Consider the following 60948-nt stretch of genomic DNA (forward strand, 5'->3'; position numbering starts at 1 on the left):
GTACCACTTTGGTGGGAAAATAACAGGGACATGAAAGGAGCCCCCTTGGGCATCCCCCGAGCAATGGTGATGTCACTGGCAAATCCATTCAATACAGAAGGGCTGTCCTAACAACCAGGAAACACACTGAGACAATGAACTGGTCTCTAATATTTATTGCTAGTACTTAACAGGAATCCTAACAAACTGAAGAAGCGTGGGAAAAACCCAGACATATAACCCCCAAGGGTTAAGATGGTCCCGATGTGTGTCTCTTTGAATGGCTGAACAATTCATCAGTGCTACACATGCGCTTGACAGTCTGGATGGGAGCCCCCTGCTCGCCATCCTTACTCATGACAAGGGCCTTGGTAGGTGCTTCTGACACGGGAAAAAAAATCAAAGCTTGCTAGTATACATTTTAAAACTCTGGTTTTTGAAATGTTATGCACCCATCTCTGAGTCAGCAGCAAACTATACAGGCATGAAACTTGCAGACCCTTTTCTGATCCATAGTCTGCCTCTCTTTCTTCTGGGCTCAGTCACTGAAGCCTCCTGATTTTCTCCTGTGATAAAGAGCTCTTCTGAACCCCACTAACACAGACTGGCAATGTTTTAGGAAACGGATCTGAAGAACATGAATGAATGACATTGCCTTCAACTCAACTCACCCGCTTTGGGAATGCAGCTTGTACTTGTGCTTTCATGCTCCACTTATAAAGTACTGAATTTTTTAAACTGTTGCCTAAGCATCAGTACGAACTAAACCCTACCAGGTAAGTTTAAGGGGGAGGGCCTGCCCTGCTTCTGTGGCTGACCTGGTTTGCCCTCAAGCCCCCAGACACTGATTTTAAGAGCAGTTGGCTTTTGGCAGCGGGAGAATCAGGGCTTTTTCATTGTGCCTATATGTCATCTTTCCAACTGCTTTTGCCAATCCATGGTGGCAGGAAAAGCAGGGGGAAAGCAGAGAGTAGTAGAAGAAGAAGGCTTCCCTTGGTGTCAGTTCTCAGGTCTCATAATGTGATCCCTTTATGGAATCAGAGAACTGGCACCAAAAATCCCATAATATATCCTTTCTTCTTTCCACCCCCTCTCCTGTTCCCCATGAATGGCAGGAGAAATAGGGGAGAGAAGGGAGAATGGGTCTCCTCTTCCCTCCTGTCACTCCTGCCAGTATTATGGGAAAAGAACAGGAGCCAATTGGTGGCCTTAAGTAGCTGCTCACTACCACTGTCTGAACAGAACAGTGTCCAGCATCTTTACAGAGACTGAAGCATGGACTATTACTTTAACAGTGATGTAGCTAAGAGCAGCTTAACTCTGTCTTACTCATGGGCTGAGAAAAAGATGAAGACAATGTTAAGGAGGCTTGGCAGGAGAACTTATTGTTAGGGTATGTTCATGTCATGGTAAGGTACATGGTGACTTATCCAGGTTCTTCCAGCATGATGATGATGATGATGATGATGATGATGATGATGATGATGATGATATCCGTTCAATCATGTCTGATTCTCAGAAATTCTATGGACCAGCTCTCTCCACATTTTACAATCTTGTACGGCTTCTTTTAGTTGTTTTATGCTCTGGCTAGTGTCAGCTTTGATGGTGTCAAGCCACCGTGTTTTTTGGTATTTTTTTTCCAGCATATGCAGCAAGAATTCTTAATTCCATGATGGGTGATAATTAGGATCAATCACATTAACCCACTAATGTAGGCAAATGTTTGTGTTCTCCAGAACTCTTCTGTAGGCAGATTAGGAAGATGGTATAAAAGAAGGGAGGAATTCAAAAAATTAGGCTGGATCCTTAAAGCCATATATTTTGTAGCTTCATGACGTTCCTGAAATGGAGTCAGGACTGAATGCAGGAGCTATGGAAATCAGATTACATTTAATTCCAAGGGATGAGAAAACAGCGTTGCCTTCAGCTCTAAAAATGCAACATCCCCACCCCCCACAAGCCCCAATCCATCATAAACCAATGATGGCACATACAGGAACATTATCCTGGCAGAGTAGAAACATATAGATACATCCATAGTCAAGGCCATGGATAACTTTCTGCTCCAAGTGGACATTATTCTTTTCACTTTTGTTTGCTCTCACAAAACCTACAGCCATGCAAGGCATAGCTTTTAAAGGTAATGCTAGAAAAATAAGAGCATGCTATTCCTTCTCTCACAACCTTTTGACATTTCCTGTGCCACACAGAGCTTCTGAAATGAGACAGTGCACAATTCAGCAGCAAAGAGGAAAGATGAAGATCAGTATTGAACTGGAGAAGGGTCGTATTCACTTACCCAATTGGCTCGCATTAAAACGAGCTCCCTCAGGAGAAATTTTAGAATTCTGGAACTGACTACAGTGGTGCCATCCAAGAAGAATCTGGGGGCAGAATTCCTTGCTCTCATGCAGCAGTACAAGTAGCTGAGGTTCCCATAACAGCAGGTTTGTCCTATCACATATTGAAGTAAATACATTATGTTGCAATTTAAACAATTCTCCACTCCAAATCACTAAAGTGCAGAGAGTGAGATGGGCTTTGGAGCATGTATGAGCATTCACATAGAACCTGTTGAGGATACCTTAAAGCAGCTTCATGTGATCCTGGGAAAAGATAAGTTTGGTTTAAGGTGTTCCAATTTGTGCTGTGCCTTTCCCGCACACTCTCCATATCACATTTTGCAATCCAGATTGTTCCAGACCCTAATGTAAAGTAAGTGAAATAATGCACATTAGCATCTAAACCAGGGTTTCTCAACCAGGGTTCCAGCTTCCCAGCCAGCCAAGGTAGTGACCACGTTGCTAGGAATCTTTGGAGATTTAGTCCAACACATTCAAGGAAGGAGCCAGGATGAGCAAAGCTGCTACTGGTGATATCATGTTTAAGTAACATTATTGCCAATGCAGGTTTTGCAACATTTTAAGGGTGACAGTATAGGCAGGGTGACAATTCCTGGGGGGTGTTGCTTCAGTCTAACCTAGTTGGCTGAGTGACTGAGGGACCTATATGATGATTGATTGAAAAGCCAGTTATGGGAAACATTCCTTAATGAATTTCACTCTGGTGATTGTGTTCCCTTCAATCCATCCGAAAAACTCTTTTACAAAAACTAAGCAGGACATAATTAAAATATATTATCTGCTTTTCTCTGGGAAATTGTTCCTTCAGAATAGCCAAGCATAAGATATGTAGTTTTTGTTGTTGTTGTTTGTTTGTTTCCAGCAAAAGTAAATAAGAGCAAAGTTATACTGGTACTGTTCCTGTGGAAATTATATAATGACCTACAACATGGTCTCTAAATTCCAGATATGCCTATTTTGTACTGTGGTAGGAAGAAACCAGATGAATTAACTCCATTCATCAAAACTCCTTAAACTTACGAGTTGCTATGGTTAAGGATAGTAGCAATGATTAGTGTACAAGTCAATATGCTATTGCCATATCCTAGTCATGAGTGTCTGGAGACAAGGAAGGCAGTACAATGCTATGTTGTGTTATATAGTGCCCAAACACTATATAGTTCATCCTTGGGCTACTTCCTGCAGAAAGAGTTCACCAGTGAGGTCTTTTGTGGTCAGATCCTTCCAGGCAACCTTGTATTTGAACACATGAATGAGAAGAATATACCTTTTGCAAGGGCATCATATGCTCATAGAACGTTGTATACTTTACTAAGCTAAAATGAAAAGATCAAGGACAAGGACAAGACTGATTTTTTTTTCCTATGAATATATACAGAGAGGATGAACAGTTGATATACTGTATATCTTAATGCTGGACCAGAAAAGATTCTGTAATATTAAGGTGGCAGCAGAGAAGACAGAGGTGGGAAGTTGTTGTTTGTTAAATCAGGAACAGGAAACTGTTTTGTGTACAACTGCAGCACAGTCTAGAGAAAGGATTCATTTTTCTAAATACAAGGGTTAGAATTTGAGTCCTGGGAGAATGTGATGAACACTTGGGTCCTTTAGAATCATATATTACCAGTTATACATTTATCTTCTGAAATGGTGTTTGAGATGCTGTGTTAAGTTCTCTTGTCAAGGACAGATCTCTCATTCCCAGGGAGAATTTTTTTGGAGATTTTAGAAAATATAAGTTGCAATATGTAAAGGGAAACAATGACAGGGATTAAAAATAAAGCCCTGTATGGGCTCTTTCTCATGGCAATCTTAAAATGCTATCTAGCAGCCCTTAAACCACCAGAATACTATTCCTGCATAAAATTTACTGCCGTTCTCCCTTGGTGATCCTCATCTTATCATAGTCACAATGGCAGCAAATATTGCTCTCCTTATTTACAGTGTAAATACAGGGTCATATTAAGAAAAAGGATTGGTGGATTTCCCTCAGACATCATCAGCCAAAGTGGAAGACATCCCTTTAACATGCAACGGGGATGGGAGGAAGGGGAGGGGAGCTGAGTTTTGACAGATGGCTGGACTGGCAGATTTAGCCATCTGTCAAAATTAGCTCTGATTGCATCCAACTATCAGCTGATATCAAAAGGAATTATACTTGGTTTCAGTGCTATTCTCGGATACTTCTGTTCCAAAATAGTTACCTTCTGGAATAGTGCTATTCTGGAATAACACATCCCATTTCCCAAAGGAGCCCAACTATTAGCTGATAGCAGGTAATAATTGAACTCTTTTTGATCATACCCACACAAAATACTTGCACAAAACAAAAGCAAGTGTTGACATATAGAAAAGTTCCTTTTGCACATGAGTTTAGAATAATTTTAAATTCTTGTTCAAAAAACAGCCCAAACAACAGAAGACAGGCATGGGGAAGGTTGCACCATGAAGCAGCACAGGGACAGTCTGATTCCCTCTCTCCTGTGTCACTGGACATATTCCCTGACACCATCACTGGTGAGCTGTTGTTCAGGCTGCATCAGTTGTCCAAGCCAGGAGACACCTCAAGAGACCTGGCAGATACAGGGGCAGAGCCTGTGTCATGTTCACTGTTTCAATGTGCACTGTACATCGTAACGTTTCACATGCCATAGTGCTGACGCGCGTTTCTCTTGGGTGGGAGCTGCTGTGAAGCCTTGTGCCAAGCTCTGTATCTATGTTCATTTCAATGGAATGTGTTTGGGTTATGTGCTCTGCTCAAGGACTTTTCCCATGGACCATCAGAAGCCGTTAGGAGCACCTGGGATTGTGAGCCTGGGAAGATTCTATGGGGGGAGGGATCTCGTTTGTACCGAGGGTTTTTTAGTTTGCATTTGGCGCGCTTTTTCCATTCTCAGCTTTCTTTGTGATCCTGCATACTATTCTTTAATAATCAGATATCTTTGTAATCCTGCTTATGAGTCTGATGGTGTTTTAGAATAGGCAATCCTTACAGCCTGGTTTGAAAGGACCAGACTTACTGCTGTACAAAACAGAATGGCTTTGGAAGACAGGGACCAGGGAAGGCACAGAGAAGGGATATGCCAATACCACTGGGCAAGAGATACTGGACTGATCCCACCCACCGAAGTCATGTGACTATGCCAGGTGGAATGGTTGGTGAAGGGTATCATACATTGCATCATGCAGAGATAAAACCTACTGTATGTTGGAAGAAAGGAGAAAACATTACTTTAACACTGGTGTAGTGAAGGACAACTTGAGACTGCTTCAGATGTGGACTGGGGATCAGAGGAAGGCAATGCTATGAGAACACAGCAGAAGAAAGAGATCGCTGGTGCATGTTGCTGGTGCAATTAGGTGCAAATGAAGAAGGTTATGTGTGATGATTGGAACACTCAAGGATTCACTCAATTATGACTCATAAGCTTTTGTTTATAAATCTATTTAATGAAGCAAAGCATTCAGTACAGAGAAAAAGTTGCGAATGGAATTTCCCATGCGTTTCTACATTTTAACATCACAGTAACTTCAAATCCCCCCCCCCTCTTAGGTACAGTATGTGCCCCCTCCTTCTCATGCCAGCATCTGGCTGTAACGGTTCTTCCTAGATGACCTTGGTGAAGGAGCAGCTAGTCCAAACAAGATGATTCCCACTCCAACCATGCTCCCCCTCCCTGCTGGTCGACTTGCAAGTTGACACGGGCTGCTGGAAGATGGATGCGAGTCCGATAAGATGTTCTGTGAACATTTGATGTGGGAGCCTGACATTATGTCATCCTCTGAAGTATTTGGGATTCATATTTATTTCCAATTTTTGCTTAATGGCATTAGTTGCTGATTGGTACTAGTAATTCAGCCAAGAATTGGCTTCTGTATTGCTTAACTCTCTAGGGCAAATCCAGTACAATGCACTTGTAATTGTTCTACTCAGAGGACAGGAAAACCAATCACAGAATCCTGAAAGAGTCATGAGTCTATTTCTCCAGAGTTATTGAACTCATTTTAACTGACCTAAGCAGAAAACCCAGGAGATTAATCTAATTAAAATAGGATTTCTCCAGACTTAGACTTGATATCATATTTTTCAAAGCCAAGATGCTGTCATGATGAGGAGATGGAGGCTACAAATTCCCTAGGAATAAAGCCCCAGTGAATGCAATGGTGGTTACTTCTGAGTAGACCTCTATATAGGCTTGGGCTATGAATGGAACATGGTGCAGGCACCTGAAGTAGGAGAATGGGAAAAGTCACTCTCTAATTATCTCAAGATAAGTCTATTTATGATGCATTTTGGTTTGAGCTATTAAGAGGCATGGCCTTAATGCTCACAAAGGGATCATGGATAATATGCGAAATTTTTTCTGGGATGGTTATTAACTAAAGCCTTCAGTGATTGTAAGGGCTTATCACTGTGGTCCCTCAGATTGGATCCCCTGACAGATCTACCAGCCTAGTCCCCAGATTGGTCAGTGGGTCCAGTGGGTAGCAATCAAGAGCAGAGCAGGCCAAAACAATAAGGACCAGGCTTCAAGTCACATTGTCTCAGGAAATCCAGCCAAGAACCCTGCTGAGCCGATATTTCCAACTCTTGTCCTTTACCGTTCTCATCTTACAGACAGAATCTTGCCAGACTGAGGCTACTCAACCAACCTAAGGGAAAATAACCCAGAAGGGCTCTAGGGCGGAGCTACCTTGAACCTCTTAACCTTCCCAGCAACAAAGTCCGGGCTGCGAAGCCTCTTATCAGTCTGGAATGCGTCCTCTCCCTGGGAACCAGCAGCAGCGCTGGAATCCACCACACATTGCCAATGGGAATTATTAAGGCTGTCCTTAAATTAGTTCTTGCAAACTGCATTGGAAAGTCACATGGGAGCAGGGAGAGGTAATTGCTGCTTTTAGAAGTGTGTTTTGGGAATGTTGGAAGGTATTAGCACACTCTCTCCTTTCGGGTTCCTAGCAAGACTCCACCACAGTTATTCTTCTCTCAGCATTTGCCATCCTATGTTCCTTTCACACTCCTTCTCCTGACATCTCCCTTTTCTACACCAATTTCTCTCCAGGTTGAGAGAAAAGAAGATGGCCACTATTTCATTCGGGGACAAAGTAAGGGTGCATTTATGCGTATTTGATAGTTTTGTCTGCATTTGTCAGTTGGAGCTGCTCAACAGCTAGTCAGTGTCACATCTCCCCTCTTTGGATCTAATTAGTTGTGTAATCATGGCAGCCTTTTCCTCTTTGGGACTATTTCTGCCTTGATGTCTTTTCATATAATTATTTCACCTTTTGTTTATTGGTTATGTTTCAACATGTGTGAAAATGGGCACAGACTGCTGATTGCTGAAGTCAAACTCTCCCCTTCCTAGTACAGTACTCAGATTGGTGGATGTTTTCCCTGCTGGCTAAAGCTGAAAGGACAATAAAGCCCAAGGAGAAAATCAATCACTTTACCTGTAATGAGTGGCACACTCACAAATCCAGACATCATCATTCAGCAGGAACCCAGAAAAGAGACAGTAAGAGCAGATACAGATTGACAATGGGGACAGAAAATGTTATACCCGTATTGCTTGTGCCAGCTGAAGGAAGGGTAGATAGCACTTTCATATACAGTAGGAAAGGGCTTATATGCCTATATATTGGGACAGTGATTCTCAACCTTGGCAACTTTAAGATATGTGGACTTCAACTCCCAGAATTTCCCAGCCAGCATGCTGTAATGAATGCCTATGGGAGGGGCTACTGTGGAGACAGTAGATGTGGATGAGAAATAGGCGCACCAATTGCGGGGCTGATGGATGGATGCACATGGAATGAAATGTGCCTGTTTGGGAAAAAAATCTTTTACAACCCAAATGAGAGTTTTCTTCTGACTGGGAGGAAGATCCACAATAAAATCCATAGAAATCTCATCCCAGGGATGGGACGGGCTGGCCACTGGCTGCAGAAGCCCCTGTGGTTTCCCCCACTTACGTTTTGACATAGCACAAACAGGACAGGAAGCCACATAGTCTTTTACATCGCATCTCAAGGTAGGCCACCAGAATTGATGGCGAACCAAATGTAATGTTTTAACAAAACCAAAATGCCCAGCAAGTTTATCATCATGGGAACTCTGTAAAATGTCAGGTCTTCAAGTTTCAGGTACATAAAGGCGGTGTTGCACCCATGCCAGACCGTTTTCAAAAGAAACAGTGTCTTTATTAGCTAGCAACCAAGTGTCAGATTTCAGCGCCTGGAGAAAGTCTTTCTGTAATTGGCAAGGAACTTGCACTTTCCGCTTCCCAGACAGGGCTGGGGTCGGGGTTGCCTGTGCACAGGTCTGGCTCTGAGTGACAGCAACTAAGCCCAGTTGTGGGTCAGTGAGAACAGTCCCAATCACATCCGCCACGTGGTCAAGGTCCTGAGGTAAACGTGACAAAGCATCGGCCAGAAAGTTTTTCTTTCCCGGAATAAATTTTAACTGGAAGTTAAAGCGAATGAAAATTGAGCCCAGTGAATTTGTTTAGGACTGAGATGCCGGTGGGTGTGGAGGGCTTCCAAATTCCTGTGATCAGTCCAAACTTCGAAAGGGCATTTAGCGCCTTCCAGGAGGTGACGCCAGGCTTCCAAAGCGGCTTTTACAGCAAAAGCCGCCTTTTCCCAAACATGCCACCAGCGTTCGGTTTCAGAAAATTTTCTGGACAAATAAGCGATTTTTAAGTGATTTTCAGAATCTCTCTGTAACAATATAGCCCCAGCTGAGGAGTCAGAAGCATCAACTTGGACCACAAAGGGGCGTTCAGGATTGGGGTGCTGTAGAATAGGCTCAGCAGTGAAGAGGGTTTTCAACTTCTCAAATGCTGCCTGGCATTCAGATGTCCAATTCAGCACTGCCCCAGGGTTTTTTACTTTGCGTGTCTCCCCCAAGCCCTTGGTATGGAGTAAATCAGTGAGGGGCAAAGCAATCTCAGTGAACCCCTGGATAAATTGGTGATAGTAATTACTGAACCCAAGGAAACTTTGCAATTGCCTCCAGGTGCGGGGACGTTCCCAACTTAAAATCGCCTGAATTTTTGCAGGGTCCATTTCAATGCCCTTGTCAGACACCCTATAGCCCAGATAGTCAAGTTGGGTCTTGTGAAACCCACATTTGGAAAGTTTGGCATAGAGTTTGGCATCTCTAAGCTTGCTTAACACCTGTTTGAGGAGGTGTTCGTGTTCCTCCTCAGTTTCAGTATAAATGAGAACATCATCTAAATAAACCAGGACCCCTTTAAACAAATGATCATGTAATACTTCATTAATCAATTGCATGAAGACTCCGGGCGCCCCTGCCAACCCAAAAGGGAGGACTTTGTACTGAAATGAACCCAGTGGGCAATTAAAAGCGGTTTTCCACTCATCTCCAGCTCGGATGCAGATGCGGAAATAGGCTTCACGAAGATTGAGCTTGGAGAAAATCTTGCCCTTAGACAAGTGAGCTAACATGTCCTTCATGAGCGGAAGAGGGTACTTGTTGCAAATTGAGACGGAATTTAACCCCCGATAGTCCGTACAGAGTTGAAGCGTGCCATCTTTCTTTTCCCGGAATAGCACAGGGGCCCCAACTGGGGAATTTGCAGGTTCAATAAACCCCCTTGACAGATTTTTATCAATAAAGTCCCGTAATGCCTCAAGCTCCTTCTGAGTCATTGGATAAATTTTTGGCTTGGGCAATTGAGCATTGGGAACCAACTCTATTGCAGTCAGTTTTCTGATGGGGGGGGGGGGGTGGTAGCTGATCTGCTTCCATTTCTCCAAAAACGTCTGCAAAGTCTTGGTATCGATCGGGCAAGCCTTCTAAATGTGCCAAGCTAGGGTGGCGATTGCAGCCCTTCCAACCCCCGCACGTGAAGCTCTCTCCGCTGTAGGAGCTTGGTAAAATCCATCTTTAAAAGTCACAGTTCTGTGTTTCCAGTTTATATATGCGCTTTGATAGGTCAACCAGGGAATCCCCAGAATTACCAAGGGATTGCCAACAGGTGCTACTACGAATTTTAAAGTCTCATGGTGGCTGCCCATTTGCATTGTGACAGTTCCAGTGAAATGGGTTGCCACCTCCCCCCCCCCACTGCCGTTGAACCATCCAACTGTGTGAAGATCAAAGACTGCTGGAGGGGGAAGCTAGGCAGGACCAAAGCAGCAACCAGATCAGGGTGAATTAGACACCTGGAACACCCAGAGTCAACTAAAGCCCAGACCTCTGTAGTCTTTGTGCGGGAGCCCAATTTCACTTTTACTGCTAAAGTGGGACAGTCAGCACTCACCATAGCATCCTCGCGCCCATCCTCCTCCACCTGCCCGCAGGTGCTCTTCATGGCAGGTGGCTGGCATTTCCCACTGGCTCCTTAGAGTCATCTTCATCCTCTCCTGGGAAGTAGAATACTTCCTCAGGTTTGGCTGTGCCCTTGGCTGCTGTCATCTGATGCAAGGGGGGGGGGGGTGCGATTTGGCCGGCAGCTTGCCCGCTCGATCTACAGCCTTGGCTTTTGGGCAATCAGCTGCTCGATGCCCTTCCTTTACGCATCGGAGACACTGACCCCTCACATAGCGCCGATCTCTCTCCTCTTCCCAGGCTCTATAGCCTGGCCAGGCAGCAGTTGCAGCACTTCGGGGTCCCCTCATGGTGGCTGGTGGTTTTTCAGGTCGTCTGGTTTGCATGAAGTTATGCTGGGTGTGCTCAGCCTTGCTGGCCAGACAGATCCATTCGTACAATGACTCTGGGTCGTCTCTACACAACGTCCACCGTAGGATGTCCCGGTTGAGTCCCTCTTTAAACCGTTCTATTAAGGTTGACTGAGAACAGTCGGGGATTTTCCCAGCTAAAGCCTTAAACTCCAGGGCGTAATCAGCTACAGACAGTTGGCCCTGGGTAAGATCCTTCAGCGCCTTCTTAGCTCTTGCCTTGGCCAGAGGATCCTCAAAATGCAGCTTTAACACCCCCATAAAGTCCTCAAAATACTCAAGTTCAGGGGAGTCAGCCTCACTTAATTGAACATACCAGTCAGCCACTTGACCCTTCAACTTGGTGGCAATGGCAGTTATCTTAGCTTCTTCGGAAGGGAAGTATGCTCCAAACTGCCTCATGTAACTTTTAGCACTGGTTAGAAAGAAAGATAACTTGGTTGGATCCCCATCAAACTTGACAGAAAAGTGTCTCACCCCCACTCCTGTTGGAGCGGAATCGGCGGCTGCTTGAATGGTTGGGCCCCAGGTTACAGTAGTTCTCCCTCCTCGGGGTGGGGACACTGGTGGTCGAGCTCTGCGGGGTGGAGATTCATCCCGGAGCCATCTCCGGCCCCACTCCGCCAGCGGTCCGGGTGGGAGGATGGGGGGTGGTTGCGGGGAGCTGGGATCTCCTTCGTGCCTCCCCTGCCCCCACCCAATGATAGAGACAGGTTTCTTAATATGTACTCCATCGATTCTGTTTTGGCCTCCACCACTCTTAGCCTTTCAGGGGTTTGAGATTCCTCCTCCCTCGCATGTTAGGCTGTCTCTGTTGATACCATGGTAGATTCTACATCTTGGGTCAGTGGGAACCGATACTTCCAGGATGCCTGGGACATGCCTGGCTGAGGTTCTCCCATTTCATCCCAGGTGATCAACTCTGTGGGCGATTCACTGGGTGCCGGTTGCTCTGGTTCTCCCCCATCATCAGATTCCTCCACCTCAGGGCCAGAACTCGAATCCTGCCGGAAATCTGAAGGTTCTGGGGTGAGGCTCAGTTCTCTGCTCTTGACCGTCAACTCGGGCATCAAGCTAGCTGGCTCCTCAAGTCCCCCGGTCGTGAGCTTGGACTCGGCCATCATTAACTATTTTCCCTCACAAGAAACTAATCTTGGTAGGAGCTAACGGTACAACTTTGGTGATTCTCAGCTTTATGTAAGGATTGCCTATTCTAAAACACCATCAGACTCATAAGCAGGATCACAAAGATATCTGATTTATTAAAGAATAGTATGCAGGATCACAAAGAAAGCTGAGAATGATAAAAGCGCGCCAAATGCAAACTAAAAACCCTTGGTGCAAATGAGATCCCTCCCCCCGTAGAATCTTCCCAAGTTCACAATCCCAGGTGCTCCTAATGGCTTCTGATGGTCTGCGGGAAAAGTCCTTGAACAGAAAACATAACCCAAACACATTCCATTGAAATGAACATAGATACAGAGCTTGGTACAAGGTTTCACAGCAGCTCCCTCCTAAACAGAAACGTGCATCAGCGCCATGGCATGTGAAACGTTACGATGTACAGTGCACATTGAAACAGTGAACATGACACATGCTGGCTGGGGAATTCTGGGAGTTGAAGTCCACACATCTTAAAGTTGCCAAGGTTGAGAAACATTGCCTTTGGAAATCATTAGGTTAGAAGAAGGTAGATTGTGGATGCCAGAATCCGGGTTCAAATTTTTGTGTAGCTACAAAATGTATTTGGTAACCTTCAGCTAGTCAACAAATATCAGCTTCTCCTACCTTACAAGTTCTTGAGGTAATAAAACCAGGGGTTATGTGTATTTGAAGAAAATTCAGCTAAGGGAGGTAAAAAGCTAATTTATTTTTGCTTATTTTCCACATATTATATTTTAATTGATTAATTTCCTAATTCAGTTTAATCAAGAATAAAATCACATGAGGGCTAATTTTTGTATTTCCCATACAGTATCAATATTTTTAACTGTGCTGACTATACCCTTAGTATACGTAGGACACTATATATAATGTGCATTCAATTTGTGTCCAAAGGGTTCTCAATTTATTTTTCTAATTACTCATACATATTTTTAACTTTCTTTTTATATGAAGTATATTCAGTAATATAACTACATGTAAAGCTTTATCAGCCTCCCTTTCAATGGTAAGGAAGCAGCCATTCCTACATTTAATTCAGAGTATTGCAGTGTCTCAGAATTCATCTGCCATATGATTTCATTCTCTATAGAGAAATCTTAAAATACCAACTTTATAAAAGAGGTGATCATGTATGTTTTAACATTCTGAAATACTGTTGAAGAGACCAAAACATAATAAAGTACCAAAAAAAAAATGGTGCACAGCTAAGTAAAAAGTATAATCCTATTGCTCAGAGTGTAACAAATGCTAAGGTAAAGGTAAAGGTTTCCCTTGACGTAAAGTCCAGTCGTGTCCGACTCTAGGGGGCGGTGCTCATCTCCGTTTCAAAGCCTTGGAGCCGGCGTTGTCCATAGGACACTTCCGGGTCATGTGGCCAGCATGACTCACGGAACGCCGTTACCTTCCCACCGAAGCGGTACCAATTAATCTACTCACATTTGCGTGTTTTCGAACTGCTTGGTGTGCAGAAGCTGGGACGAGCAACGGGAGCTCACCCCGCCGCGCGGTTTCGAACCGCCGACCTTCCGATCGACAGCTCAGCGGTTTAACCCGCAGCTAAGGATCAACTAAATGTATTCATCTATACATTTTTGAATTATAATTCTCACTAGTGATTGTTTTTACAGGCAGGAATAGTCCTATCCAGTTAACGTACACGACATTCACAAGTACATGGCTGACTAGAAGTTGTTCTTAGTTTCAGCTGTGATAAAGCTGCCAAATGCAGGAAAAATGACTTCATTCATTCATTTTTTAGTCTACAGAGGAAAATAAACTATATGCAAATGCAGTGAAAGCCATTATGTATTTTTGAGATATTCTAAACATGTCACTTGAACAGGGTACGAGTAAGCAGGTGTCAATCACATCCATCAAAACCCCATGGCTCTAACATAATATTGGTCCACTGCATTATGGGAAATTAAAACTTCCACCCATTGTCAAATAATCATATTGATGGAGGTGTATCAGCATAGAAAAAGAGACTCTCTACAAATTATAAATCATCTTCTGGGAGGACACCTCTATATCTTAAGTACTAGATGGGCGTTTGTCTCTGTTTAGGTTAATTTTATCTTTACTTTTGGTAGAACCAAAATGTAAAGGCTGTGGTACACATATATGCTGTTCTGTTCTAGAGCAAGAATTGGTTTCTACAAAATGTTCAGACAGTGTGCTGGAGACTCCTAGTGTCCATTAAATGAAATGTCATGGCCTTAATCAGTAGTGGTGAATACTTTTCTTAGGATCAAGTAATTGCCAACAGATCGCCAGGTTGCGAACAAATATTTACATTTCCTCCATTTAAATATGACTGTGTGTTTTCTAACAGCCTAACATAGCAGCAAAGAATCTCTTTCTGGTTTGAACTTTGTGTTAATTTTCTTTGTTAGCTTGTTCGCTTCTCACAGTTTTTATCATGAAAGCAGCTCATATTTTCTCAATAGCAGAACAATCCTTTTCCTCTCTTCCTCCTTCAAATTCTGGTGACCAGGAATACAAGGTAAGTTGGTCTTCGGTCTAATCAAGCAGAACTCTTATATTTATCTGTAGACATATGGGAGAGTACGATATTAGCCATATTTGTGTTTGAGTCAAAAAGGCTGTACAGATAATCCTCACTTAACAACCCTAATTGGGGCCAGAATTTCTGTTGCTAAACAAAGCAATCATTAGGTGAAATATCATGTGACCATACCACTTAGCAACAGCAGTTCCAGTAGTCCCAGTTGCAGTCATTAGGTCAGAACCATGCCTTCGTTAGGCAAGGACCTCACACTTCTCCTGCCCTAACATGCTCGCCCCTGCACTCTGCTGCCGCTGCCTATCCCTGCCACCCCCTGCCACCCCCAGGTGACCTTTGCCATCCTCTTCCTCCTGCTAAAGAGGCATGCCCAGCCAAGGCAGTTGCTGGCCCTTCGCAAGGTCTTCGTGAAGACTCACAACACTTCCATGTCACCTCACAGAGGCCTCATGAAGGCCCAGCAGGTGCCTTGGTCAGGCACGCTTCATCAGCAGTGGGAAGAAGATGGCTAAGGTCAGCTGGGGGTGGGGTCAGATTACAGGATGGCCAAAAGGGCAGAGATGTGGGGGAAATAGGCAGGTGGGTGGAGTTGAAGCACACGCTGTGGTCTTAAATGCAGGCAGATTGCCAATTCCCAAATTTTGATCATGTGATCACAGGGGCACTGCAACAGGCATAACATCAACAACCAGTTGTAACTACCATTTTTTCAGGACCATCATAACTTCAAACGGTTGCTGAACTATTGGTTGTTCAGCGAGGACTACCTATATCTTATGTGAACCTGAATAAATTACTTCAGGAGCTTCAATTCCAGTTCTCCTAACTGCCACAATTAAATAAAATACAGGAATTCTGTGATACTCTGTAATGGTATGTGGGAATGACCTTGGGAGACTGGGCAAAGAGATGCTGCCAAGGGAATAGTCAGATAAGAGACAGCATAGCCTACAGCTGGATAGTGGGTGGGGCAAGAGGCTGAGAAGGGACCCTCCCTAGTTTCTTGGGCTGTAAAGGAGACAGAGGGAGAAATGCACTTTCAGACTTGCAAGATTCTGTCAAGGTAGCTTTACAATAAAGTAGAATTAGCTCATCTGGTCATGTTTCCTATCTGGTTTGCCTCACAAGGCTGACGCTCAGACACTTTATTTCTTAGCTATTTTCCTATACATAAACAAAACTCCTTCCCACTTGAATATTGTTTTTATAGTTTCTAAAATGACACTACAGCTAGGCATTCAAATAACATGGACTACTGAAAAGGAATTACCTCAAGTTCCAATGTAACTTGAGTTTATTATAAAACTCTGTTTTATAATCTTGAGAAAAAGCTGCTCTTTTGAGCTGGAATGTAACATATGCCTCAATTCTGTGATCCTCCTTCTAGTGTTGTGGAAAACTCAGAAGCACACAGCACAACACTGAGAAGAAAAAGAAGCACGTTTATTGCAAAGATAATTGGCTTCCCATTTTACAGGAAAGACGATCCCCGAACAAGGGGAAAGCAAAAATTTTTATAGAAGTTGAGGGCTACAAGGCAAGAAATCCTAGGGTTCTGATTCGCTGGCAACTTTGGGGGAAGCTAGGCAGGTCCTTGTCAGCGTATCTGGGGTTGTTATTGGGCAAATGGCCTATTCAGGAGAACAGCAATGCTGGGAAGTCCATTGGGGAGGAGATGGGGAGATGGAACTTTGAGCTGGTGAGAAGGCTTCTATTATTTGATTTAGATGGGATTGCAATAGGCCTTGTCTGGGAGCAGGGAGGATTAGTTTGGGTTTTATAGGATTAGGCAACAAGAGCAGCTGGGTTTGACCCTGGTCACATCCAAAATAGAGGGAGGAAAGTATGTAGCCTCCATTTTGTTTGCTAGATCTATTTTCTCCACCACACTAGGTGCTCCTTTAAATTCCAAACCTGACTATAGCAATAACCATCCTAAGTGGCCTTGTAAACTCATGTTGTACAATAAATAGGTTTATCAAGCAGTCATGGCAAATGCAGTACACAGCACAGACCAAAATGTCTCATGTAACAAGCATTTAATATTACCCACAAAAGTTACACACATCTAGGTCCAGGAACTATGCCCTACTCACAACATCGTTATTCCCTTGGTAGCATGAAAATGAGGGTACTATATTGCAAACACGTTCAATGAAATTAGTGTCTCCTGAAATGTGCATTGTGAAAGTGTGATGGTTAACCAACGGTGAATGCTAAATGAAGGCAATGTCTATTATGGATTGCTTGCTAAAAATACACCATGTTTATTTGTGGCACAGCCAACTATAGAAATGCTTAAATAAACTCCATTGTTCAAACGTTAGTCTTCAGTCCTAAACCAATTCAGTGGTCCCACTTTAATACCAATGTCTGATACATTAAATATCGTAAATGACAGTACAGCTGGATATTCAGTAATGTTGTTTCTTCCCGTACCATATGGTAAAAATGCCAATTAATATCAAATAGAAATTTCCACAAGCAAGTAATATAAGTACAGGAGAATAAGAACAAGCAAATACACTTGAAACTATGACCCTCAATAACTCTTGTCCTCAAGGTAGTTGTCTATTCCTGATGTTGTCCAGGAGATTTTGAGCTTCTTGGACCCCATGACCAGCAGCCACATTCAGGAGTTTTTCTACATCCCTGGAAGAGATGAAATGAGTTGTATAGAGAATGGCAGAGAATGAGCAATTCTGTCTTATATAGCTTCTTTATTATTTCTAATACTAGAACCCATGATTGCTCCATTCCCTTATTGAGCTGTCTCCTTCCTGTGTCTCCATTATCCACTGAATTACAACATTTTGAGAAGCATCACTTGACATTCAGAGAAAAGCAGGAGTGGACTGAGTCATCCAAAGCTAGGTAACTTTTTTTTAACATGTCTGTTTTTACATGAGATTTATTTATACATTGAATGTTCAATAAACACAAGTCAAACCAAGGCTTGCCTATTCTACAAGTGCCAAATCATTTTGAGCTTTCAATGCCATCTATGCAGAACAGAAGTCCCAACTCGACTGCTGTAGAAGAGGAACGGGCAATCTTTGGCCTAATTTCATATGGCCCCCAGCCAATATTAATGCCCTTTGCAAGAAATGAGGTTTCTGACAAAAACAACAAATACCACTGTGGCATAGGCATGTTGGAAGAAGACGAAAACTCCAGGTCCTTAGCAAACTCAGCATTTACAGGAATGCGCTTGCAGCAGCTAGCCTCCAGCCTTTTTTTGCATTTGGAAAGACTGAGTATAGGGCACTTCCCTGTCTTCCAGCAAGCATATTGTGAATACAAAGCAGTGGAAATAACACAGTATTTGTTGTCCACTAAGGATGATTCACATCCCCAGTGTGGTAGTGCTTGATCTGTCCCTTTCCTGGTCACTTGCTGTTGTAGGAGATAGACAAGAACATGTCAGCAAGAGGAGAGGAAGAAGAAGGAGGGACCTAAAAAGGAAATGGTGGCCTCCCCTTCTTTGAATATTCTGCTCTTGCTTCACCTCATCCATTCTTGGCACAGGTTTCATCCCTAGAAATGGAACTCGCAATGGGGGAAAACAGGTTTCCCATTCTTGTTCTTGATGTTATACCAATTGGACCATTAATTTCTGAGAACAGAACTCCCACCAGAGCTGGAAGCAGTAGACATACCTATCTTCAAGCCCAGTTGTCATATTCTTCAGTTTGCCAACAGCCAAATTAAAAGAGGAATGGGGGTGGCCTTTGTCAGCTGCTTGTCTGAAAAAGAGAAGGCAGGTGGGCAATCGAAACCCCATTTCTAAGAAGTGGGGTTTCTCTGTACCTCTCTTCATGTCCCTACTCACTGACCTCTCATCTCTGGGTGGTCAAGAATAATGGAGGATGGTAATGGACTCAACCTGTAGTCTTGCATGCAATTTTTAAGCCATAAGGCGGAGATGCACGATCTATGGTCTAGGGCCATTTGTGCCTCCCCTCCAAAAGCCTAGTCTACACCTCTAAAAAAAATCCACCAAACATTGACACCCCATAATTTTTAATAGGAGAGGAAAAAATATGAAATACACATGGAGCAATAATAATAACTGCATTTCATTCCTTCCATTTAAGTTTACTTAATGTACATTTAAGTTAAATCCAATTGTATTTTATTTTGTTCCTGGCGCCATCCACTTTTTGGAGTAGATTCCCCATATACTATTCAAAGCATACTTGGTCCTCAATCCAAAAAGAATTTTGCACCTCTGGCTCAAGGGAAACTGACACCTGAAGAACGTTAAAGGTCTTTTGCCAGTAAAATGACAATGTTGGTCCAACCTCTACAACATCATAGGGCCTCACACTTTTCAAGATAAAAGTAGGGACACATTTGCAACAGCCTTATTGCCACACTAAAATTATATTGTCTGTACAAGAGTGTGAAAGGGGAGGTATTTTGTCTTTCTTTGCCACCCACCTTGCTATTGGAGCTATTCAATGGTACAGTGGTACAATGCTCTCAAGTGGTTATGGAATAAACTACCCATAAATTTTAAATTGGGGGCCCTCCTCCTTGTTCTCTCTCAGGATGCCTGAACGTCTACCCCAAAGTGCTGCATTGAATCCATGTCTTTGTTAGAACAGAGCATTCAAAATTGAACAAGAAATTTGGAAGCAGAGCACCACGGAACCATTTGTCTATTCAAGATCTCTCCTAATAAATATAATGGACTGTTATGGATAAAAATGGAGAAAAAAATACATTATTAGATTGCAAATCAAATTTACCATAATTCACTTACCTAAACCACTGCATGGCTTTCTCTTCATTCTTTTCTACACCAACTCCTGGCAATGAGATAAAGTCAGAAGCAATAGATAATCTATTTTGTTATTGGTATTATCTCTTGCTCCTGATCTATAGACTAGTAGCTCTCAACTAATACAGTATGTCTACCATATGTAAAACTCAGAGGTAGTCTAGGTGGAACACAGGCTTTATAGGATAAATGTTCTTGGAAAATGTGGATGTTTTGTTGCTATAGGATAGGACCCAGGTTCTTTGACAAAGTGATTGGTGAGATTTAAGATGCAAAATGTTGATATCTATTTCTGCAAAAAAGATGGCAGTTTGTCCCACAAACCACAGTAGTTGTCAATGATAATATTCAGCTTGCCAGTGATTTCTGCAGAGCAAGTTGTTTTGGTAACTTTATGCTATAGACACACTCCAGCTTTCTTTCACAATCCTCAGCATCTACTCTGGACAGCAGAACTACAACACCTGTGATATATCCTTGAACTGTGTTAAAATCTTGTGGTTCATGAACATACACAATTGTTCAGAAGGCCATAGCTTGGTCTACATGCTTCACATGCAAAATGTTCCAGACTCAGTTTCTGGCACCTCCATTTAAAGAAGAACTGTGGGTAACTTGAAATATCTTGAAGTAGTGGCTCTTAGCTCAAGGGAAGGAAAAGAAGGCTAAAGAAAGGGGAAGAATCTTGCCTGAGGCCCTGTAAGCCAAATGGACAGGACTGATGGGTTGCATTTGGTCTCTGACTGAAGTCTTGCCATGAGTTTCAGGGACTGTGCTTCTCTTAAATCTTTAAGACAGCCAATACTGATGGTAATGACAGATGTATTAAAATACTATTCACCCATTTTCTTTCTGTGTATATATCAAATACATAGAGGTGAAACTCAGATACACCTACCAGTCTCTGTACCTCACAACTATGCCTCCTTTCCAGTGTTTATGTTTCAGCATAATATGTGAAAACAGCCAACATACATAAATCATAAACATACATGAAAACCAAGAATCACAAATTACTGTCATGAATGAACTTCAAATTCCAATCTTCCAGAATGTATTTAGATGTGAAAATAATTAACATTTCAACCATGCCAAGATCTGCACAAACAAACAAACATCCTTCATGGATATTTTTTTCACAAATTCAAAGGCTGACAACCTGGATAAAGGACTGGTCACTCCCCAAGTCAGATATTACCTTTCAAGTATCTCTGTCCCACAATGTGCTGGGCATTGGGATATCCAAGATGAGCATACATATGAGCCACATGGAAATGGAAGTTTTCATAACACAGCATGATATAAAGCAGCAGGAAAATGGAGCCAACAATGGCCATCAGCTGTAAAGAAAGGAAAATAAACTTACAGTAAGTAACCAGAAGCCCTCCAATTTTTTGTTCTCATTTCTTTAATCTATTCCTACTTTTCTTCCTCCTTTTTCTTGAAAAGCATATGTATATCAATAATGGGGAGTCATGGAGAGGCCAATGGACCACTTCTCTGGACAGAGTCTCCTCCATCTCAAGGGCTTGAAGTTGCTCAACTTTTAACTCCCAGAAGTAGGCTGCACAAGCACCCAGCAAACCTGTCACAGTCTGCTTCTAAACTAAGGTGAGATGAATTGTATTTCCAGTGAAAATATAGTATTTCTAAATGTGCACCCACAGATGTATGTTCAAGCTTTATGAAAATCTGTGTTGTGTGTGTTTGTATGCTTTTGAGTCAGATTTGACTCCTGGTAACTGCCTGGACAAGTCCCTGCAGTTTTCTTGGGAAGATTTTTGGAGGTGGTTTACCACTGCCTTCTTCTAAAGCTGATAGAGAGTAACTGGCCCAAAGTCATCCAGATGGCTTTGTGGCTAAGGCAGGGTTAGAACTCATCATCTCCTAGTTTCTAGCCTGGTGCCTTTATCACTACACCAGACTGGCTCTTATCTTCTTTATTAGTAAGGCATAAATGACCAATTTCAAATGTTGCCACAATAAAGTTCCTCTCAACAGCTCCTGGGGGAACCCAGAATGCAGTATCTGAGCAGACAATATCTGTAGGCCCAACATATTTAGGGCATTAGATATTAAGATAAACTATTTGATCCTGGTTTATAACATTTATCCAAGGCCCCAATGAACCAACAGGATAAACCTTCTGATGCCAAATGAAATTAATTCTTTATCCAGAGGTACTACTTGGAGCACATGACCAGAGCAGAATTTAGGCTTCCTGATTTCATCACAAAAGAGCAACTGCAGTGATTCCTCTGAATTAGGGACAGAAGCCTTAATCATAAAGAACTTCAGCTTTTTTATTAACTTTTGGTTACCCTGCCTGGGACTGACAAGACTCAGACTTACGTATCACAGGCTTCCCATGCCGGCTCGAAATCTTAATGCAACCTAGATGGTTAGGGAACAGTTGGAAAATAAGTAAAGAGACTGAATTCTGGTGCAAACTGGCAAGGGTGTTGCACAAGGCTCTAACTGGAAGAAGTCAAAGGAAATAAGGAAAATAGGGGCAGAGATTAAGGAAAGGGATAAGAAACTTATTGTTAAACAGCTTGGAGTCAGCAAGGAAATCAGAACTGGTACCACAGAGTAGAGAGGCAAAAAATGAAATTCAGAGTTGGGAAAGATAGTAAATGCTGTGGGCCTATGGGTGCAAGACACACAGGTGCATGGAAACCAGCAAGTAAGTTTAGCCTGGAGAACAGTAGCCAGCAAAAAGAAAAAGAAGCAGCCTAGAAAGGGGGAGCAGGAGAATATAAAGGGAGCAAGAGACAAAGCTGTATAGAAAGAGAGAAAAAGGCTGCTTGGGAGTATGCAAGCAATAAAAAGAGAAAGCAGCTAAAATCCCATTCCCTGCAGCTAACAAGGGGAGAGGGGCACATTGGGGTGTGCAGAAAACTTAGGAATATCAGTTGACAGCTTGGTCAATGTGGGAGGAGAGAGAGGCAGGCAAGTTTCTCCAGGAGGAAATCACCCACTGATTGGCTGGTGGAAGATGGAGACTTGAAGAGCTGGCTGGATTTAGACAGGCCATGATGGAGGATGTCCAAGAGGGATTAAGCAGCCAGGAAGAGGCTGAAACTGCTCTGTGAAACTTTTGCAGTGACAGCAATTGCTGTGGGCATTTTGCAAGGGAGGAAAAAGAGATGGCTTGTTTAAATATGTACCATATTTTATAAATCTACTGCACCTTTAATGAGACTCTTCAGCCTGTTGTATACAAACTGAGGAACCTCTTCTTTGCAAGATAAAAAGAGATTCACTAAATTTAACATCTTTGTGTCCTTTAAAGCAGGGGTCCCCAACCCCAGAGCCGTGGACTGGTACCGGTCTGTGGCCTGTTAGGAACCGGGCCACACAGCAGGAGGTGAGCGGTGGGCGAATTTACAGCCTGAGTATTTACAGCCGTTCCCCATCGCTCACATTACCACCTGAGCTCAGCCTCCTGTCAGAGAAAGCTGACAGGAGAAGCAAGCCCACTGGCTGCTATCTCCAAACTGCATGAAGAAAAAAGAATAAAAGGTCGGGAAAAAGAGGAAGCACTTGAATCATCCCGAAACCATCCCCACCTCCCGTCCATGGAAAAATTTTCTTCCTCAAAACTGGTCCCTGGTGCCAAAAAGGTTGGGAACCGCAGCTTTAAAGGTATTTTTGCATCTGTGTGATACTATCTGTTTCTGTATATCTGTATGGTGCTGTTTTTCTAATACAAGTAGTAAAGTTGTTCTTGGTGTTCAGAACTAGACATTTTCTTTTTTTCCTCATTGGATACCCCAGGAAATTGCCCCCTATGGTCACCATGCTAGTTAAAGATTTGTTTAAAGTGAATTGTATAGGAGCTGAAGGGATCCTGCTTGGAAGATCTCTGAAGAAATCTGTTTCTCAAATGCAGAACAGCATTTTGAATACTATTGTAGATCTGTTTGGTTTTAGTTCTTTTATTAAGCAGGGTTTTTTTTAAGTATCCCTGCACAAAATGATAAATGGAGGAATAGATAGTTTTGTTTTAGGCAGAGTAGCTGTGATCTGTCTTCTCCATGTAATAAAAGAATGGGGCATTCATACTTATTTTGTATAGGTCGCTGATGGGCTAGTTTATCACATATTTGCAGGCAGTGGCTGACAATTTATTTGAAGCCAAACAGTATCACAGCTAAAAAATCTCCATCTTCCACAATGGTTCAAATACCTATCTGACAGTCTCTGGCCAAATAAAGTCCAGCTCAGTCTTTTTAAGCATGACAAATTGTTTTTTTTAATCACTGTGTGCATGGTTATCAGCAATGAGCTCCTATAAAAGAAAACACTGTCCTAGGGAATAGGTGCCACCTTGAATAGAGCTTTTCCAAGCTTTAAAATGAATCATAGTATACTGTTTCTTCTGCAACTGCTGGATCTCTCCAGAAAGTTATTTGAGATACTCATATACATTCATTCTAGGCATAGTTGAAACATATTGTCTGTTTGTTTGCTTGCTTGCTTGCTTGCTTGCTTGCTTGTTTGCTTGACTTGGACACTGCCTGACTCCAATCAACTCTGGGCAGTTCACAGAATAAAAACAAACAACAGTATACAATCCAATAACGTACAGATATCCTACAAGGGGCTCCAAGCACCCTAGCCTTAAGTCTAGGAGAACAGCCAGGTCTTTAAAGCCCTCCCTCGCCTTACATGAAAAGAGACATTTATATTGCATTTGTAAAATAAAGGAAATGCTTCTCCTAGGCAGCCCATGTGGGATATCTACCTCATCTTCAACTTTCCTGCCTGTCTTAGATTATAGTAGCCCTATGGACACAGCATTGCCAGAATGGCCTTGGATAAGATGGTCTGAAGACATCCAAGTGAAAAGTAAGGGGTAGAACTCCATGACAGAGAAATACATTGCATGATAGAAGTTTGAGGTTTAAACTCTGGCTGGTGCAGGAACACAGAAAACTGCCTTATATAGAGTCAGGCCATTGGGATCCATACAGGCCAGAACTGTAGATACTGAGTGGCAGCTGCTACCAAGGTTTCAGTCACGGCCTCTTCTCCTAAAGCTGATGTGTGTTGAACCCATGACCATCTGCATGCAAAACACATGCTCAGTGGTTGAGCAGTGGTCTTTCTACATCAGAGCTATGGCATCTCTAAAGAGAACTGAGAAAGCTTCTTGTAGGAAATCCTACAAACTCAATTCTGGTCAGTATGGCGAGAAGAAGAGAGCAGGAATCAGCATCTTTTCTGACCTGGGCACCATCAAATAATCTCCTGCAATACCCTAGCCTCACTCACACCCCCAAAATATATCCAAAATCTTGTGAGATTCTCAAATCGCATGAGTTTTCAATCTTATTTTTGAAATCCTTTGAAACTTCATGAGAAAAGATCAAGAGCTCATAAGATTTTGCAATTTTCTTGAATGCTGTTTTATATTTAATTATTTCAATTTAATCAAACCAGTAGAGAGCTTGGTTCTACAGATACCATGTTGCAATCCATGGGCTAAAGAAACCAATGGACTGATTTGGTATAAAACAATGTCCTATACTTATGAGCAGGAGTTGCTAGGACTTTGGTCTGGTTTAGCTACATAAGCTTTCCCTATTTGGCATTCTCTGGATGTGCTGGACTATGGCTTCTATCATCCTCAGCCAATACAAAATACCAGGCTGTTGCCTGTGGATGATAAGAACTGTAGTTTGAACCCATGTAGAGAGTGACAGGTTTGAGAAACATGTCTGACAAGGACTGTTAGAGATGCCAGCTAACAATTGCCAACCTGATCCAATATTTACAACATACGTGTTTATAAACATGTTCTTTTCTAATGGCAAGTTCTTGTTAAAGTTCAGCTACCAGGTATATGGATGGATGGATGGATAGATGGATGAATAGGTAGACAGATGATAGATAAGGTGACTCTAGACTAGAATCAACAATTATGAAAGAAGATACTACCCAAAATAACAATATGAGCTGGAGTATAGTTAAAGACCCAGTTATTATCATGCCATGAATGCTGACTGTCTGTGGAAGTGGCTGAATATTGAAGGTTGGGTAAAGAATAAAAAATGCCAAATGAAGGTACAGCTTCATCAGATTCATTGACTCTATCTTGAACATTTTATGCACTTCAATGTCAAATATGGCCTCTTAGACATCAAGAGAGGCCTGGGTTACTTCTACGTCTTGAGGCCCAAACCACAATAAAAATGATGATACTTAAAAAACAGTGTCCCAAATTATGTGCCATAACTTCAGTATTCTTAAAAACAAGTGCTTTAATTTGAGGCATTCTTTAAACCTGAGGCTCAGACAAGTAGGCTCTCTTGTTCCCATTCCCCCATCTCTCCAACTGGGACCCAGAATAAAAATATAAAGTTTCAGGTGCTTTTGGACAAAGAGATTCCCTTATAAAACTCATTAGTCCCATATCCCAGCAATGGTCACTTACCTCCCATTTGCTCCACTCAGAAGGAGAGGATTTCTTAACCCTCTGGGGAAGATCATTGATCCCTCGAGGACCTGCCTGGCTCCCTCTTGTCTGCTTCCTCTGTACCGCAACTGATTTCATGTTCCTCCGTGCTCTCGCATGCTTCTTATTAGCCAGCTTTTTACTCCAGTGAAGCACTGCCTGTCTCATCCTCCTCCTGTAGCTCCCATTCAGACTTCATACCCAATCCCTGCTCTTTTCTTAGCGACGCTTCTTACTCTGATTTATAGGCAGCAAGGAAAATAAAATATATTGTTCATCAAGGTAGAAAGAAAAGAAATGCCAGGTTCATCACTTCCCTTTTTCCAGCAAGATTCCTATACTTTTTCTAGGCAACAGAAAACTTTCTGGCTTCTGGGAAATTTTTCAGATGCTGCTTGCTTGAAATATACATGAAATGGTGGACATAATCAAACAATCCTGCCCTACAAGAGAGACAATTGTGCTTTCAGCAAACTTCTAAATTGTCCCCATTTATTAAAGCAAGAAAGTTTCTGTGTGACATGTCTCAGCTCTACTCTAATTTCCTACTAAATACCAGGGTATTTAATTGGGGCAATCAATTAAATGTTAACTAATTATAAGGCAAAAACAATTACATATCAATGAAGAAAAAGAGATGTGAACTATTTTAAAGAAATGTACAGTTTTCCATCAAGATAAAAGCAAGCTTTCCTTTGGGTTGAATAATTGTTAGAAGTGGAATAATAGCCATTCTATTAAAGTTCTGGTAAGTGTGTATATGCACAGTCATACATAATACTTCTAATTTCATTGCTATACCATTTAAAAGTAAAATCTAAGTATTAATTATTGCCATATACTTTCAGAGTCTTGGACATTTGGGGGAAGCACTACAGGACATTTAAGACTATAATTATCCAGTTATTAATAGGCTGCTGTTTTATAACCCAGTATGAAAAAATTAAAGTATCTTCAAATCTTCCATATGCAAGACCAACCTTGAAATCTAAAATATTGTTCTTATATATTCCTCTACTATCCTTCTTTTCCAACTGAATAATAGACCTTGATAAGAACAGTTTGGTAACTGAATCAATTACCTAGTGGGTGACCAAAAATCAGAAGGAGATTGATAGCATTTTTTCAGACTAATGAATCTTACTGAAAAGCATACACTTTTGTGAACTAGAATGAAAAGCGAGGGGAAGGCAGGGTACTTATGCAGATACATGTTACATGTGAGGCAGATTAGAAGTAACTTCTTATTTAACAATTGTAATATATTAAACATTCACTGTGTTTGTTAAAACTTTCTGAGTCCCTAAAACCTTTTGATGGATTTAAATTGGGCAATCTCTCCTTTGATTGTACTGCTAAAATTTCTTTATTATTTGCTAATTTGAAAACTGTAATGGAACATCCTGGAGGTCACCTCTGATACTACTTTGTCCTTGTTTTGAATCCTGATGTCAAATTTTTGTCACTTAATTCTTTTGACAAAGTCTGGCCTGTTAGTCCTACTAGAATACAGAGGGGTGCTGGCAGACAATGGCATATATTACGTTAGAGGAAGAACATGTGAAGGTGCCTTTAATCTTGCATGCAAAGTTATTGGGGCCTGTGATGGTGCTGTTGGGGTAAATGTTGAGGTTTCTTGTTGCTTGTGAGATTTCAGTACAGGAGATCTTCAGAAAGAAATGCTGAACAGCTATCTCTTCTCTCTGCATCGAACAGAGTAGGTGGGCTACACAGCCTACAGGCCCACTTTAAACACTATGATTTCCTGTCCCTCTTAGTCTTTTCCTCTTCAAACAACAGTAGCACTTCTTTATTTATTACCCATCCTTCCGTCTATGATGCTTGGGAAAATTGGTCTCTTCCTTTGCTCCATTTTATTAACCTTGCTGCCTCAGTTTATTATCTTAACTGCCCTGACCCATGGGTTAGTTGATTTGTTTTTCTCTCATTAGCAACTTCCTTCCCAATGCACTGGATTGCAACTGGACATACTCAGTACCAAAAAAAAGGTTTGCCCTTTTCCTCTTCTGGGATGCTTTAGTCTAGCCAGCAGGCCTGATATTTTGTAGTAGTCTCCTGTCAGGTCTGATTCTGCTTAGATTCCAGGCCTAAAGTCAGCCAGATGCTGCAGCTGCTGAGAAAACAATATATTTCCTTATAAACATAGCTGTATTTATTATTTAAATTTATTTGCTTTCATCAGAAGTTTAGAGTGATGGTGGGAAATTGCCATATTCAAAGACCAGTCTTCCCAACCAAGCATCTTCAAACCATATTGAGAGTGCAACTGGCTGGAATGACAAATTAGGTTTATGAGGTCCAGCGGGCACTAGGTTGAATAAAATAGACTGTTAAATAGATGAGCTTGGAATGGCCACAGCTGTCCAGGAGACATTCTGGATCCTATCTGAAGATGCCAGATGCTGCACATCAGGGTTTCTCAACCTTGGCAACTTTAAGATGAGTGGACTTCAACTCTCCAGCCAGCCAAGTATATTAATCTACAATTGGGATATGACCTTCCTCACACAAAGCAGTGCTAAGGAACAGTGTCGGGTAGTGGTTAAGGCAGTAGTCCAGGACTAGGGAGACTCATGTCTAGCATATGTCATGGAAGCTCACTGGATGACTTTGGCCCAGTCACACTCCCTCAGCTCAAGATACTAAACAGTTTTGTTCTTGTAGGAAAAAAAATGGGAACAGGAAGTGCAATGTATTCCATCTTGAATTCCTGAAGGATGGAGCAGACAAATAACAAGTATAATGGATTTCTGCAAAATGGTTTCCTTTTCAAGAGAGAGAAAGGCTAATGTTAATGACTGTGGCTAGTCACTTGAATGGCCAATATGTTTTTAAGAGAGGCTTTAAACTACTTATCTCCAACCCATTTTTTCTGGACCACATTGAACCAGCAGCTAACTACTATGCATATATTGGATGTGTGCAACCATGCAAAAGGCCATTGGCTAGTGTGTGGTTCAGTATGTCATGCAAACTCAACTTCAGATTTAATTTATCTTCAGAGGAAAAAGGCTGAGTCCTGGACTAGCGTACACACTGGAAGGTACTTCTCCCAGTTGTTCACCAGTATTCTACAAGCGTACATGACAAATTGCATCAAAAGTATTTTACTTTACAATACTCCCTATATTTGCAAACTCAGTTAATTTTATTTGCCTGCATAACCCATAACAAAACCATCAGTACACAAGAAAAAGACATACAACCTAATGTCAAGAATTATAATTTGATAAGCAAGGCAGAAGTGTGTAAGTAAAAGAAATATTTGAGACATTCAAAAAATTTCTATTACCATATCTTTTCAGGGCAGCACATTTGCAAATGCTACACAATGGCTGCACTTATAGAACATCCTAAATCTAGTTAACTAAAGACAAGGGCAGTGTTCATAATTTGATACACCTTAAGAAATGAACCATGTTATGCTAAAATGGTTTTCCCAGGACATGCTGATTCATAAACGACCCAACCCTATTTTAACTTAGTCTTGTGGAGTGTGCAAACTCCAAACAAGTTAATGTTTACAGTACTGATTTAAAAAAAATTGAAGGTTAAGAAGATAAATGTATTTTAAAAGGAGGACTGGGAATATTTTCAGGGCAATTTGCTTTTTTTCAGTCTTGCTTTTTTTTTTTAAAGAGAATGCATTTTTCAGGTTTTGTGTTTTGCTAGTTTACAAGTGCAATTCTTATGCTGACAAAATTCAGTTTTTACATCACCACCAGAAATACTCAAAATTGTGTCTTCTTCTTTGATGGTGGGGGAGGAGTTTTACAAAAAGGGGAAAGAAAAGGAGTAAAAGAGGAGTCCGATTTGTGTTTACTAAAGACAAGAAAAAGAGGAATGTCTCCCTCATTGCAATTAACCTTAAAAGGCAGGATCCAAGGCCTGGGTAAAACCAACTCGCGTTGCAACACTGCTTATCCTCTTCAGATCAGAGGAGATCAAGCAGCGAACGATTCGAAAACAGGGGCGGAGCTCACAGCGGCGACTCCGCACGAGTTTCTCCGAACAGTTAACAGGCCGGGGTTTTTTCGCCCCACTTCCTATTGGTCGGCGGAGAGCGCAGGGAGAACCGCCTCTTCGTGACGATTGGCTAGGCTTGCGAGCAGGGTTCCCGGATGTTGGGACGTTACAGACGGGTATAAAGGGTTTGTGGAAGGCGGGAGAGGATGCAGTTTTGAACTGGTGGCAGTGCAGAATAACAACCACCCCCATCGAAATACTGAAAAGTGGTCTTCCTTGATTGGCCTAAACTGTTTCGAACTGACTCTTCGCTTCTCGTTCCGGAGGAGGACAGTCCTCATTTAAAATGGTAAGGTAGCGATGAGGCTTAAAGGAAGACTTGGGAGGTGCGGGGTGGGGGCGCCCGGCTGCGTTCGAGAGCTCTTCTCCCTCAAGGCCCCTTCGGGAGCGAGAGAGCCGTTGTGGGGCTTGTATGCCTCGTGCTCCAAACGGAATTCAGAGTTGAAAGGATTGGGGAGGGGAGCGAAGGAGAGAGGGGCGCGGTCACACACACACACGCGCGCGCCCTACTGCGGTGGTCGAGCTGTTCGTATTCTTTGACGCGCATGCGCGCCTTACCCGGGCTAGGGATGGTGGTGGGCGCGTGCGCGGCGGATGTTTCAGCGGGGGTGGGACGCCGAGGCTGGCGCTGCTCAACGCGCATGTCTTCGCGCTGCCGAGGCTCTGCATTTAAATCCTGAAGAACGGCGATGTGTTTCATTTCTTGCACCTTTGCAACGCCGGGCGCTGCCAGAAAAATAAGCTCCGTTTCTCCCCTCTGCACCGGCGGAGGGGGGAAGAGGATATGGTGTTAATAGGGGCTAACATTTCGCGTGTCGTGATTGTCTTTCCTTCTTCCCAATGGCTTTAGGCTGGAGGGAAAGCTGGGAAGGACTCTGGAAAGACGAAGACCAAGACGGTGTCCCGTTCACAAAGAGCCGGTTTACAGGTAGGCAGGAGCGTAGAAGTTTAGGATAATTGTCTTCCTATTACAGCATCGAGACATTTTGCATTTTCTAGAAAGGAAGAAAGTTAAATTGCTTCTTTCCATCCTTTTAGAGTTTAACTGGTTGCTGAGGTTTTTTTCTTAAACTACATAGAAGGATTTTCTTACTGTAAGGGTAGTAAAAAAGTATCCTATTGGATACAGCTCTGTCAGGTTAGATTTTGAAACTCCCAAGTATTTATTTAGGTGTTGAGCTTCTTTCCTCTGTGTATACAGTTTCCTGTTGGTCGTATTCACCGGCACCTGAAATCAAGGACAACCAGTCATGGCCGTGTGGGAGCTACAGCTGCTGTGTATAGTGCTGCTATATTAGAGTACCTCACAGCTGAGGTGAGAGCTTGGTCAGGGGCAAAAAGCATTTTACATTATGGGACCTGCATGATGCAGTTGTATTTTGCTTCTTTTATCTCAGTAAAATAGATGTATTTATCAGATTTCTTATGTACTGAAGTTTTTTTTATCTAACAGACAAGGTACAGTTATCCTAGGATACCATGCAAGCGATATAAATAGTTGTAAATAAAAACAAATACTGTTTCAAATGTGCCTCAGGATTCTTCCCTTAGCATAGTTGATATAATCATCTTGACGTGAAAAAGGGACAAGTCTAACTGAAAAACAAAAATAATCCCAAATTGAAATACAAAACAGGACTAAAAAAAACCCTATGAGCACAATATAGTATGTGGATTCCTAAAGTACTAAGCAGTAACTTCCCCATAAACTTGATGTTGGCTATTAAAAGACAGCCAGAAGGATGTAGTTTGCCTACCAATTTACAAACAAATTGGGATAGAGATACAGCGAGCACTCTACTTGAGAGAGGTTATGATCTATGTATGTCTGAATATGTGATCTTGTGAATGGAAATAAAATAACACTACTGCCTTTGGACAGGGACAAATGAGCTTAACTGCTTATAGGATTTTGGGCTCTAACTCTGTATGTGGCCATGGGGCCTAGAAGTCTCAAACCAGGCACTGAGTCAGTCAAACTTTAATTTGGGAGACAGTTCTCTGGAATGCTGATTTGTCAGATGAGAACTTCAGAAAATGCATAATGAGAAAGTTGTCAGAGCCTGGACAATTTAGGGGGGAAGCATCCTGGATTAGAGATGAGAGAAGGGTAGGGTGGAGATGCTTTTTAGTTTCTAGAGTGTTTTAAAACGGGTGTACATGAAATGGAGAAAATATTATTTCAAATCCAGGGCAAGTCTTCATATTCTGGATTCTGCCAAACTGTTCAGAATCAGTCAGTTTGGTAGAACCAAAACCTTGAACGTTTATTCCAAGTTTTTGGTTTGTTTTTTTTTAAAAAACAGGTGAAGTATGGGGCAGTCCTAGTGTCCCCTCCCCTCAACAGCTCCCACTGCAGCATATTCCCTGGCCTGCCTGCTTCCCAAACTTTGATTTCCTTCCCATATTCACTAACATTGGCTTTTTCCATTCTTTACTGCCCCAAAAGACTTTTATCCAGAACAAATCAGCCATGTTTTGTTTTGTGAGTAGAACAAAACACCCCGGACATGTTTTTCAGTTCGGTCATGCACTACCTGAAAACCAGTTCCATACATAAGATGTTTTGCACATTCTTATTCATAATGCTATGCACTAGACTAGTTGCCTTACGGCATTGCATAGCTCAGAAGGAGTGGGCTTTCTCTTTCCCACTCTCTAAACTCCTTTCTAGAGTTCCTGATACATTCTAGGAGGATGGACTGTCAAGCACTAGTTGTGGGGACTAGCCTCCTTAACCTCTCAGTAGATTATTGTATCCTGCATGAAGGCATGGCTATTTGGCATTTTAAACGGGGTGTTCTGCGGTTATAATTTCTGTCTTGTTTCCAACTCTACAGGTTCTTGAGCTAGCAGGGAATGCATCTAAAGATTTGAAGGTAAAGCGAATTACTCCTCGTCATCTGCAGCTTGCAATAAGAGGTGATGAAGAGCTGGATTCATTAATCAAAGCAACAATTGCTGGTGGAGGTATGTGCTAACTATTGTGGCATCTCTAGTTAGTGATGCTTTGACCTAATGATTCTATGCCTCCTATGACTTGAGTGGGTAAATATTCTTTTTTTTCTCTTTCAGGTGTAATTCCACATATTCATAAATCTCTCATTGGAAAAAAAGGTCAACAAAAGACAGTTTAAAGGATTATCTATTTAGAACTTTCAAAAGCTCTGTCCATTGTTAGTGGATTTCCAGTGGACTTCATCTGTGAAACACAATTTTGCCTTTCTTTAACCTTGAAGATGGAGCCCATCAAGCTTTCTAACCAAAATTCTGCATTGAAGTCTTAATCTTATTTAAGTGTACATGGCTTCAGAGAAGCTATTGTCTGTAGTGGTTCTTTACTGTTTTAGATATGTTGGATTTTAAAGAGATTCTTGACATTGTTGCTAATCTGTAATTTTTAATGCTTCAAGTACATTTATTCAATTATACATACTATGAAATTTAACTACAAAAGATTTGGACACTAGCATTGCTAATTAAATGAAATCATAAAAACTTGAATTACAAAGCTTTGATGTCAATCTCTTGTAGTTAAGAATAAACAGTTCCACAAGAGAAGAAAAAACAGCCTTGTTTATGTGTTTTTGTACAGAACTTCAAGTCTGGTGAAAGTGTTAAATAAATGAGTGGATTGCTTTAAAGCAGTATGTTTGAACATTTTTAAGTTGCTGAAAATGAGTATGATTAGTTGGGGTCAAGTTCTTGAAAAGTACTTTGGAATAAACTAGGTATTTATACTGTTTGCTTAACTTATTTGGTCCCTATTTCATGGAAGCTAATGTTCTTACTAAGAGGGACGCAGTGGCGCTGCGGGTTACACCGCTGAGCTGCCGATCGGAAGGTCGGCGGTTCGAAACCGCGTGGCGGGGTGAGCTCCCATTGCTAGTCCCAGCTCCTGCTCACCTAGCAGTTCGAAAACATGCAAATGTGAGTAGATCAATAGGTACCGCTTCGGCGGGAAGGTAACGGCGTTCCGTGTCGTCATGCTGGCCACATGACCCGGAAGTGTCTACAGACAACGCCGGCTCTAAGGCTTAGAAACGGAGATGAGCACCGCCACCTAGAGTCGGACACGACTGGACTTTATGTCAAGGGAAACCTTTACCTTTACCTAATGTTCTTACTTGGGTACTAATGTGCATGCAGTATGCTAGAACATATAGATTAAAACCCATGCAAAACTGTTCTGAGAGCAATCACTGCCAAAGGAATCACATTAAGCCATAATGTGGCTTGTATGGTTTTGGTTTAATTTGTGAACCTAAGCATTGTGACTTGTATGCCATGTTCTCTGATCTAGGGTACTATGCATGCTATGCCTTGTTCTAATATGTAAAACTAATCTTCAATACTAGTAGCTGTGTTGCTTCAGCTGCTAATTGAAACAACTATCCATTTAGATACATCCAATTCCCAAACTTAAATGCTAAAATTGAAGTTATCCCCATTTTCACTGAATATTAAACTCTCTTCTCCCTCTCCTCGAAAAATACATGCCTTAGAATGTTGTATAATTTCAGAAAACCAATTAGTTTTGGTTACTCGTGTGCTGAGTTTGCTATATTACTTGAATTACTGTATTTCTGCCTTGTTAACTCTGTATGTCATAAAATGATAATTTTTAATTTGTTTACAGAAGAATGTACATTCTAAATTTATTAAAACCAAATCAGAACTTTTAAGTATTTTTAAAAAGCATCAACTAGTTTAGACATAGTTGCTGCTAAAATCTCAAATGCCACTAGTATAGATTTTTTACCATAATACTGTAGTTGTATTGACCCCCAATTTAGGTAAGTTGGAAAAATAAACAGGTATTGCTTTGCTTATCCTGTTCCAATGCGAATCATCTGTATTGCATAAAGTAAGTTGCTGGAACATAATTTGTGATACTTGCTTGACAGAAGCAAACAGCTTTGGCTTCAGCATACTGTAATGCGGCAAAGCCTTCTGAGCTGCATGGTCAGTATAGGCCATAGGTCTTGTATTTCTAAACTGCTTGCTAAGGCCAACTGCTTTGCCAAGAAAAATGAAAGGGAATGTAGCAGCTATCTTAATATATTTCTGTCTTTGGATGATGGGAGTTGGGCACAATGGATATCTAATATTTACTAATTTGATGAAGTGGACTATGATTCCTGAAATATATTGTGAAGAACTATACAATAATAAACTGCTTAAAGTGATAGCATGGTTTTTAATGCCGGAGCTGCTCCCTGGCATCTCCTTTCTTTAAAGGGTCAAGGATAGTTTTGGAGATCTTTCTGTGGAGATGAAAAGTTTGGGTGGCAATACTATCTTAATACTAATGGTAAAACAAATCCAAGGTGGCTTGCAAATGCCTCAGCAAAACGAGTTGTAAAAATGACAGTCTAATTGCCCTACCAAGAATAAGGAAAGGCTGGCATGGAATGCTCATCGGCGTAGTCACCTTTGGAATCTTAAGAGCGGATTTTTAAAACCCCCAGACGCCCATCAAACGCAGCAGGACGGCCGAGGGAGCAGGCCCGGCTGGCAGGCTGCAACCACATTGTCGCTCGCCCGCTACCGGCCATCCGCTCTGCGGGAAACCGATCAAGCAGCGCACCGGCCCCGGCATTTTAGTACAGCCAGCCCCGGCGCGTGCGCAAAGCCAGCTCCGCTACCGGCTGCAGAGCTTCCCGGAAGCAAGAGGAGCAGTAGCGGCTCTGCTGTTGGTCGGCCCAGACGCCTCGGGGTCTTAGGCCGCACCGTTTGCGGGCACCGGGCCCTGGCGAAGGAAGGACGATGTTCCGGAAGAGTGCTGGAGGCAGCGGCCTAAAGTGAACCGCAGGCAGTGCAAGCGAAACCGCCGCCGCGTCAGTCCCGGCGCCCGGTTCCCCCGGCGCCCGTCCGGCTGGCCCCGCCGCTCTGGCCCCGTCAGGCCCCTTTTCTCTGCGCTGCGGCGGGCGGAGGCGGCGGAAAGAAAAGCCCATGGAAGGGAACCGGGACGAGGCGGAAAAATGCATTGGAATTGCACGAGAGGCCCTGGAAGCCGGCAACCGAGAACGGGCGCTGCGCTTCCTCAATAAGGCCCAGAAGCTCTATCCGACTGAGACCGCGAAAGGTGAGTGCGGGCCACCCTTAGGCCGGCGGGAGCCTGTGGGAACCAGTCCTGCGTCCTTCTCTTCTAGAGCATCCCCGCCGCTTTGAGACACACAGGTCTCAGTTAAGGTGGAGGGATTATCCGAGCCCCCGCGCACTCTTTCTTTCGTTGGGTGGCTTGGCAGGAAGGATTGGGGCCTTTAGACCAGGTGGGGGAGAGAGCAAGAAAACAGGCAGAAGCTTCGGGCGGATGCTCTGGTCAGGTATCATGGCTCTTAGACAAGTTTCTTAGATAAGCTACGGTTCGTTGACTAACCCACAATTAACACCATAAATTATAAACCATAGCTTTCTAAAACTGCTTTGGCTTGTTCATGCAATACTGTAAGCCAAAATCAGACCACATTATGGTTTGGCAAGGTGTGTAACGCAGCCTTGTTATCACTGCTACTCAGAAAGGGTGCATATGCAGAAAATTACAAGTTTTCTTATTTATCATCTATTTTGGATACTGAGAAGGATTTGGATCACTGGAGGGTGGCAGACACATCTTCTTGAGGAACCATTCCTGATGTTAATAATACTACAGTAATGCATCATGTAAATTATTTTAGTAGTGGCTAGAGTGACCTTGTGAGATCAGTCTCTAGTAAGGCTCTGCAGGGCTCCAGATTTTATTCCAGAAAGTTGCTTTAGAGCAGTCTTCCTCAACCTCAACAACTTTAAAATGTGCGGACTTCAACCTCAGAATTCCCCAGCCAGCATACTGGCTGAGGAATTCTGGGAGTTGAAGTCCACACATCTTAAAGTTGTTGAGGTTGAGGAAGACTGCTTTAGAGCACAAACATAGTGACTGCCTGCAGCTCTTTAAAGTAGCTGCATCTTTTCCCAGGATTTCATAGTTGCTTTAAAGAGTTGTACACAGGTATTGTCTTTATGACCCTACATGCTCCAAAGCATATTTTTGAAGTTGAATTAAAACCATTTCTATCCCAAAGGGGAGCTAGGCTGAAAGAGCTGCTTACTTTAGACTGCATAGCAGGTTCACATTTGAACTAGGTACTCCCTTGTGAAGACATTCTGTCATCATGTGGTATCTCATAACTTGCATACATGCTCATTATGGTATTCCCTTTTGAGATAAGGAACATTATGCAAAGAGTACATGGTAGTAAATAAAATAAAGTCAAGCCATGAGAAAAATAAAGGGAGATGTAACTAAATCTAGTTTACACTAATACCCTTCACTATACCTTTCTGACTTTGCAAACAGTTTTTGCTTGTACCATGTCCATCTACCAATTCAACTCCCCCTTTTAAGGTCCTCCTCTCCTGTCAACCCATTTACTCTTCATAAATTTATATCCTAAATGTATTTGTACACTTGTGTGTACCTCCTAATTGGTAGAATGTAGGCAAAAGTATGTTGTGGAGTTCTTGGTGCTTTCTGAGCCTTGTTTTCTTGCAGACATTTCATTGCCAGACTAGGCAACATCTTCAGTGCAAAGAGGGAGTGGGCCTTGCTCTCAGTTTATATACTGTGGCTTGCATTGCTTGTGTTGGTGGGGGTGTTGTTCTCTCTTTGGGAGTTGATTGGGCTGTTGTTTGCTGCTTGGTTGATTGCCTGAGTTGATAGTTCCTTGATTAGGGTGTCTTGTGCTGTTTGATGGTTCCTTTGGTGTTAATCCTAGTGTTGATTTTAGCATATCTGGGTGTTGATGGCTGGCAGGGGAGTGTACTGGTCTTTTGGCTTTTCTATTGTCTCTTTTGAACGGTATGAGCAAGAGTTCCCTTCTCTAATTCCCTAACAATCTAACCTCCCACAAGAGAAGCTGTGTAAGAACATTATTCAGACGAGCACTTACGTACTGCAGCAACCCAGAACACCAGAAAAAGGAAACAGATCATCTGTACAACATCTTCCAACAAAATGGATACCTGCAACTTTATCAAAAAGTGCCTCACCACCCAACCCACTACAACCCAACCAATGGAAACTATGAAAAGGATAACACTGCCATACATCAGAAACATCTCAGAATCCACCAACAGACTGTTACAACCACATGGCATCACCATAGCACATAAACCAACCAAAACTCTTCAAAACATATGAAACAACCCAAAAGACCCAATAGCCCAAGAAGAAAAAACAGGAGTTACAGTCTTTGCATTGTATCTTGTAAGTAACAGCCACTATGTAGGACAGACAGGCAGAAGACTAGCAGAGCGCATCCATGAACACCAACTAGCAGTCAGAAGACACGATGAGAACTCCTTAATCTCACAACACATGGACAGACTCAACCATAGTTTCAACTGGGAAATGGTGAGCATCCTAAACCAAGCCAAATCCAAAAACGCCAGAGAACTCCTGGAAGCCTGGCACTCAGACAAAGCAGCCATCAACAGACACATAGAGGCAAACAACATTTTCATACCATTCAAAAGAGACAATAAAAAAGCCAAAAGACCAGTACACTCCCTTGCCAGCCATCAACACCCAGATATGCTAAAATCAACACTAGGATTAACACCAGATGAACCATCAAACAGCACAAGACACCCTAATCAAGGAACTATTAACTCAGGCAATCAACCAAGCAGCAAACAACAGCCCAATCAACTCCCAAAGAGAGAACAACACCCCTACCAACACAAGCAGGGCAAGCCACAGTATATAAACTGAGAGCAAGGCCCACTCCCTCTTTGCATTGAAGATGTTGCCTAGTCTGGCAATGAAATGTCTGCAAGAAAACAAGACTCAGAGAGCACCAAGGACTCCACAGTTCAACCCTGAGCTACAAATATTTGCTTCGAAAAGTTTGTTGGCTTACAAGCTAACCTTCAGATTAGAGATCATAGCTTGTATAAAGTAGCATGAGCGTACTTGGGGATAAAACTGGGCTTTGGTTATGGTTGTGGCATACTGACCAAAACATGCCAAAACTATCTGGGATTATGCCCTTATATTAACAAGGAATGCTGCATGTGGCCAAGAGCAAAACTAATACTGGTAACCTAGCAAACCCAGCTTGTTAGCTAATTAATGGTTCAGGGTGTTGTATAAGCCCATAAAATTTGGGTAACCAAGTAAGCCATATTATTTATTATTTGGTTTATATTGCACCTTTATTTTATACCACTCAAAGTGGTGTACATAATGCTCCCACCTCCTGTTTCCCCACAACAACAACCCTGTGAAGTGAGTTGGGCTGAGAGAGAATGGCCCAAAGTCACCCAGATGATTTTCATGCCTAAGGAAGGACTAGAATTTATATTCTCCCAGATTCTACTCCAGTACCTTAACCACTGCACCAAACAATTTAATTGATTGTATTACTTACGGATAGCTACTTCATGCGAGTATAGCCACTGCCATAATGGAATGTGCAAACTCCTCTGTATTCTGTGAATCATGCTTATGTGTATGAAGTGCTTTAGTGTTTTTGCAACTTTCTGTATTTTCTACCCTCCTATGAGGGGCTGACTAGTTCTATAGCCTTTTAGCAGCCTTTTCTTGGTTTTAATTTTTATATAACCCGCTATCCTCTGGCCCTCCACTCCCCTGTCCAATATGGTTTTGTTGACAAAATCCTGGAAATGTATGACTACTGTAGCTGTTGAAATTTTAGAAACTTGACAAGACATCCTCATGTATTACATGAGCTGGTTATAAAGTGAATTCTTCACTATTTAAAAAGATCCCATTAAGTTCATTGAAACTTATTCCCAAGAAGGATTGCTGGATTAATCTGATTTAGCTACCATGATTCCTTTAGATAAGATAAAGAGAAATCTGTACACAGGATGACATTAAAAACTGGCTAAGAGATTTTAAGTTTTTTATGTGCTTATTATTTGGTAGAGGGAATGGTAAAGGATAGTGAAATTTAGGTGTTCAAAGTTTCCATGAATATGAGAGGGGAGGTGAGAGCCTAGGTTTTATGTACGTGTGTATTTTTCAGTATTTTACCTTTGTCGGCTATGGAAAAGAACCATGGAAAGCAGCAAAACAGATTTCTATGTGCTTAAAGCATATTTTTAGTAGCCCTAAAGTTGGAAGCTTTCTTCTTTTTAAAATAGTAACTTAAATGTTTAAGATACTAAATATATCCAGTGCCAAATTCTTCAGTGTAATTGTGGAATTGTAGACAGTCCTCAGTTTCCTTTGCTGACGCTCCCTCCTATTTTCTATTTTCTTGTTTTGTCACTAATTTGTTTCTGATTTTTCTATCTGTTGACCCTGCACTATTGGCTTTCTATTTTTCAAGTCAGTTTCAAACTACTACTTGAAATGTTTTTGGAGGATACGATGATTTGTAATATGAATAGCCTGTGGGATGTTGGCTGAATAGATGAAGCGCAGAAGTATATGGAAAGGTTTATTTATTTATGTATTCCTTCATTCATTCAGTTTATACAGCTGTTCATCTCAAATGCATGACTCTGGGTGGCTAACAATGAATAAAACAAGATAAAAACATCACAACAAAATAAATAATATACTATATACAGCAGCTGAGATAAAAAAAACCAGCCAATGCAACATAACCATGATACAGGCTCAACCACATATTCAGGGCCCCATGCTTGGTAACAAAACCAGGTCTTCAGTGCCTTACGAAAGGCCTGCAGGGTCAGGTCAAATCTAATCTCCAGGAGAATGATGTTCCACAGGCCAGATGACATGACAGAAAAGATTCTCTTCTTGGTTCCCACTAGATGACACTGCCTAATAGACGAGACCCGGAGCATGCCTCTCCTGCTGGATCTAACAGGACTGGTAAATATAACTAGGGAGAGATGGTCCTACAAGAGACCCAGCCCTATGTCATGAAAGCCTTTATAGGTAACTACCAGCACTTTCTTCAGCAAAGGATCGTTACCTTGTCGTGGTGCTGGAGCTTGAGCACCTCAATGATGCCATGAGCTAAACCGTGAAGGGCCACCCAAGTCGGGAAGGTCATGACAGAGAGGTCAGACTAAATGCGATCCCTGGGGAAGGTAATGGCAACCCACCCCAGTATTCTTGCCATGAAAACTAAATGGATCAGTGCAACCAGAGATATGTCGGTATACCATTGGAGGATGAGACTCCCAGGTCGGAACATGGTCAAAATGCTACTGGGGAGGAACAGAGGATGAGTTCAACTAGCCCCAGACGTGATGACGCAGCTAGCTCAAAGCCGAAAGGACGGCTAGCGGCCGACGGTGCTGGTGGTGAACGGCAAATCCGATGTTCTAAGGATCAACACACCATTGGAACCTGGAATGTAAGATCTATGAGCCAGGGCAAATTGGATGTGGTTATTGGTGAGATGTCAAGATTAAAGATCGACATTCTGGGCGTCAGTGAACTGAAATGGACTGGAATGGGCCACTTCACATCAAATGACCACCAGATCTACTACTGTGGACAAGAGGACCACAGAAGAAATGGAGTAGCCTTCATAATTAATAGTCAAGTGGCTAAAGCAGTGCTTGGATACAATCCAAAAAATGACAGAATGATCTCAATTCAAATTCAGGGCAAGCCACCTAACATCACAGTGATCCAAATATACGCCCCAACCACAGATGCTGAAGAAGTTGAAGTAGATCAGTTCTATGAGGATCTGCAGCACCTACTGGACAACACGTCTAAAAGAGATGTTATTTTCATCACGGGAGACTGGAATGCTAAGGTGGGCAGTCAAATGACACCTGGAATTACAGGTAAGTATGGCCTGGGAGAACAAAACGAAGCAGGACATAGGCTGATAGAATTTTGCCAAGACAATTCACTCTGCGTAACAAACACTCTCTTCCAACAACCTAAGAGACGGCTTTATACATGGACTTCCCCAGATGGACAACACCGAAATCAGATTGACTACATCCTTTGCAGCCAAAGGTGGCGGACATCTGTACAGTCGGTAAAAACAAGACCTGGAGCTGACTGTAGTTCAGATCATGAACTTCTTATTGCACAATTTAGGATCAGACTAAAGAGATTAGGGAAGACCGACAGATCAGCTAGATATCAGCTCACTAATATTCCTAAGGAATATGCAGTGAAGGTGAAGAATAGATTTAAGGGACTGGACTTAGTAGATAGGGTCCCGGAAGAACTCTGGACAGAAGTTCGCAGCATTGTTCAGGAGGCGGCAACAAAATACATCCCAAAGAAAGAGAAAACCAAGAAGGCAAAATGGCTGTCTGCTGAGACACTAGAAGTAGCCCAAGAAAGAAGGAAAGCAAAAGGCAACAGTGATAGAGGGAGATATGCCCAATTAAATGCAAAATTCCAGAGGTTAGCCAGAAGAGATAAGGAATTATTTTTAAACAAGCAATGCGTGGAAGTGGAAGAAGACAATAGAATAGGAAGGACAAGAGACCTCTTCCAGAAAATTAGAAACATCGGAGGTAAATTCCAGGCCAAAATGGGTATGATCAAAAACAAAGATGGCAAGGACCTAACAGAAGAAGAAGAGATCAAGAAAAGGTGGCAAGAATATACAGAAGACCTGTATAGGAAGGATAACAATATCGGGGATAGCTTTGACGGTGTGGTCAGCAATGGTGTTCCCCGTAGTAACATATGGCTGCGAGAGCTGGACCATAAGGAAGGCTGAGAGAAGGAAGATTGATGCTTTTGAACTGTGGTGTTGGAGGAAAATTCTGAGAGTGCCTTGGACTGCAAGAAGATCAAACCAGTCCATCCTCCAGGAAATAAAGCCAGACTGCTCACTTGAGGGAATGATATTAAAGGCAAAACTGAAATACTTTGGCCACATAATGAGAAGACAGGACACCCTGGAGAAGATGCTGATGCTAGGGAGAGTGGAAGGCAAAAGGAAGAGGGGCCGACCAAAGGCAAGATGGATGGATGATATTCTAGAGGTGACGGACCTGTCCCTGGGGGAGCTGGGGGTGTCGACGACCGACAGGAAGCTCTGGCGTGGGCTGGTCCATGAAGTCACGAAGAGTCGGAAGCGACTAAATGAATAAACAACAACAACCAGCACTTTGAAATGAATCTCAGAGTGTAGCGGCGACCCATGCAGCTGCATTGCAGTAGTCCCTTTGGGAGCTGACCAGAACATAGTGACCATGACCAGAGCATCTCAGTCTAGGCATAGGTGAAGTTGGCACACAACAAGTAGCTGTGCAAAGGCCCTCCTAGCTACAGTTGCCATCTGCCCTTGAAGCAGAAGCCATGAGTCCAGGAGGACCCTTGTCCTAGACCTCCAAATAATCATTTATTACAGTTGTATAGCACTTCAGATTTCATTCCAAAAAGTTGCTTCACAATACTTGGGAGTGCAAACATGCTATTAGCCTGCAATCCTTTAACGCAGTCATGTCTTTTTCCAGGATCAAAACCAGTTCAGTTTTGTCAAAGGTTTGAGTACCACCAATGACATTTTTGCAGCTCGCACATTCATGGAGACGCATAGAGAAAAGAAGTCATTACACCTGGCTTTCCTTGACCTAGAAAAAGCTTTTGACAGTGTTCTGCATCAGCTGATATGGTATGCACTACGTAACCATGGTGTGCCTGAGGTACTCATAAAATGGGTCCAGATGCTTTATGTTAATACCAGCAGCCTAATATTATGTGTCGCCAGCCTTTCTGACAACTTTCCTGTGAAAGTTGGTGTGCACCAAGGCTCGGCATAAACACCATTGCTGTTGATTCTCATCATGGATACCATCACATGAGACCTGCATCAGAGTCTCCTGTGGGCCTTACTCTACACCGATAATGTCTTGCTTGCAGTTACCACAATGGAAGAACTGCAGCACTGTGTCCAGACATGAAATGACCATCTTAGCCAATTTGGTTTGTGCCTCAATATCAAAAGCCTGAGTATCTAGAAACTAGCCCAAGCACCTCCACCATCCAGGTCAGCAGTGAAGATCTAGTGAAGACAGACTTCTTCCATTACTTTAGAACCCATCTGCAAAGTGACGGCAGCGTTAGTTAGTTGTGCATAAGGGTGAATGCAACATGGCTGCAGTGGAAGATCATCACTGGAATGCTCTGTGATAGCCATATGCCAATTCACCTAAAATCGAAAGTGTATCAAATGATGGCCTCCTAGTAGCACTGTATGGTGCTGAGTGCTGGCCAACCACCAAAAGTGCTGAGCGCCCTTTACATGCCATGGAGATGTGCATGCTCTGTTGGTCATTAGGGGTTTCCCTTCTTGACCACATCAGCAATGATACAGTCCAGCGGCAGATGGATGTTGCACCAATAACAGAGGAAATGTAGGAAAAACACCTACAGTGGAATGGCCACATTCTAAAAGCATCACCTGTACCACCTACCACGTTAACATTGATGGCAAACACCCGCATGGAAGACCAAAGCAAAGGTGGCAGGACACAATTAACGTGGACATGAAAATCATCCAGTTGGACCTGGTTGCTGCATTTGATCGCGTGAGACTGTGTTCGTTGATCCAAAAAGCGAACCCTGCACTTGTGGGAAAACAATAGGATGAAGAAGAATATCTTTTTTTAGGATCAGTCAAGGATCACATATTATTGAGGTTGTGCAATAATACTTAGAGATTTATCTTTAAATTCTTCTGTAACTTGTAGAGTGCAGCAAATATTTATTGTAGCTTTACAGGATTATCATTACTGATAATATTTAAAAATTTAAAAAGAGGCTTAACTGAGAAATTTCTTAAGTGAAACCATAATTAAATGTGTACCCAGCATAGTGTTAACGTGCTAAGCATTCAAGGGCAAGGCAAGCACTGTTTAAAGCAGTGGTTCCCAACCTTTTTGGCACCAGGGACTAGTTTCATGGAAGACAATTTTTCCACAGACCGGGGGTGGGGTGGGGAATGGTTTCGGCATGATTCAAGCGCTTCCTCTTTTTCCCGACCTTTTATTCTTTTTTTCTTCGCACCGTTTCGAGATAGAAGCCAATGGGCTTGCTTTCTATGACAGGAGGTGGAGCTCAGATGGTAATGCTAGCAATGGGGAGCGGCTGTAAATACTCAGGCTATAAATTCGCCCGCCACTCACCTCCTGCTGTGTGGCCTGGTTCCTAACAGGCCACGGACCGGTACCGGTCGACAGCCTGGGGGTCGGGGATCCCTGGTTTAAAGGACCCATTTAAGTAAGATAACTGATGTGGAACGCTCTTGTCCTTTTCACTCATTTAATGCTGTGTTTAAAATAAGTCCTTATAGTTAGAAACTCCTGAAGAAGCAGGTTGAGTTTGAATTTCTCTGAACAAATTTACTCAGGGATATAATAAAATAGTGTGCAACTATATAGTTACATTATCTTCTGAAAGCACCTGCTCTAGCTTAACCAAAAAGTTTTGGGTGATTTTCTTATTTTGATTCATGAGGAACTGTTCCTTTTCACACTGCCGCTTCCTCCAGTGGCTCTGGTAATCATGGTACAAATTGCAGTAAGCATAGAATTGGGCCTTTAAACGAGGTATAACACAATCATAGCAGTGTTTCAGACTGAAATCCAACTGCTGTTAGATACTTTACTTTTACGCCTTTCTGACTGATTATACAATGACATTCTGCAGATAATTGTGCTGAGCTGAATGGTATAGCATGTTATATTAGCCTTGAAATAAATCCACATACCTTCAAATATTTTAATTTGCTACCATAACTGCCCATATTTCCATTCTGTAATATGTGGATGGCTTGAAAGGATGAGGGAACCAAATGATTCTGCTTTTCTGAAAGGTCTAACCTTGAAAGCGGTTCTTACTATTTGTTAAATTTATGCTCTTTTTTAAAGGAGGTCAAAATGACAAATATAGCACTTGCTCATTAAGTGTTTATTTGAGCTATACTTATACACCACATTAAACAATATGACTTGTTTTGTGTTTTGTCTTACTGTGGTTTATTCAGTAAAGATAGATTCTAGAGTAAATTCAGTGGGACTTCCAAGACAGCATTCTGCTGTAGATTACATAGGATTTCAGATATAATTAAACTTTTTTGAATTTCCTTATAGAAGTATGAATATATTATATCTACTTCACTGTTTTACTTATTCCTTTGGTTCATTCAGATCTCTTGTAAATAAACTCTATTTCTCTGCCTTATGAAAATGTAAGCAGGAAACTCCTTATGATCATGACGTGAGCAGCTCTATCTGTTCTTGGTACTTTAAAGAAGTTTTCTAAATGTGAAATAGATAATCTTACTGAACACGTTAATGAGTTTACTGTTTGAATTTCTTAAACTATAATCTATCCATATCATAGGACAAGGGATAAGATACAGATATTTTAAAACAGAATCTTAATCAAGTTGATTTAAAAACTCCATAGTTGGGTAAAAAGTTTATTAGGATCAAATTAAATGGTGGAAGCTGAAGAATTCTAGGTGAGGAAAAACAGAAAGACAGAATATATGAATGGTGGGCTATTTCAGTTAATGATTCCTCACTTAAAGAGCTGGTTTGCGATGTTTGTCTATTTATGTCTTTGTTTACTGGGGTTTCTATGCCAGTGTGGTCCAGCTGCACTTCTGAATGACTTGTAAAAGCTAGTGGGATTTCAGAAATTCATTTTGTATCATATCTGTCCGTGGTCTCAGGGATACTTTCAAGCTCATTTGATCCTGATTTCTCCTTTTCTTTTCATGTGTCTGCTGTGCAAGGATGAAAGATCTGTTCTTCTTTCTTGTACTTGCTTTTATCTTGAGGGCCAACCTTGAAATATAGATTAGTATAGACTTCAAGAAAAAGTTGTAACTTCAGCCAAGTCCTAGCATGGTTCTATAATATAACATCCAAACAAATAAGTAAATTTGCAATTTCACACTCAAACAAACTCACCAGCTGAGAATTAAAGATGCATATAATTGTTAAAACACATTAAAGACATCATAAGAATAGAAAGGCTTATTAACATTTCCATTCTAGATTTGAACGTATTGTTGAAAAAGTATTACTCTTTTTTATCATTGAAATTGGTCATTCCAGTTCTTCAGTACAGGAATGGTTATAGTTTATGGGCTTTACTTGTGAAGGGAAGTAGAAAAAGAGAATATGATGGATTAAGAAAAAATTATTCGGTATGTTCCAGAGACTCTGTTTTTTATTCTTGGATCATTATTTGGAGCTCTGAAAAACATTTGGGTTTAAAATAATGATTTTAATGTGTTAGTTAATTTAACTTTTACTTTCTGAGCTATTGACAGACATATTACAATAGCAAGAGTTGCCATTGGAGACTTCAACAACACTTCTTCCCTTGAAGATTGTAAATTGCCCCACTGTCTTTTTAATAATAGTTTTATTGGTAGAAATTAGGTAAGGATTTTCATAGTATAATGATCAGCATTAAAACTGCTAATGTTTTTAGATCAAGCTCTTACTTGAAGTAGTATATACATTAAAAAAACACATGACTGTTATCCAATTGTAGCATTTGCTTTTGCTAATACAAGTTTTATATTTGTTTACTCAAAAGTAATTATCACTGGGTACAATGAGTCTATCCCCAAATAAGGATGCATAGATTTGTAGGCTTACTTTCTTGAAAGAAACAGCAAATAACACCAGCCCCCCCCACTTACAATGGAAGCAGGCAGTGCCAACCAACTTGCAGGCACACATTTTATTTATTTGTAAGATTTAATACTTAAAATGGTTGTTCAGTCATTTAATACAGTCTAAATGATTGTAAGAGGTATACAATAATTTATCAGTGCAAATAAATATAAATAGCACACTAAATATAAACAATTTATGCAAAAGGAAGCTACATTCACCAAGCTAGGAATTCTGGGAGTTAGAGGGCACAAGGTTGGATAAGTTTTTCATATATGGGTGAGTGAATAGTTAAATAATATAAGGTAATTGTCATGCATCATCATCACATTTATTACAGCCCTAAGGCCAGACACAATAAAACTATACAGTAGCAACAATCTTACATTAATACATATATATAAAAACAAAAGCAATTAATATACTATGATCCAAAATTAATGAAAATTTTTATTTATTTGTTTGTTTGTTTGTTTATTTATTTATTTCCAATTTCTTTCACTGCCCATCTCTCCCAGAAAAGGGGAATTCTGGGCTAAATACTAAAATGAATTGAAATAAAATACTATGGTAAGAAATTCTAAATCTAACTGATGGTGTGGCGTATTGTGCAGATGGTAACACAAAACTGGGCAACCTGGGAATTTTCAGGTTCTTGCCCAAAAGAAGTATCATTAGCGTTAGCATTCTCCCTGCCTGGAAATTTCTTCAATAATGGATATATAAGGATCTGTCTAGAATCCTTATATAGAGAACAATATAACAACATATGGCTTAGGGTTTCTATTGAGCCGTCACCACATGGACATAGCCACAGGTGTATAACAATACCCTTAAAACATCCAAAAAGGACTGCTGAGGGCAGTGCATCCAGCCTGGCTAAAGTGAAAGCTTTACGAAATTTCAAAATCATCATAGATGATAAGAAAGAAGCTGGAACGAACCCTTCTGGGAGAAAATGACAGATATTGGGATGTAGCACCTTACTTAAATTTGTTTGGAGATCTATATCCCAGATTCATTGTTTCAGGGTGGTTCTAGCATTATCAAATCTTAACGAGCACAGACTTTCCATAGAGAAGCCCAGCAATTTAATTTTGTCTAAGGTTTTTTTTAGCCAAGATGACTTAAAATGAGCTCTAAATATTAATGGGGCTAAACCTATAGGCAACATAATTAACTTTAGCCAGAAGGTAAGAAGGAACCATGCTCTGGCATCCAGTGAAACTATACCTATATCTACCCATAGAATGGCATTTTTGATATTTTTGATACTGTACAAGTATCTACAAGTTTAAATTAGGATGGTAACAAAAGAAACCAACCCTAATTATAAGAACCTGTGTTATACAAACACTTGACTTTTGTATCTTCTATTTGAAAAAGCTCAAACTGGCATAAGTGATGGAAATTGTTAAATGTTTCATTTGCACTTTTTTTCTCTCTTTAGTGTTACTGGAGGCAATTATGAAGAATGGGAGTGCAGCTGGAAGTGGTACTCACTGTCGAAAACCAGCAAGTGGGAATGATAAAAGTAGAACTAACAGCACGAAGGAAAGCAGTGCATCTGCTGCAGGTGAAATTGGGAAGACTTACACCAAGGATCAAATTGAAGGAGTACAAAGGTATTGATTGCTCTGTAAGACATAATCAATCTAGAAATACTAACACAGGAGCCTACAGGTAACTAAAAAAGTGCCCAGTTGCAGCCAGTGTAGCGCTGTTTTCAGATGGTTGGTATAGTTAAAGATAGAATGCTGTTCTTTTAAGTCAGTGCTTTGGGGAAGTATTTTTATCACTTACACGCTGTTATGCATGACTTAATTTCATGAATTCATATTTTGAAAAGTCTCATGGGATTTGATAAACTAATGACAAAGTGTCTTGGTAATATCAACTGAAGCCTGATACAGTTTGGAATAGTTTGAAATAAAACACAAATTCTAGTTGTGAGTAGTAAACAAATGCTGCAATTAAAATAGGTACAGCTGTCTGTTGAATGGCTTTAACTTGAACAGACATATTTCACAATCGTGGGTGCATGTATTTTAACCATTTCAATTTTATGTATATTCTACTAATTCTTTGAACTTTCATCTGTCTATAATCACCCTAGTAAAGCTTTATTTGCAACTAAATTAGAATGAATTGTTTATATGTTTAAGCAAACTCCATTTGGGTTTTGTTCATCACATCTATCCTTTGGAGTACTTCTGCATTCAAAAGAAGATAGTCATACATGTATGGCTAATACCCTAATATGAAAGTGGAAAAGGTGTATCATAAGCAGCATGAAGTTAAATTCCTATAGGTGATAAGGAAATTAATGCTGAAGGGCATTCAAAAGTGTGCTTTAAATTATTTTATTGTACGCTAGCTGCATTTTTGTTCTGACCTTTCTTCAAGGAATTTAGTGAAATTATAATGTTTCTTACCACAACAATTTAACCTCAGAACAACCCTGAATAATATGGTAGTAACCAGAATGGAGTTACCCAGTGAGTTTCGTAACTGAGTAAGAATTTGACCTTGATTTTATCAGTTGCAATCCAGTGTTCTTTATTGCCACATCAACATTGGTTTATCTTTGTTTTTCAGCAGAAAATATGTTTTAAAGGTATTTCCACAATACTTGAAATATGTTATGCTCAATCTCTAAATGGTAGTAATAAGAAATGTAAGAGAGAAAAAAATAGTGCACCTAATCAATTTCCAAGTGACCGAGTTTAGCATATCTTGCTATTATCAATTCTAATGTGTTGGTAGGCACAAATATAAACACCCAACTCAGGCTTGTTTTCTTCTCTCTCTTCTCTGCCCTATACACAAGAGACAGTGCTTCCTTTCAGATTGTTGCAGCTCTTCAACTGAGTGTTGCTCAGTGACAGTTTGACTCAAGTGGGAGCTGGGAAAGATGCAATAGCTCTTTACTGATTGCATAAGTATTAAGCAGTTATGCAAAGAGAGTAAGAAGGAGCAGAGCAAAAGGCTGCTCATTTTGGTTTGCAAAAGAAATCTCATGAGAATGTCATAGGAGCTAAGTTTCATTTTCAGACTTCTAAAAAATGAACGTGGTTTTCTAGTAAAAAGCAAGCATCTTCACAACTAAGTAGTAATAATTGCAGTTTTGCTCATTGAATTGAATTCCACTAATTCCCTAATCCAATGATTTTATGAGTAAAGCAGAGTCTTCTTATGTTATATGACAGTAAGATAAGGTGTCCTTTCACTAAAGGAGAGGACGTGAAAGCTTTCCTTCTTAATTGTTTTCATTATTCTGGTCCATTCTTGAGAAATAGTTGTGCTATCTATCCCTGGGGTGTTTTTTTCTTTTATAGTCTCTAGTGTTTGAAGCATCTCTTTCTTAGTTGTTGCATCACTGACCTGATACTACTTTAATTAATAATGAAGATAATACTAAGTCTAATATTGAAAATGCCGCTCATGTAAGTTTGTCAAGTAACTGAACCTGTTGTTTTCTGGATTCTTTAGTCCTGTTAAGAAATTAAATTATAAATATTAAAACATACTTCTATGTACTATATAGGTTTAAGTATTTCAGTCTTTGAGAAACAATTACTATTCCTCATTTCTTTTGCAATCATTCTATCTGAATAAATCTTAATTTTGGAAAAGTGGTTATTTTATTAACCAAAGTCACTTACACTTAGTAGTAAAGATTTGGTTGAAATCATAGAATGCAGTGCTATAGGTATCTGCCACAACATGCCTGGTAAAATAAACACAAAGTCTAAGATACAAATATCAGATCTAGAAAGAGCAAGAAGGTTACATAAGCTTGAAAATTAAAAAAATAAGCTTCTCACACTGTGTTTTGAGACTTAATCTGCATTAACATTTGGTCTCTGAAGAATTACCTCTTGTTCTTCCGCAGCATAAAAAAATGTAAAAATTACTATGAAGTCCTTGGAGTGTCAGAAGATGCAGGTGAAGACGACTTGAAGAAGGCTTATAGAAAGCTTGCTCTGAAGTTTCATCCGGACAAAAATCATGCACCAGGAGCAACAGAGGCTTTTAAAAGTAATATTTTTTAAATCTTTTATAAGAAGAAAATGCTCCAAGGTAGAACTGACCAGTGCTGCTTCCCTACTGGTTAGGCTTGCTATACATCTTTTTTAAAGCAGGATGTATCTGGAAATACATTCTAGTGGCATTTTTAATCTGAGTGAGGATAAAAGCTCAGTCCAATTTAATTCTTCTGTTTGCACAAGATGGATGAGAACTGCAGTAGAACCTATCAATTCTGCTATGGGAAAAATTCATTCAGCACCACTTACACAAGTATTTGCTGAGTGATACTGGAGTTTGTTTTCTTTCTATTGTTGGATACCTGATTCCATCCAGCATCCTCAGTCTTTGCAAAGAAGCTAGTCAGCTTTGGCTAGCAAAAAAAATAAAATTATAAGCTGTGTGCTAATACAATTTAAGCATTAAATACATGAATGAAATATATCAAACCATTTCTGTCAAAAGAACTGACATAATGCAAGTCTCTTTCTACGAGTTAATACTGCCCTGTATCCATAGCAATCCCAATTACAGCATTCGTTTTCCAGCCCCCCACTGATAAGAAATCCACTGCAGTTTTTTTTTTTCCTCCGCATTCTCTGCAGCTGTTCACTACATTGGGTTTTTTTACATTGGTGATTATTCCCTCTGAAAATACTAAAAGTTAAGGTTACTTTCTTTCTAGTTTGTAAACAAAAGAGTGTGTGAGACAGAAAAGTATTTAAAAATGGGTTTAGGAATTAAGAAAGCCCTTAGCAAAAGAACATTCAGAAAAAGAAGCAGGCGCTGAACAGCTGAGTCAAGTAAAATGGGACTTTGGAAAATGTCTGCTCTATCAGTTTTCAGAGCAAATCTACATTAGCCTTTTTAGCTGTGCAGCTGCACAGTAACAGAAATGGACTTTGTTGTTTAGAATAGATTTGGAAGGAATCGGTTTTCAAGATGATGGATGCAGTCTAGGGTTTCAGAGATGCTTTAGTGGCTTCTACTAGATTCAAAGAGGAAGAGAACGTTGGAGTGGTGGCAGAAGAAAGATGACCTGAGGGAATGGGGTGGAGAAAAAACAGCTTTGCACATAGGGTGAACAATTGAAAATGGTGCACCTGTGCCCCTTTCCCTGACCACTTACTAAATTTTCAGTTCCTTCTGGAGGGACGGAAAGTGAAAAGAACCATCCTTTGGGACCAGATAACACAAGATCTCTCCAAACTGTACTACAGGTGTTATAAGCCAAATTTAGCTACTCCTAAATCAGCCTGTCTAATCATTCTTGTTTACCAAGATCTAATATAACTTTCCACCATCTTAGGAAGAAGGCTTTTTGAACACAAAAATATCTTAGGGATTCTAGGCTTATAGAGCAGTAACCTTACATTGCTAATTTAAATAGCAAAATGTGATAGGGTATGGCAGGAAAATCTACTGTCCACCCCCACCCCCACCCCAAAAAAAAGTTTTTCGAAAATTAGCTTGTTGCATCTCAGGAAAGACTAACACTTGGTTTGTATGGTGATACCTTTTGACCTTCATTACTATTATTTACTTACGGCATTTTATGAAACTTATAATGCAGTGTCCAGGATAGTGCGCAGGATAAAAGTAATTTAAAATAAAGAGTTGACTATAAGTTTAAACAGTATAAAATAGAACTTGCATCACCTCAAGATTTTTTGTACACATTACAAAACTGAACAATTCAGACTATGCCAGTTTTTAGTACAGATAGCAAGAATGGTGATACCATATTGCGGCAACATTATATTTGGTATTTTTTCCCAGTTATTACCAAAAGGCAGAGACATAGTATGCAGCAAAGCACACACTGCATTTTCAGCAGCATGACTGTTGTGATGTGTGGAAAGGGGTATTGCAAATCGTGCTATTGGGATGCATGATGAATTTTTGCTGATATAAACATATTGTTCATTTTTAACATTTCAACCTGCCCATCCTTAGTAGTCATGTTTGTTTCAGACAAGATGTTTTTCTTTCTTTTTCCCCTTGTGCTCTGCTTTGCAGAAATTGGAAATGCATATGCTGTGTTGAGTAATCCAGAAAAACGCAAACAGTATGACTTAACAGGCAGCGAAGACCCCTGCAATCAACCAGGCAATGGTAGATTTAACTTCCACAGGGGATGTGAAGCAGATATCACCCCAGAGGACCTCTTCAACATGTTCTTTGGGGGAGCCTTTCCAACAGGTCTGTTTACCTTTTAAAATGTAACATTCAGACTCTTTCTATGTCATCCATAAAATGACTTATTATCTATCCTTATCCCAAAATAGCATGCATTTGTAGTGTGCCCATAATCAATTAAATACTGTAGTTGTGACTGTGTGTTAACAGATTATGAATTATAAACCATCTATAGGACAATAGAATTCTTTTGAATTATCTCATACAAGGGTGGGCATTTTTTGATGGGCCAAAGAAATGAATACTTAACATTTCTTACAAGATTGAGGATTGCAGTGAGCAAGATTATGACGCAAAATGGATGAGGACATGTCATGCATTTTGATGGCAACATTTTCAGGGTTTTTCTTGCATTTAAGGGACAGAGGATATTTTAAGGGGTTTTTTTCTTTGTTTTTATGTTATGCTAAATCTATTTTAAGGTTTATGCTATAATTTTCTGTGTGTCTTCTACCTCAAAATAGTACCAAACAGGTTTGATAGTTGCGTTTGGAGGGGGTTCTGTAGGTTGCCAATCCTAGACTCAAAGGTTTCTAAAAGATTAAGTTTGTATTTAAGTTATCATCAAACCCTATGTTTTTTTTTTGTAGGAAGTGTACATTCTTTTTCTAGTGGGCGGTCTGGCTACAGTCACCATAATCAGCATCGTCATAGTGGACATGAAAGAGAAGAGGAAAGGGGTGATGTAAGTTTCCCTTGAACAACTATGTCCTCATTTTAATCTGAGATGCCTTTCTGTATATTAAACTTTCTAAAGGATTTTAAAAAAGAATCCCTATAACATTTCATAAATGAATTTCCAAGTAACAACTGAAATACTAATAATACTAATATAGTCTAATCTAAATGTTGGACTCATATGTATGCTTTCAGAGGCATAAACCTTACTGGGTTGCCCCGAAGCACCGCCAGCCATTGGGAGGGAGGGAGGGAGGAATTTCTATTTAATGCAGGGGTTTGAAAAGGGCGTTTCTACTGCAAAACTACACCTCCCTCGTGTAAGCTGTAGAATTCTTTAATGGGGCTATTTAGTGGTACAGGAACAGGATATATACTGGATCAGTTTCAAGCCTTGAACTAAGGTAGTTTTGTAGATTGTTATTCTTTACTGTTCTCTCAGTCTGGATTACATTAATTATGTACATCAATAACAAATGTTCTGATTTCAAAATTCCATTTTGTCAAGTAAACTTAATGTTTCAGGTTCAGAAGACTTGCAAAATGGTCAAATGCTATTTTGAATTTGAAATGGTTTGAACTCAAAACATTTTATATTTCTCTACCTGACAAACTACAGATGTGTTGAGATTAGAACACATATTGAGGAAGCCTCTTTTAGAACACATGGTAGTGGATTTTAAACATTTGTAAGTTACAATTAAACCATATTGAACTAAAAAAAATAGATTATTAATAAGACAAGGTTTATTAAGATGCACAGACTTCAAAAGCTTGTAAGAAATGAATTTACAGGAATCTGCTAGAGGTATACATTTCCTGATTAGCTTTTGTAGACTTGGATAGATTCCTTTCAGTTTAAAAAAGTAACCACACATCCTGCAATTCTTTTCACTGATTGCTGTTTTGTTTCCAGGGGGGGTTCTCCATGTTCATTCAATTGATGCCAGTTATTGTGCTGATCCTTGTTTCTTTGCTTAGCCAGTTGATGGTGTCTAATCCTCCTTATTCCTTATATCCAAGATCGTAAGTAATAATACTTTTATAATGACCTGTATCTTGCCTACTTTGTTAATGGTCACTGTCTATAGATAATTCTCACTTACTTCTTGCTTCTCATTATACCATTCTTCCCTTTCATTCCCTCTTGGCCACCCCTCCTTAAAATAACAACTGTGTGTATATAGAATATTTATCTTTCAATACTATATTTGATGAAGCTGGTGTAATGACTGTATTACTCAACCTGCCATTAAATTCGATTCATATGTGGCTATAGTAGAAATCCCTTTAATGGAGAGTAGTATACAGAACAGTGGAAAAGTTGCGAATGAAGGTTCTCGCAGTTTCCCCAAGTTAAACAAGCCAATGAGTTCAAACCCTCTCCGTTTCTCAGGTATGCAGCCCCCCTCTTCATGCCAGTCAGTTCAGCTCCACACAGATATCTCCAACGTCTCAGCAGCTTGACTTTGGATGCCAGAGATAGTCCAAACAAGATGCTTTCACACTCCTGGCATGTTCCCCCCTCCCAATTCTACTGACCCGCAGTTCCCAACACGTGTTAACTCCATTCGTGCATGCAAATCCAATCAGATGTTCTGGGAATGTTTGATTGGGGAGCATGACAGCTGGTGAAATTAATTGTCCACAAAATATATTCATAAATACTTAAAGCACCACAAGACTTTTCGTTTATTTTCTGCAAAAGAGGAAATTGTCTAGAAAATGGCTATTTTAAATTCATTCTGTTGATTCTACATTGTTTTAGTCTTATCTGTGGCAACACTTTCTTCTCTTGTATGTATCAAATCAGTATAATAACCCTAGTTTGTGGCAAGGAGGAATGCAATCTCTGCATTTTGTACATTTCAGTAGATATTGGTCTAAAAACCTGATGTGACTAATTAAAAAACCAGGTCTGCTCTGTAGCCCTCTCTGGATGGTAGATGTGGATGATGCTATCTAAATAAATATCATGAGCATGGGAGAATTTATGTTAGAAATGGGAAAAATATAAAAGCCATTCTATGTTTGATTTTTTGGAACTGTAGTTCTGGGTGATGGGAATGGGGGAGTTTTGTATTTGTGAGAAATACCAACTTCTGTTTGAACTGTTTTAAACAATAGGTTTTTGTAGCTATTTCTGATAGCCAAGTATGTACTAATCTACTAATGTAATGGTATATAGCTGTAATTGGCAACTGTTGCCATATTAAAAGCGAAATTCCAGTTGTATGCTGGAATTGTGCATCAGGCCTCATAACTATTGAGGCAGTGAGTAACTTTAAGGCAACATTTGCAGATTTTGGGATTTGCAGCAATAATTATTTGCTTGGGAATTAAATGGCAAATGAATAGCTTACATTTGAATTGGATTTGAAACTCTCCTTGCTTTTCTATACTAAGCACAGACTTTGAAATATTCACCCATGCTGACAATTGATATGGAATCTTTTTACAGGAGTTCAGGGCAGACCATTCAGATGCAGACAGAAAATCTGGGTGTTGTTTATTATGTCAACAAGGACTTTAAAAATGAATACAAAGGCCCAAATTTGCAAAAGGTGGAAAAGGGTGTAGAAGAAGATTATGTCTCAAACATTCGAAATAACTGTTGGAAAGAAAGGCAGCAAAGTAAGTTTTTTCAACGCTTTTTTCAAATATAGCTAGAAAGAGGTATTGGGGAATTTCCTGAACAATGTTTGCTGGACTGTTGGAGGCAAAAATCCCTCCAAATGACCCAGAATTCTCAGAGAGTACCCTAGCAGAATTCCTCCAGCACTACTTTTTTGGTATTTTATATAAATCTAGAGCTTGTATAACTACCATGTATCATTTGCAAAATTTTCAGTTCCTATTTTACCTCAGTCATGATCACTATGTGACTTCTAAATCTAATTCTCTTGGCTTTGCCTCCCCCACTTTTTTAAAATAATAATGAGATAATAATGGTGGATTACCATAGATGGCCGTTGTGTATATTATTAAACTAATTTGCTGTAGAAGTGCCTTCCATTATTTTTTAATTGTTTTTATTTGGTTCTTTAAAAGCACTAAAGTACAAATGGAGTGAAAACTGAGAAGGTCGTGTAAACCAGTAGCTCCTCTAAAGTATTATTGTGAAGGGTCCCGTTTCATGGTTGTGCTGACATTGTCAGATTTTAATATTTCTTGGCTGTATTTATATTTAATTTTTTGTATTGTTTTAATTGTTTGACTGTTTTTATTACTGTTAGCTGCCCATAGTCACTGGGCTGAGATGGGCAGCTATATAAATTGAATGAATGAATGAACAAACAAACAAACAAACAAATAGTATAGCAGTAATGGTAACCAAGAAGCATTTTTCCCTACTGCTGTTGCATCCTCACAGTCATCCAGTACACTTCTTCCAAGCAGCATAGCTTTTTATGTTTGGGTCATTGTAAGATTTTAGTGCTATTTTTTATTAGCAGTTTGTCACCATTTAGACAACACAGTTAATGCTGATGAAGAAAAGGAGTTGCCCAAAATCCCATTTGGTACAATTTTGGTGAATAACGTTTTTCTTCTAGATTGGAAAATGTGGTTGGGATAGTTGGTCAAATCTGACCAGCCATTTTTAGGTTTGGCTATTTTTCTTCTCTCAGTATACTCACCAGAAAAAGATAGGGAACTATACTGAGGAATAAGTAGCTTCCTGGTTAAGGAAAAAAAGCATTGTTGCAAGCTCCTTAGGACAGACGACTCTCCAGCAATTCCTAAAGAAACATTTGAACCCTTATGATTTCAATAATAATACACCAGTAGCACACATCCGCAAGTAGCAAGGGGTTTCTAAGCCATTTTCAAGCATGATTGAATAAAATAGCTTTTCTAAGTACCTTTTCAGTTACAGGTTTAATCACCATGTGAGTTGACATTTGCCAAGCAAGAAACTGGGAGTCTACAACCTTGTTAATGTTCTCAGCCTTGTTCTCTCAACCTTGTTAATGTTCTCAATGCTCACAGCTGCTCAGCTTCCTTCAGAAAGTAGGCTTGAATTCCTACTAATGTCCCTGCATTTATTTATACTTTGTTTGCAGGATCCTATCTTACCCCATGCACTTTTTAATAATTACGTAAAATTGTTGAGTAGGGTCAACCAGAGATTGAAGTCCATCTGCATGTTTCATCAACATGCAGATAACACCTTTCTCTAATTCTTTTATGGTTAATCCATTGAGTTGAAGGAGGTATAAACTGAAGTTCAGCCCAAGCAAATGGCTAGTTTCTGTATTCAATTGAATAATACTGATTCTGATAGATATACAGAAATCTATATGTAAATTTGCATCTGAATAGAAAATAGGCAAAATGTCGTGAAAGCAATATATAGAAGATCAAGGTCAAAGCAACATTTCCATTCTCCATAATTTGGAGGGGCACCTCTATCTCTGTCAGATTTGCACAAACAATATTTAGTGGGATGACAAGAGACCCTTTGGATTGAAATTTTAGTTTATTAGTTGGTACATATGAAAGAACTTGGACTTGGGGGAGAGGCTATTTAAATCCAATTTTCTGACAGATTTTTTGTTTGTTTTTAAAGAAACCGATTTACTCTATGCAGCAAAAGTTTATCGGGATGATCGTCTGCGAAAGAAAGCAGAAGCTATTTCCATGGACAACTGCAAAGAGCTAGAACGATTAACCAGCATCTATCGAGGAGGATGAGCTAGGTTTCTGATCTATACTGCTTGAAGTACATGCTTTCTGAGAAAAATACTGTTTTCATCATGACAACTGAAAAGGAGAGATGTAAAATTCTACAGTGTAGCTATTTCCAAAAACCTTATCCTGAAGTTTCAATATCATTTAGTAGCCTCTTTACATAGTCTGAAACATATGACAAGAGACTGTTTACATCATTGAATTGTCCTTCGTGTTTTACTCCCAAAACTTCTGTGAACTTTTCCACAAGAAAGAAAGCAATTTGGACAAGCAGCTCCACTAGAGATGTAGATGTAGTGGCTCTCTTACTAAAACACTTGCCATGTAAATATATGTGGAAAATTACTTTTATGTATATAAAAATGTTATGGACATTCAAAGGCATTTAGAACATTAAAGTTTTAATCTCAATAGGTGGAATAAATAATATGACTACATCATTACTTATTCAGATGTCAGGTATGTGGAACTAAGGAAGGAAATAGTCATAGGTTTCTTTTTTTTCTTTTCTTTTTTCCTTAGTAACAAAATTAAGATCTGTACTGGAAGAAAAACGTATCCTGAACATACATTGTACATGAATTCTTAATAGCAGAATATTTTGGTGTTCAAAAAGAAAGCAGTTAAGCAAATGCTGCTGTTTAAACCCGTCCTTAGTTTGGGTTTCATTTCGTTTTTATTTTTTAAAAAATAATTCAATATTCTAGGAGTGTTTTTAACCTTACAGCTCCAGCTCCTATTCTGGTATCAAAAGTCGATTAAGAAAGTTGTTCTTAAAGTTCAGCTTTGTGCCTTTTGTTTGGTTGGTTGACCTTATTTCTGAATTGTTATGCATATGAATGGAAGCCATGGTCTTGCCCAAGCACGTGAGCTAAAGTCTTAATGTAGCAGCTTCAGGCCAGGTGTGTATGAAGGGTAGCACTGACGATAAAAGTGATCTTCTAAAGATCATATATGAAATATTGCTTATATAATCACTTTTGCCTGTTTAATTTACTGTTTTGGAAAAACTAAGAGACTTGGAATTTCAGAACTGAGTTTATATGTTTATAAGCTACCGTATAAATAACATGGCAAAATATTTATTTTTTGATTCTTACACTTTGTTGTAAGGGTAGCCAGTGTGGGATAGGCTAGAAAATATCTACTTTCACATGAATCAGCAAATTATTGTACCTTGTAACATAAAGATGCCACCTTTAACTGAAAGATGGTACTTCAGAATTATTTCAATGAAACGTGCATTGTGGTCTGCTGCATATAAAATTTAGTTTTAAAAACATGTAATTTTTCTTAAGTGGCTCTTAAATCTCTCTTACTCAGGTCATATGAACAGTTTTCACTACTGTTGTGGAACAGAAGCCCAACCAATATGTGAGAGGCTTTCATAAAGCCACAACATTATTTCAGAACTGCTGTTTTAATAATAGTTTAACATTTTTGTAAAAAGAGAGAAATACGAAAAGTGTTTTGGGTAAAAAAAAATTCTGGAACAGATTGAGTTATTCCCATCATTTCATTTAGGGAGCAAGTTTCTTTGGTGTCCTGAATTAGTTTCACAATGAAACTCAGTTATGAGCTTCTCTGAAAAGCAGACCTACAGTAATCTGTTTTCCCTCATCTGCAATCAAATTGTTGGACAAACTGGAGTATATATGAGATTCTGTCAAGCTATTTCAGTTATACATTCAGGTTTATAGAGTAA

At 40.4% G+C, this 60948-nt stretch overlaps 2 protein-coding genes across 2 annotated transcripts; both read left to right on the forward strand.

Moving 5' to 3' along the window:
* The first annotated feature begins 30123 nt into the window (after positions 1-30123).
* On the forward strand, positions 30124-33606 carry LOC134502021 (histone H2A.Z). The gene is made up of 5 exons (XM_063310104.1): positions 30124-30327; positions 30889-30966; positions 31240-31353; positions 32879-33008; positions 33114-33606. The coding sequence occupies exons 1-5, from the start codon at positions 30325-30327 to the stop codon at positions 33173-33175; spliced, it is 387 nt and encodes a 128-aa protein (XP_063166174.1). The 5' UTR covers positions 30124-30324; the 3' UTR covers positions 33176-33606.
* Positions 33607-35719: 2113 nt separating this feature from the next.
* On the forward strand, positions 35720-60452 carry DNAJB14 (DnaJ heat shock protein family (Hsp40) member B14). The gene is made up of 8 exons (XM_063309946.1): positions 35720-36126; positions 49096-49270; positions 51541-51686; positions 53694-53876; positions 54464-54558; positions 55468-55577; positions 57013-57185; positions 59122-60452. The coding sequence occupies exons 1-8, from the start codon at positions 35994-35996 to the stop codon at positions 59244-59246; spliced, it is 1140 nt and encodes a 379-aa protein (XP_063166016.1). The 5' UTR covers positions 35720-35993; the 3' UTR covers positions 59247-60452.
* Positions 60453-60948: the final 496 nt, after the last annotated feature.

This window comes from Candoia aspera, chromosome 8 (genome assembly GCF_035149785.1).
Source record: "Candoia aspera isolate rCanAsp1 chromosome 8, rCanAsp1.hap2, whole genome shotgun sequence".
Taxonomy (NCBI): domain Eukaryota; kingdom Metazoa; phylum Chordata; class Lepidosauria; order Squamata; family Boidae; genus Candoia; species Candoia aspera.

Excerpts from the sequence above, each read along its gene's own strand:
- LOC134502021 (XM_063310104.1), top strand. Across the intron at positions 30,967-31,239 it reads CACAAAGAGCCGGTTTACAG|TTTCCTGTTGGTCGTATTCA; the intron begins GTAGGCAGGAGC and ends CTGTGTATACAG. Across the intron at positions 33,009-33,113 it reads AGCAACAATTGCTGGTGGAG|GTGTAATTCCACATATTCAT; the intron begins GTATGTGCTAAC and ends TTTCTCTTTCAG.
- DNAJB14 (XM_063309946.1), top strand. The coding sequence starts at position 35,994 with ATGGAAGGGAACCGGGACGAGGCGGAAAAATGCATTGGAATTGCACGA. Across the intron at positions 36,127-49,095 it reads TCCGACTGAGACCGCGAAAG|TGTTACTGGAGGCAATTATG; the intron begins GTGAGTGCGGGC and ends TTCTCTCTTTAG. Across the intron at positions 51,687-53,693 it reads AGCAACAGAGGCTTTTAAAA|AAATTGGAAATGCATATGCT; the intron begins GTAATATTTTTT and ends TCTGCTTTGCAG.